Genomic DNA, 52,577 nt, shown 5'->3' with positions numbered 1-52,577 from the left:
GCTACCCTTCAAGGCAGGCTTGATGGGATATTCGCTTCTGGCTGACTAATCATTTTATTTGCTATCTATAGATTGAGATGGATTTTGCTATATATATATATATATATATATATTATATGCTTATGATTCATCTCAATGGACCACTAGCCACATATATCTTTGTTGCAGTGGTCATCGATATTCGACGAATAGTCCTAATTCTTAAACTTAATCAAGCGTGAGTAAAATATAATATCTGCTAAACATCTAAAGCCATCAGACTATTATTTGGTTGGTAAAGTAATAGAAAAATCAAATATGTACGAAGAACACCAGGTTTGACTCACCTGCCATGTGGCATACCAACGAGAAACACGTCTCCTTATTTCATTTGTTTATTCTTTTCCTCCTCTCTCAAGTCTCATCAACTCACGCTATTATATACATACACACACTCACGCAAGTGAAATATCACTTTTAGATCGATAAAAAGCCATAAGAAAAAAAAAAAAAAAAAAGATGGCTCAGAATGATACGGTGAAGCTCCTAGGTTCTTGGTCGAGCCCTTATGCCCTTAGGGCTCGAGTGGCTCTACACTTGAAATCAGTCAAGTACGAGTACTTGGACGAACCTGATGTTCTCAACGCAAAGAGCGAACTCCTCCTCAAGTCCAACCCCATCTTCAAGAAAGTCCCTGTTCTCATCCACGGCGATGTTTCCATCTGCGAGTCACTCAACATCGTTCAGTACGTCGATGAAGCTTGGTCCTCTGGTCCTTCCATCCTTCCTTCTCACCCTTACGAACGGGCCAACGCTCGCTTCTGGGCTCTCTTCGTTGACGACAAGGTACACACGACTTTAGATCGAACTCCATGGTCCTCTGTTTTTTTATTACACATGCTCTGTTTTTGCGTATCAAAGGTTGAGGCTTTATATGTTTGGAGTTGAATTAGAAGCTTAGATCTGTCTGGATTGAGATCCGATTTACTGGTTACGATGTGTTTTGGTATGTGTGTATTAAAAAGTTTGGAACTTTTTTTTCATCAGATCTTTGGATCGTTGGATGCGGTGGGAGGAGCAAAAGACGACGAAGGGAGGATGGCGGCGGCGGGGAAGCTGATGGAGTGTTTGGCGATGCTTGAAGAGGCGTTTCAGAAGGGCAGCAAAGGGTTAGGGTTCTTTGGAGGAGAGGACATTAACTTCCTCGACATAGCTTGTGGGACCATCTTGGGACCAGTCTCTGTGATCGAGGCGTTTTCCGGCGTCAAATTTCTCCGGGAAGAAACGACACCTGGGTTGATCCAGTGGGCCGAGAAGTTTAGGGCCCATGAAGCTGTCAAGCCTTACATGCCTACCGTGGAAGAGTTCATTGCATTTGCGAAGAAGAAGTTTGGTGTTGAGTGATATGGTTGTTTATGTTTATGCAAAATATTAAATGGGATGAAATAATGAATGAATGATGTTTTGTCGTCTTTGAGAACTTTTTTTCTTTTTATAAGTTTTCCGTATGTGCCGAAACTTTGTCTTTGTTCTTTCATCTAATGTGATAAAATTTTATTTGATATGATCATTTAACTTATCATAGCATTAGCAGTGTGAATCTGATACTGAAAACGGTAAATTCAACCGTTTTAATGTCTGGTTCGGTTTTAGAATCCCACCTAACCTGTTGAGTGAACGGATAAAGAGTTTATCCAAAAAAGTGGAGAGAAAAACCAAAAAATGCAACACGTCAACTGATCCGCAAGAGACGAACGAACTCGTGTTACTCGAAGGACTGATGACGACAAGTATAATGCAAATCTCGCTGTCTCCTTCATGTTTTGATTGTCTCTCTCTCTCTCAAAAAAAAAAAAAAACGAAACAGTTCGTGTAAGAAAGTCACAAGTTTTCAGCGACAAGAAGCTCTGTTTTCTTCAGTGAAATGGAGAAGCCACAGAGATGTGTCCGGTGGGGTTATGAGGTCAATGCTTCTTCCGATTATTGCATCAACGCAATTGACTCCTACTTTCTTCAGGTTTCCTCTTCTGATGTGGTTTCTCTGTTGGAACTCGTTTTTTGACGAGATGGTTTTAGACCATTTTCGGTAAGTTTCCGGATGAAGACGTTCATCAGGATAACTGAATGTTTGACAAACACTATGAAGTAGTGTATTCATATGTCAAAAATAGAGTTCATTTGAATGAGAAATGGAGTAATAAAATGTGTGACTTAAATGTACACATTGGATATTGGGTTTGAATTTGGATTTAAATATATTAGATAGACTTGTGTCTAATAACTTATGGTTTAAATCATATTCATGTTATCTTTTATATTTGTTTAAATATAAAAATGTAAACCCACAGCAAAACAAATTAGCTTTGATTGGTCAAAGATATTAATATATTTGCTAGTAAGTTACAGTCAAGAGGTCAATGAAAATATGTTTTTCATAATGATAATTGATGTGGCTTAATGCTCCATAACACCACTTACGTTTGACTTGGTAAAACCATAACGTAACGGTTTGTCATAATTGTGTGACTTATGACTCTCATTCTTTTGTTTCTATTTAAAGGTGCTTGTCATTATAGAAAAGGTATATATGATGTATAAGATCGAAAAATGCTCCCACTTGAATATTTATTTTATTTTATTTTGTGTCTGAGAGTACAATACAAAACTAGTTTCGCCAGGCTTCTGATAGAGTGACGCAAATTCAGAAGATTGTTTGCAGTTGTATCCTGGGACTCATTACGTTATCGAACCGTCGCACTACGGGACGTATTTTGAGTTAAGGAAAGAGATAATATCTCGCCTCTGCAGTTGTATCATATTTTTCTTACTCTTTGGTATAATTTTATCAATTTTATTATTTACAATATTCAGTAATCCGTAGTTTATAAAATACGGTTCTATCAGTCTTAACTCAAAATATCTGTTTATTGCTTTGCACTAACCGGACTGATTATTGTAAAAAGTATTTTTTTTGTAAGGACAGGTTAAAGATGCCGGAATGGAATCTGAATTGGAGAAATATATTGATGGAGATCAAATTTTTTTTTCCATCAGATTGTCATCGTCCATGTTTTAATATATTTTTCTGTGCTGCTTGAAGTATCTCTTATTCTCGCTTACATTATCTGTTTTGCAGGATTTGTGGAAATTTTCATTATAAATCATTTTCTGCATTTTTTATGCTTGCTTGTGAATTGCAGGATTCATTGTCTTTTAGCTTTCATAAAGCTAATATAGATTTTGTAACGTTTGGTAAACGTTTTTTTTACTTGGTTAATGGTTGCTTTGACTTGGTAAATGATAATTATTTTGCTTTAATTATCAAGAATGGTTTAACGTTTTTGATTTCTTTTTCAGATTTTGGGATAACTTAATTGAGTTATTAAGCATGGATGACCATGAGAAAAAAAAAACTGATTCAAGTTTCAAAAATATGGTGAAACCATAGTCGTAAATAACATTTTTTGATCTTTTGAGATCAAGTTGTATGGATGGAAATAGATTTCGTGAGTCGACGCCCCAAATAAAATTTGGGAGAGGTCTGCCACATATAAATCATTTGCCTTAAGAAATAAAATGTTTGTTGATATTGTTCAAAACATTTGTATTTCGTGAATGCTTTAATGCACCTTTTAAAAAGGTTGACCATGCAAAACCAATGAGAATGTTCAGATAAATATGACTGAAACTGACATGTGTATTGTAGTTTCTAAAGACAATATGCTTGAAAATAACCATAAAAAATGGTGGTTTTGATGGTACAAACAATATCATATAATGATATGTATAATTGCTGAAAGCAAAAATATGTTTTGGAAAATTAATTCAAAATATATACAAGTTAGATTTATAAATCAACTTGAGAGAACTATGAAAATAGTTGTATCTAAAAAGTGATTTTCTGAGAATGAAATACATTCTAAAGAAAATTGTAACAATTTTGAAATTGTTTTTTATTATTCATTTAAATCTAAAGGAGTTGTAGATTAACTTTCTAAACTCTTAAGAGATGTTAAATGTAAATATACATAGTTTTGAGCTATCTCAAGAAATGTGGGGGAAGCTTTGCTTACCAAATAAAGTCATTGGCAAGAGACCAAATAAACTTAGCGATAGTTATCAAACTATGAATTAAAAAAAAACTAGTGTTGTACACTGAGTTTTATGAATAATGGTTGATTGTATCTTGAAAGAAAAAAGATGACAAAAATCATTAAACAATTGATCTAGACTAATCTTAAGAGATTATGTTCATTGTGATGACAACCTAGGATCCTGTTATTAAAGGTGTGTCATGAGATCAAATTGTAATATCATCAAGAGGAATGGGTTTAGCCTATGAACTAAGATGAGGTTTGGCGGTAACTCTACTTATCAGATTGGAGATCCCAAGAAATAGGTTCAAGGAGACAACTAAGTCAAACTAAATCTGCCCAAAGCACTGTAAGACTTCGGTCTATACCCAGTTCCTAGGATGATTAAACAGTGCTACATGTAAGGAATAGAGGATAAGCATTTGCTTTTAATGATTTGTGCCAATTGTTTTGAGATATGAATGGAGTAGTACATGATACTCCTCTAAACAAAACTAATGGCAAATCACCTTGTGGGTGTGAAATGGGGCCGTTTCTAGGAGAATAAAATGGCTATATTCTCTAAAGTTCACTCATGATTACCAGGAATGTTCACGGCCAAAATGAACACAATAGAGAAATTGGTTTTGTGAGAGAATGAAACTGTGTTTTGGCTATTGTCTAGGTTTACACCAAAGCCCGGGAGGTTCAAGACATCATGGCCACCTCCTGGCCGAGTAAATCCGATAGCTATTAACAATGACTGGTTCAAGGCTGAAAAATTGCTACCACCTCATCATGCAGTGAATTTCTCGTTTGTACTCTCAAAAGTCCTTAGTTGAGTCTTGTCGAGTCTTGTCTAGAAAGTCAAGTCTGTCGAGTCGTCTAGTGTCTAGAGTCATTTCTATTCATGTGGGGGATTGTTGGAACTCGTTTTTTGACGAGATGGTTTTAGACCATTTTCGGTAAGTTTCCGGATGAAGACGTTCATCAGGATAACTGAATGTTTGACAAACACTATGAAGTAGTGTATTCATATGTCAAAAATAGAGTTCATTTGAATGAGAAATGGAGTAATAAAATGTGTGACTTAAATGTACACATTGGATATTGGGTTTGAATTTGGATTTAAATATATTAGATAGACTTGTGTCTAATAACTTATGGTTTAAATCATATTCATGTTATCTTTTATATTTGTTTAAATATAAAAATGTAAACCCACAGCAAAACAAATTAGCTTTGATTGGTCAAAGATATTAATATATTTGCTAGTAAGTTACAGTCAAGAGGTCAATGAAAATATGTTTTTCATAATGATAATTGATGTGGCTTAATGCTCCATAACACCACTTACGTTTGACTTGGTAAAACCATAACGTAACGGTTTGTCATAATTGTGTGACTTATGACTCTCATTCTTTTGTTTCTATTTAAAGGTGCTTGTCATTATAGAAAAGGTATATATGATGTATAAGATCGAAAAATGCTCCCACTTGAATATTTATTTTATTTTATTTTGTGTCTGAGAGTACAATACAAAACTAGTTTCGCCAGGCTTCTGATAGAGTGACGCAAATTCAGAAGATTGTTTGCAGTTGTATCCTGGGACTCATTACGTTATCGAACCGTCGCACTACGGGACGTATTTTGAGTTAAGGAAAGAGATAATATCTCGCCTCTGCAGTTGTATCATATTTTTCTTACTCTTTGGTATAATTTTATCAATTTTATTATTTACAATATTCAGTAATCCGTAGTTTATAAAATACGGTTCTATCATTCTCTGGCTTGTGGTGCTTAAAGTTTCGATCTTTGTAATTTGATCTCTTGTTTTGATCGTGTTTCTTTTTTTTTCAGGTTCTTAGTTACGGTAGGAACTGGAAAGTGATTCTAGAAGCACCACTCTACGATAAAGACTGTGTTTTGGGCAACGTTTTAGCTGCTCATTACCTTTCCTCATCGGATCATTCCAAAGCTAATACCTATGTTGAAGCTGCAAGATCCAATCTTGTGCGTCTTTATATATGTATATCCACTGCTTTCTAGTTCTGTTTCTTTTTTTTTTAAGTATAAATTCGTTTTTCTTCAGGAACAATCTACACCGTATGAGAAAGCTGTTTTTGAGGCTGTTTGTTACTTGATCTCCGAGGACAGGGATGATGACTTGGCTCTTGAAATGCACACTGAGGTTTGTTGGTTTCTCACTTACCTGAAACATTATGAGTCCTTTGTTTGAATCTAAATTGTGGTTTGTTTTTGTAGCTACTTAAAAGATTCCCCAAGGATCTGGCTTCTCTGAAGAGAGCTCAGGTTTTGTGCTTCTACATGGGACAGCCTGCTCCCTTTTTGAGTCTTGTTCAGCAAGTAAGTACTTAAGTTCACAGTGAATGAACATATTCACGGTCTAAGGTTGTTAAATTTGGTTGTATCTGCTCAATATTTGTAGGTTCTACCTGTGAATCAAGAAGAAAGTTACATACACGCTATGCTTGCGTTCCCATTGTTAGAACTTGGTCGAATGGAAGAAGCTGCAGCAGCTTCCAGAAAAGGCTATGAGATTAACAAAGAAGACGCATGGGCACATCACTGTGTGAGTTTCTCAAACAATTCAACATTTTTTGCATCTCTTTTCTTTCTCAGTTTCCATGTCAGACTTATTACTCTGTATTCTTTAACTATTTTACTTTTTTTTGTTTGTTTGTTTGTTGCAGAGTTGTCATGTTCTTCAACATGAATGTCACTTTAAGGAAGCAGTGGAGTTCATGGAAGAACTCGCAGAATCTTGGCGCTCTTGCTCTTCCTTTTTGTAAAGCATTTACTGATGGCTCTCACATATTATAAACACTACTTTTTCTCTCAAAACATGTATAAAATTGTCAGGTATACACATAACTGGTGGCATGTTGCTCTCTGTTATTTGGAAGGAGGGTCACCAATGAGTACAGTAGAGGAGATTTATGATAACCACATCTGGAAAGAGTTGGAGAAAGATGATGCTGTTCCTCCCGAAGTAATCTTCTCTTGGATTGGGAACTTTTATGATTTTACTTCCCTCTATCCAATACTCAAATGTCTGCATCTATACTAGGTTTATCTCAATGCTATCGGTTTGTTATTGCGTTTGGATGTAAGAGATGCTCTTAAAGGTTCGTTTGAAGACCGTCTCAAACTACTTGCAGCTCGATTGACTGATCAGGTTAACCATGCACTAGTGGGATGATATGTGTTCCTTTGTTCAATTGGTTTTATTGATATGTGGACTGATCAGTTGGTTTTTAACATATTAGGAGAACTGGTATATGTCATGGCACCTTGACATATTGATAGTTTGGGCATTAGCCAAGGCTGGGGAGACTTCAAGGGCTCATGAATTACTCGAGGGTCTGAAGCTCCGGTTAGGGTGAATTTATGTTAGTCTACAGTTTCTTACTGATACCAGATTGGTTGTGAACCTGGGTTGTTCTTGCAGACTATCAAAGATGAACAAGAAGAAACAACAAGTGATGCAGAAAGGGATTCAGGTTTGTTCCTCCCGTTTTTGATTCTTACAACTCCTTAATATGATTCTTGTTTTCTTTCTTATTAGCTCGGAGAAGCTGTATGTGAATACGGAAGGGGTAACTACAAACAGTCTCTAGAACTACTTGGTTCAGATTTTAACGCCTTTGGTTATAAGGTAAAAAAAAAAACTCAGTCTAGTAACTCAAATACTCTCTGGTTTAGACCCAATTGATTTTATGTTTTTTTTGTTTATAATTGTTTGATGGTTGAAAATAGATCATTGGGGCATCAGATGAACAGATTGATGTTTTCAACGAAATGTGGTGCCAGCTGCTGCTAAAGACAGGCCAATCCAAGACTGGTAAGGTTTGTTGTAGAGTCTTTAATCAGTTTCGTTAAATAATTATCCTTTTTAGTATTAACAATGAACGCTCTTGGCTCTGATCTATGCAGCCAAAAAAGTGATAAGAGAGAGGATCGAAGTCAGAGATGGTGTTCCTTTCATGTGGCGTTTGCTGGTAAAATATAATGATGCATTCTCAAGCAGGATCTCACATAGTCTTGTCATGTGTCAATGGATTTTGCTGATGAGAAAAAAACATGTCGTGTTTGTGGTTGCAGGAGAAGAGTTATGACATGGAAGGCAATGCAGAGGCTGAGAGTGCAAGAGATAGAGCTAAGAAGCTGGAATCTTCTTATTTTTAACTCTGCTGTTGCTTCTTGATAATAAATCAATAAGGTGTTTACAAGTGTCTAAGATAAAAGAGTAAAATCCTTTGGAATAAGTCTGGTGTACACTCTGTTTCAAAGTAAAGAAGAAGCACTTTTACTTGTGGCTATAAGTTTTGTGTAAATCCATATGTGATCTTAATATATATTATAGCTTAAAATATCTATCTCATGGTCACAATCTGCAATTCTATTACCATGCTTGGCTCCATTATAACGATAAACAGCCGTTTTTCCTATTGGTAGGTTTGCTATTACACAATCAAGTGTGACAGTATCATGAGTGCACGCATACATTTTACAAACTAACGGCCAAATTTAATCAAAAGGTTGAACTGATTACATAAACTAGCAACACAACTCTCGATCATAATGTAATAATATAAATAAATTGTTAGCTGGAAACGGATATTACCACGAAAAAATAATAGATCTGGCGGCGTTTTCTCTAGCGACAGTGCCTGCCAGCCATAAGCAGAGGCCAAAATATGGATCTTTTCAGATAGAATTTTCAACGTGTATATGGTCCACTCCTTTTTACACATACAGCCCGTCTATTCGAGAATTCGAGTCTTGGTCTTTTTGTCTCTCTTAAAATTATAGAAGTATCTTATCATTTTGAACGTGTATAGTTTTTTGCAATATTGTCTCTTAGTGACACTTGCTTTTTCTTTCGAATTTTATTTTTAGTTTAATCTAGTTTTAAAATGTAAAATTTTCTTTGTAAGGCTATGTAAAAGCGAATCATAAAAATTTCAATGATAAGAAAATAATATGTATTATAATAGAGAAAACATATAAATAATTAAACTAACAAACAAAATAGGAACTATATTACAAGATTTTATAATTAAAAAAATATTAATGAGATTTTTATAGCTAATTTTAAGATAAAGTAAATAAATTAAATATTTTATGCCATAATCGAACAAAGATAAAATTATTTTATCAACTTTACTTTTTCAATATTTCAAAAATGGATTCAGAACTAATATCTAATTATTTTAGTTCTTTTTTTCTTGAAACTAATTATTCTAGTTCTTTAACAGTTAGAAATTGTTTACATTGTTTGTTAGTTAGGAAACCAATGTATTCTTAATTACAAATGCTTGTTGTTCTATGATGGTAATAGATGATGCCTTTGATCTTTAACTTTTTTTTGTTGCCGTAGGCGAAACTTTCTTTATTTAACACTATCGCATGGCACTGACAGTATATAAATGAGTCGAGTGCTCAGGTACTCTTAATGAGGCAAAAAGTGATCTACTATACTCTCATGTAATCTGCCATACTCTTATTTGTTTTCATACTCTTCAACCCGATGGTTAAAGTCGAAAGTGCCCCTCTCTACTTGACCAATGAAAACCCTCTCTACTTGACCAATAAAAACGCTCATTTACTTGACCAATAAAAAAAAAGCGCGGTTTATCTCTCTCTCTCTCCTGTCCAGGTGGATTTTCTCATTTTCTTAATTAGTTTTAATTTTTCTCTCTCCTCCCTAATTCGAGTCTCTCTCTCGACGGACGATTGACGAAGAAAGCGAATGAAAGCTAGAGCGATCATTGAGTGAGTTTCAATTGTAAAGGAGATTGCGGCTCGCTTGGGTGCTGAAATTGACACCCAACCCAGGTCAGATAAAGTTCAGGTAAAGCATTGTCTTTCTCTGTATCGAATGAATGAAGTCAATGCGGGTCGTTAGGTTGGATTTTTAGACAGTAGATTTCGAATATATGGGTCTTTGTGTTGTCAATTGAGAGCTGTATGGTGTGTTTATTATGGAATTGGATGATGAACAAGAAATGTCGCGAATCAAAACTGAAATCCGGAATGAAAAGGGTGAAACTAGTAGACTATAAAAGTGTAAATAGGTGAAACTTTACTGTTGTGAAAAAGTGTAAACAAGTATAAATTAGTAGGACTATAATAGCAAAACTGTATAAGTAAGATAAACTTCAATTGTATATTTTTTATTTGTTACAACAGATAATGGGTTATTCTTCTACAAACATACACTTTGACTATGATGGACAATATGCGAAATCAGGAGATGATTATGAATGGATTCCAAGCGATGGTCGTTTGTATGGTATATCCTTTAAGACATCATCATTGGATGAGATCACTTATTCCTGTTTGAAGGAGAGGATATGCAAGAAGAAGAGGATAGATCCGTGTTTAAAGAGGATGAATCTGAGTTACATTCCACTGGTAGTAGAACCTAAGAGGCAATCATATATTTTGGATGATGAAGATGTGTATGTGTATCTGACATCAGTGGATAAAGAGGGAAGAAGAAGTATTTTGCATGTAGAAGTCATCGAAGAAATGGAGCAACAATCAGTAGTTGAGAAAGAAAGCTCATATGGTGGGAACTATAGTGAGCTTGCGAGTGGATTACCCGAAGTTGAAGGTAATCCGGGTGCACTCACTCTATTTCCTCGCATTGAAGAAGCAGAACTATATCTGCCGGGGGCTGAACGGGTGGAGAATGTTGTTATAAATGGAAAAGCCGAGGAAAGGGGCATTAATGTTGTTAATGGAGAAGCCGAGGAAAGGGGCATTAATGTTGTTAATGGAGAAGCCGAGGAAAGGGGCATTAATGTTGTTAATGGAGAAGCCGAGGAAAGGGGCATTAATGTTGTTAATGGAGAAGCCGGGGAAGGGGGCGTGGACAGTGAGGGCGACGTGGATAACTCTATGGGTGTTCGTCCTAGTTCGTACTATGTTGAGCTCCCACGTGTTGCAAAAGAAAAACCAGTGGTTAAAGAGTGGGAAGATGGTTTGGGTCTTCAGTTGTTTCAAGAATTTGAGAGTAAAGAAGCTGTGAAAGATATTATTGATAGAGCATCACAAGAGATCTGTTTCGGAATCAGTATTTGCAACTCGGACAGGGGTCGATATGTGGTAAAATGTCGGGGAGCAGATGAAGGTTGTAAATGGAGTGTGAGAGCAACAAAGATAGATAAATCTGAAGCGTTCTCGATTAGAACATACAGGAATATGCATTCATGCTCTCGCGTAACTTCAAGTACTGGAAAGAAAAGGAAAGTTACACCAAGATGTGTTGCAGCTATAGTGCACAAGGATTATCCGGGACTATATGAGACACCAACAGCGAAAATCCTGGTCGGTCTGGTGCAAAGGAAACTGGGTGTGGAAGTGTCGTATACGACATGTTTGAGAGGAAAAAAACAAGCTGTTGCGGATATTCGTGGTGATCCGGAGAAGGGATATATAATATTGCCTGCTTATTTGTATATGTTAGAGAAGGTGAACCCGGATACAAAAACAAGTTTGGTAGTGGATAAAAACAACCGGTTCAGATACCTATTTGTTGCGTTGGGAGCCTCCATTGAAGGGTTTGAATACATGAGGAAAGTCATCACTGTGGATGCAACTTTCCTGAAGACTGTTGAAGGTGGTTGTTTAATTATTGCCACGGCTCAGGATCCAAACCTTCACCATTATCCAATAGCTTTTGCTGTGGTTGATGGGGAGAAAAACGAAAGCTGGAAGTGGTTTTTCACGCTGCTGAAAACTGTTATACCGGATTCGACGGAATTGGTGTTTGTTTCAGACAGAAATCCAAGTCTGATAAAAGCTGTTGGTGAAGTGTATCCGATGTCTAAACATGGGTATTGTATCTGGCATCTATCGCACAATGTGAAAGCTCATGTCAATCAAGGCAGGGACGAGGTTGCACTACAATTCCGAAAAGTTGCATGTCTTTATTCAGAGCATGAGTTTAAAAAGCTGTATGACGATTTTAGGGAGAGGTATCCATCGTGTGCTAGGTATCTTGATAAAAGTGTCGAAGTCAAACGGTGGGCGAAGTGTCATTTCCCCGGTGCTAGGTACAACATAGACACCTCTAATTGTGCGGAGTCTTTGAATGCGCTATTTGAAAAGGCGCGAAGGATGTCTTTATTGCCTATGCTTGATACAGTTATTGATAAAATGTCTGAGTGGTTCAACAGACATAGGAAGGATGCAGCAGAAGGACCGTCATCTCGAAAATTGGTTCCTTTGGTGGAGAACAAATTGCATAAGAGAACACCGAAAGGTTCAAAACTTTCAGTGACTGTATTGAACAGTTTTCAGCTTGAATACAGTGTTATTGGAGAATACGGGAAGACTTATTCTGTGGATTTGCAACAGAAGACGTGCAGTTGCAGGAAGTTTGATATAGATAAATACCCATGTAGACATGCAATAAGAGCTATCATTAAGTGTTTGGAGCATGATAAACCATTACAGTTGAGTGACATGTACGATTTCATCTCGAATTATTACTTCATTACAACATGGGCGAAAGCGTATCGAAGGACTATATATCCAGTCCCTCATATAACTCATTGGCTGGTTCCAAAAGAAGTCGCGGCGGCGAAGTGTCCTCTACCTCCAGACTACAAGAAAAAAAAAGGAAGACATCAGGAAAAAAGGCATCCTTCGGCGGGAGAAAGTCGGCCCCGTCCCCGTCCCCGTCCTAATAAGTATATCCCGAATAGGGGTCTGGCTAGCTATTTCAACTGCTCGCAGGGTCCTGAAGGAACTGAAGGAGCTGAAGGAAATGAAGGAACTGAAGGAGCTGAAGGAGCTGAAGGAGCTGAAGGAGCTGAAGGAGCTGAAGGAGCTGAAGGAGCTGAAGGAACTGAGGGACCTGAGGGAACTGAAGGAACTGAGGGACCTGAGGGAACTGAAGGAACTGAAGTGTTATATGAATGTGAACCTTAGTGAAACCTGATTAAAGTGATTTCGTTTTATGATTGTAAAACTTGGTGAAACTTTCGTTATGTAACCTTTCGACTCTTCGTTAGTTGATGACTATGTTTTTAGCTATGTTTTTAGCTATGTTGAGAAATCCGAATACATCAATGTTAGCTATGTTTTTAGCTATGTTAGCTAACAATGTCACGATTTTGATACTTTACGAAATGTTAACAATGTTCTGTCGAATGGGAAGAGAATACATCATTGTTAGCTATGTTTTTTGTAAACACTACCTCGTGGGATTAGAAAAGATACATATGTCACAAAATCAAATTTTATCATGCATGAACACATCTAAAACGTTGATAGAAAATAGAATATATCAGGTGTAACCATAAAATCAATCATCTAAGTACAGTAAAACCAACAAAATCGGAAAAATCAGAAAAGTAAAACTTTAAAGGTTTTTGTATAACTACAAACTAAGTGAAACTATAAGCACGAAAATCCTACACGAAAAAATTCCCGCCCATTTTTTCGAATTTTGACTTTCCACAAAATCGATGCGGAGGCGACGTAGAGGTGTATTAAACCCATTATTTTTAATGTTTTCGCCATTTACCTCAGCCAATCTCTCTCTCTACTATTCAATCTCTCTCTAGATCTCTCTCTACAATCGGTCGCTCTTATTTCTAGATCTAGGTTACTCAAAATCATGACTCATCCAGACGAGGAGTATAGCCAGATGAAGGCTTTGAAGAGAGACATCAACATGCTTGGCTGCGTGGCGGATGCCGGGTGTGGGATTCCTACCAGATGCCCTTGTGGGGGGACAATCATCAACGAGGTGGCTCGGAACCTGAAGTATAAAACCGATTTTGATACTTTACCGGGGAGAAAATACTTCACTTGCAAAAATTATGAGGTAATTTATAGATAATGCCCAGATTTTTTATTGATACTTTCGGATTCTGATACATTCCCGTTTTACGTCTAGAATGATGGCTTCCATTTCCGTCAACCATGGGTCTTCGGAGTCCAGGAAGAGGTTGAAATGTTAAGGAAGCGCGTGGATGCGATGGCTGCAGAGATTGCTGAACTGAAGTATAATCTAACCCGTCAGAATCCCACCACTCCATGAGATGCGTCCGGTCCATGACATTAGTCTACTATCTGTTGTTGTTGTTTGCTTGAGATTATGTTCCCTTGTTGTTGTCTGATTTACCTAGACTCTTCGGATTTACTTAAGTTACACTAAGTTGCAAGTGAAACTTACTAAAGTTTCCCTATTCTCCCTCCTTCCTTCACGATCTACGAAATATCATAAATTCACGAAGTTACACTAAGTTGCAAGTGAAACTTACTAAAGTTTCCCTATTCTCCCTCCTTCACGATCTACGAAATATCATAAATTCACGAAGTTACACTAAGTTGCAAGTGAAACTTACTAAAGTTTCCCTATTCTCCCTCCTTCACGATCTACGAAATATCATAAATTCACGAAGTTACACTAAGTTGCAAGTGAAACTTACTAAAGTTTCCCTATTCTCCCAATATATAACATAAGTCTTAAATACCAGTCTTCAACATCAAACAAGAAAGTCACGGGAATTTAAAAGTCATACAGACCGAATAATTCGAGTTCATCCACATTAAAACAACCACATACTGGGAATTCACTCCGTCTTCTTACCTACTTTTTTTTTGTCTTCGGCTTCTTCTTAGCCGCCGCCTTCTTCTTACCTGCTGCCTTCTTCTTACCTTCTGCCTTAGCTGCTGCCTTCTTCTTAGCTGCTGCCTTCTTCTTACCTGCTGCCTTAGCTGCTGCCTCCTTCTCAGCTTCTGCCTCCTTCGCTGCTGCCTTGCTTCTTAGCTGAATGGAACTCCTCACAGTTTCACCAACCAACTTAACCTTTTTCACTGGAACTGTTTCTTTCCCATCATCTTTTCTCGACCTCTTTTTTTTCGTGTTTACAGACATTAATTTTTTTTCGACCTCCGCAGCATGTGCATACATCTCCGCATCATCATCATCCAAGTCAACATCACCATATTCCCTCTGTACATCCTTTGAAATTTCGAGAATGGCATCTTCAACATTATTGTCCTCTTCCTCCGGCTCGTTATTGTCACCACCATCCTCTTCCTCCGGCTCGTTATTGTCACCACCATCCTCTTCCTCCGGCTCGTTATTGTCACTACCATCCTCTTCTTCCGACTCACCATCACCATCATCTTGGACCGCCGGATTGTCACTTCCGGGAACACTCAACCTAAGACTTTTCACTTCCTCTTCTAGCAGACCTAGCTGCGTAGACAATAAAGTGACTTTTTCATTCACTCCCTTCATAGCATCTCGAACTGCATCTCTGACTGCATTCATAAGCCGACCTTCCATAGCTTTTAAAGCCTCAGCTCCAAGAGTAGTTCCACTAACCTCCACCGAATCAGCATTAGCCTGACCAGATTGTGCATTATTCGATGGTCCTCCGATAGGATTGGTGGGACCTTCAATCTGACCTGTGCGAGACTCTAAATCCATGCGGAACTGTTCTTCAAAGAAAACTTGTTTCTTCCCTTTCCGTATTATCTTCTTCCAACCATCAACTGCTGCATCATCGGCGTCATCGGCCCAACAACTCTCCTTGTCCATTCCTATGGTTTCCAGAAGTTCCTCCTCAGCTGCTGTTGCTACCAAGATACTCTCAATATCCTGTGGTAAAAACACAAAAATACTAATTACCTTAGTTTCACCAAGTTTTCATAAGTCTCATAAGTCTCTTCTCCTCAATTCGACTCCACATAAAACATCAATTACCTTTGTATTATTACCAATTTATCGTTCACAGCTTTCAGACTGAATTCCTTGGTTCCACTTTTCCGTTTGTACTGCATCTTGCACATCCGCGGGCAACTACTATTTGCACCATTCACATCTTCTCGGAAATGGTTCCTCAAGCTTGGAATTGCCTCAAAGGCCAACAACTACCAACACACAACAAAAAGACATTAACATCAATTAAACAACTATGTTGAAGAGAGCTTGAGAATACCTCCAGAGAGATAAGAAAGCTTGTAAAAACCCAACTCGTCGGCGCAAGCCCGTCGCATTTTTCCAAAAAGGTAGAGACATCCTTCAAGTTATGTTCGAATGCATACCGCCCCCAAGGGAACGTTACACACGCATCTAGGTCATCAACAACACTCAGGAAGAAACTGTCCACAGGTGATGCTCCCTCACCACTCTTTCGGCCTCCGACAAGGATGCTGGCTAAGAAGAACAGAACGGCCATCTTCTTACGATCCTCAGATGGCTTTGATTTCATCGCCAACATCTGCTTCTCCAGGTCAGCGTATGTTACCCTTTTTCCTCCAAAATACTTGTTCATGAATGTTGTACCACCCAACCTCTCATGGTTGGGGGGATACTCATGGCAGTATAGTCCAGAAATGAGTCCTAATTCTCTGAGAGAATATCGGATTGCGACGCCATTAACGACAAACCATAACTCATGCTTCTTCGCAACACAAGCTGATCGCAAAACGAGAACCCACATTCCCATCCACTTCTGCTTTCGGTTTTTAATATGGAAGAAATGCTGGAATTGTGGGTGCTCTATGAACCATTCCACCTCCTTCGCTTTCAGGATCGTTTGAATAGTTCTTATCGCCGAGTCAATGTAACATTTTCCTGAAAGCTTTAAAGACTTTTGATATTGGCTTGAAGGAAAGTGTAGTTTCGGTAGCATGCCCTTTTCTTCGTCATCTACAACCTGCACTCAAGTGAGAACCGGATCACGTACGACATCTTACAACCATCAACATATAGTTTCACAAACTTCGACTTAGTTCATCAATCACTAACTCTAAATTCCACTTAGTTTTCCACACTTATCTAATCTTTCAAATCATCTATGTAAAAGTTTTCAATTTCAATACTTACCGAATCATCTGCATGCGACTCAGTTTCATGATGTCGTCCAAATAGAATTATCTCCCTTTCATCAGCTTCTTCGTCGTTTCTTCGGGGCTCTATTTCGTCTCCGACTTCCTTCTCTTCATCTCCTTCGTCTCCGACTTCCTTCTCTTCATCTCCTTCTTTCCCCGGCTTCCTTCTCTTTTTCTCCTTCGTCTATGACTTCCTTCTCTTTTTCTCCTTCGTCTACTTCTCTTGATTCCTCCCCTTCATTTTTCTTACTTGATTCTTCCTCTTCCCCTTTTCCATTTCCACTGGCATTGTCTTCGCTTTCATTTGCATCTCTGGGACTTTGGTCGGTTCCTGGGAGGCCGACAGGTTTCTCGATAATCCTTGGGTTTGCTTCATCTCCTACTACACTACTCGAGCCGTCTTCTTTTGCCTTCGTAACGTCTGGATTCATCATGATTTGTGTTTTTGATTGTCGATTGAGGATTCGAATTGAGTAGGGTTTTCAGATAAGTCGAATTGAGTTACTTTTAGTGAGAGACGGTGTCTTTTCAATCAACCAATATGGGGAGAGAGGGGAAACGTATTAGGGAATTCAATTTCTGGAAGTGGATATCCTATTTGTTTGGGTCGGTTCTGGGCCCGGGTTTGGATAGTCCTAGGTAGAGTTGTAATTATTGAAGTTTCTCTTGGTTTCGTTGTCTTTTTATAAATTTTCGTGTAAAAATAAAGATAAATGATTTTCAAAATCCGGGCAGTTTCGGGCAGGAGTATCTCAGCTCTTTTTTTTCGGGCAGGAGTACCTGAGCGTTTGATTCTATATAAATACGTATTAGTATTTATTTTGGGGATTTGCCGGATATTTCTCAAAATTTGATTGCAAAACTATATTAAAACTTGAATCAAATATAAACTAACGTAAAAGCCTTGTGAAATTTCAGCAACAAGACCAAACAAAAAATGAGAAATCATTTTTACGATATAGTCCCAGAAAATCTTATGAGATATTGTAAGTCGTCTAGATGACGTACATGGAAATCGTCTGATATAGTTGATCTTAAAAATAATTTATAAATTTTGTAAAAAAATATTTTTATAAGTGAAAAATTAAAATTATGTAATTATAAACACTTTTAAGTGATATAAGTTAAAATATAATAAAACTGAATTGTTTTCGATATAGATGAGTGAAAGTAGTGAATCATGATATTCTTTGGTTTAGGGTTTGACCAACATATGTTGTAGTATTGTATGTTTTCTTAGAGTTAGATCTTGGAAAGCTTAAATATTTTTTTGAAAATAATTTTTTTTATCCATATGTATTTATTTCTGTGTATAGCAAATACTTTTCAAGTTTAATTTGATTTTATGTAGTGTTTAGTTAGTTAAATTATTTTAAGGGTTATGTTTAGGGTCTAGACGACTTATAGGAAAGTCATCTTGTGAATAATTTAAACTAGAAGACTTACATGGAAGTCGTCCATACAGAACCAAAACTTTAGTTTTACCAATGTACTTTTAAACCTAACCGGATCATTTACCGGACATATAAATACTTTTTTTACCTTTTCACGATTTCTCGAAATCCTAGGGTCGTTAAAGGCGATCTCGAAGACGAATCTCTGATTTCTTCCGTCGTTGTCGTATTCCATCATGAACTATCGTAAACGCTGCCGGTAATCTCTCCTCTTACGACGAATCTTGTTTCTTTCTCATGCCGTAGAGTGTTTTAGTAGTTTAAACTGACTATCCACTTTCTTTTTTTAGATCTGAAATCGCGTCTGGCTGAGCTTCGTCGCTGATAAATTATTTCTCTTGTCTTAAGGCGTTTAGCCGCCGTAAGCACTGGCTTCGCCCTCAATGTTTTACATACTCTTACTTAAAAACATTTTATTAATTATAATGAAATCTGTTGAAAGTTTTGTAGAAAATATTACCAAATTCAAATATTTTTTTAATTTATTAATGTAGTAACAAAAACAAATTCAAAATTCATGTAATCTTCCAAACTCAAAAGTAGTTGTATAATTTTTCAAATTTTCCTTGAAAAAATATAAAATTTGGAAAATAAATATTCAAACTCAAAATAATAATATTTCAAATTTTACAAAAGATAAAATCATAGATAATAAAGAATAACTTTTTGAAATGCACCACGGAAAAACAAACTATATATGTTGTAAAAATTAAAGCAATCTAATATTTTGAAATCTTAGCTAAAAATTAAAATTAAAATAAATATGATTAGAAATATCATATATCAGTAAATTTACTAAAAATAGTATCATAGATGCTAATATGTATAAAATTTACTAAAATAATAAGGCTATGTTATTTAAACAAAAAAATTTTTACTTATAAATCTCGTGAAATACTAAAACAATATATTGTTAATGTATACTTTTCAAACACAACATGTAAATTTAAATCATCTTAAACATATTTTTTCTATAATATAAATAAATAAATTTTAAAAGTGTACTATAGCAAATGTATAAATTAAAGAAAAAAACATATTTTGAAGAAGGTTAACTATTTGATTATTTCATATTGTTATTTTATTTATATCTAACTCGAAACTATATTAGTAAGTAAGAAATATTAATAACAAAGTAAAATGTATTAAACAAATTATTATATATTAATAACACCAAATAAGAAATATAAACAATAATATTATAGAGTTACACTTATATGATACTAAAATGAAAATTATATATTTAAAATATTTTTAATAAATATCAATTACAATTATAATATGGAAAAATATCCACACAAATGTGCGAATTAAAATCTAGTTATACCTTTAAGTATATCTATATTATTAAAGTTGAAGTACACAATTGAATTGTTTGAAAATAATGATAGTAGATAAATGAGATATGTTTGGAAACATGGATAGTAGAGATGTGTACTTTCTTTTATTTACACATTTAGCCATTATATTTTCAATAAATTAATAACAAATGAGAATTGTTCGGAAACATGAATAACATATTTAATACTTCTTTTCATTTAAACATTTAGCCCTTGTTTTTACAATAAATTAAACAACTTTCTTTCTATATTTCTTTTTATTTATAATTTTGTCACTATATTTACAATTCTTTATGGTGAAAATAAAAACACAAACTGAAACATAAATATTATATTATATAAAATAATTTTTAAAAACAGTATTATTACCTATTTAGTTTAGTCAAATATAAAATTTAAGAGTTCAATTTTCAAAAACAATATCATAAAATTAATAATAATTCATAGAAAACTAATGCAAAAAATTAATATTTTGAAACATGGATAAAAGTATGTCAAAAAGAAAAAAGTAATGGCTTATGTTATTAATAAAATTAGAAATTCATTATATCAGTTTTAAAATATACAAAATGGACTAATCTAATTACCTAAAATATTGTTTTGTTTAAAATAATCATAAAATAAAATTTAAATTTTATATACATATTTCAAATCAAAACAATAATTTAAAGTTGATTTATATCAAAATCTGATTTAAAATATGCGTATCTTCAAAAAATTATTTTTGACCTTCTTCTCTGTTCTTACAACTCCTCAATATCAGTCTTGTTTTCTTTCTTATTAGCTCGGAGAAGCTGTGTGTGAATACGGAAGGGGTAACTACAAACAGGCTCTAGAACTGCTTGGTTCAGATTTTAACGCCTTTGGTTATAAGGTAAAAACAAATCTCCATCTAGTAACTCAAAAACTCTCTGGATCAAACACAATTGATTCTGTTTGATGATTTTTATAATAGACCATTGGGGCATCACATGAACAGATTGATGTTTTCAACGGAATGTGGTGCCTGCTGCTGCTAAAGACAGGCTAATCCAAGACTGGTATGGCTTGTTTGTAGTCTTAAAATCATTTTCATTAAACAATTAGTATATAACAATGAACGCTTTTGGCTCTGATGTATGCAAGCCAAAGAAGTGATAAGAGAAAGGATCAATGTCAGAGATGGTGTTCCTTTCATGTGGCGTTTACTGGTAAAACATAATAATACATTCTCAAGCAGGATCGGATCTCACATAGTTATACCATGTGTCAATGGATTTGGGTGATGATAAAAAAAAAGCCGACGTCGTGTTTTTGGTTGCAGGAGAAGAGTTGTGCCATGGAAGGCAATGTAGAGGCTGAAAGTGCAGGAGACAGAGTTAAGAAGCTGGAATCTTCTTATTTCTAGATCTGTTTCTTCTTCTTCTTCTTGATAATGGCTTAATAAGGTGTTTACACGTCTCTAAGATAAAAGAGTAAAATCCTTTTGGAATAAGTGTGGTGTACACAGGGGCGAAGCCAGGCAGCCCACTATGGGGTCCTGTGCACCCATAATATTTATAAATAGTTTAGTTTCGTTACAAATAACAAAGAAAATCTGTTAGATCAGATGGAAAAGTGAAGTTGTGCACCCAGAGGAACCCAGGTTCGACTGCCTCCTTTCTACCTTTTCTCTTTTATTAAAGATAGTGCACCCACTAAACAAAATGTCTGGCTTCGCCCCTGGGTGTACATACTGTTTTTTAAAGTAAAGAAGAAACACTTTTACTTGTAGCCAGACAGTAAACACTTAGCTTTCAGGATAAAATTTTGACACTATTTCAACCATTTTCAGTTTTGAGGCTGGAACTAGTGGTAACTTGATTGGCTGAATTAAAAAAAAAAGAGTTTAGATCGCTGGTATGGAATATGTGCTTTTGGCTGAACTGAAATAATTCGCACAAAGCCTTGCATATTGTTATTAGTATTACACAATCCAGTGAGACAGTATCAGGAGTGCATACATTTTACAAACTTACAGCCAAGTAGCCAACTTTGCATACATTACATAACTTCCGTCGTAACTAAATGTATTAACGGAACAGAATTGTCCACTGGGAATGGATATTTTCACGAAAATAATACTTCTGGCGTCATTTTCTAGCGACAGTGCCAGCCAAAATATGGATACCTTTTTTTCCTGCGGAACATTCAAAGTGAATATGGTTCACTCCTTTTTTGCATATACGGCCGTGCGTTTGAGAATTCGAGACTTGGTCTTTGTCTCTCTTTTAAACGTATCTTATCCCATAATGTTTCCTAGTGACAACTTGACCGAGTTTACTATAGCATGGTGACCACTTAAACCCAAAACCAACTAGTGACAACTCAGTCGACTACAGCTTCAGCACTCTCTTTCTTATCTCGACCACCTTCTTCTTCTTCTTTTAGGTTTAATTAAGTCTCTACCGTATGTTTTAATTCTCTCTTATCTCTACCTCTCTATACTATAAATAAACGTATCATTGCGAGTCATATATAGTGATTATATCAGTACAAGAGAGACTTGTGAGTTATTAAAGATGTCGTCGTCTATAGTTTCTTTGATGCTATCTCTTCTTCTCCTGGTGGTGTTGCTTAATATGGATCACGCATTTGGTGCTCAGACTGAGATCCGTAAACTTAGTGAGCTTTTTCTTTTCTTTATCTATTTATGGTTTATTATTAGTAAAAGACGTATGTTGATAACATTAAAAGATCTGATCCAGGCACAAGTTGTCACATACATTTTTCGTTAGATTTATTATGTATTTTGAGAAAATCATATCTACCTGCATCTCTTTTTACCATATTCAGTTTCAGATATGAGGGCGTATATAATCATTTTCTGTTAAGATCAATAGAAAAATAAATTATTTTCTATTAAAGATTTTAAACATTTTGATCAATTCTTTTTTAACTTTTATAGAATCCATATCTTAAAGTATCTAAGTTATTTCTTTAAAATCCATATCTTAAAAGTATCTAAGTTATTTTTGTGAAGTGTAGCAAATATCTTTTATTTATTTTTTCTTTTATTTTTAATTATATGATTAGAACTGTTTTGTTTTGTATTCTAATTAATAAGTTAAGTTTTCAGCTTTTACTATCATCTTTCTCAATGTCGAATCTGTATCTCCTTTGTATTTTTTTTTTGTTATCGTGAATCTCAATTGCTTTTATTGTATACAAATATCAATTAAATTATTTTATTTGTAATTTTGGATTTTGATGAAGATTTTACTATGTCCTCTGAAAAAATGAAATGAACAATGATATAGGGCATATATTAAAAAGAAAAGGACTAGATAAAAAAATAAAAAATATTTTTTATAGTAATATTTTATATATTTTTATATACATAAATTACGGATACTACATATTTATAACTAAATAAGATATTAAATAATTGTTACAATTTATATATTTTGTAAATATATATGCATGATATTTCAAATATTATTTTTATATTCATGTAGTTTTGAATTGAACTCATTTTTAACTTATTTTCTATTTGATTTTCAAAACAATATATATAATGCTATACACATTATTATTAAAATATATTCACATATCTAGGAGAACAACCCATCTAAATGTAAAAATTTAGTCAAAAATTTAATTTATTTAGAACAAAAGTATAATATTTGAATTCAGAGAGATATACCAAGATGAAAAGCAAACTAACTAGATTATTTTCATACTAAAATAACATGTATATTAAAAAACAATATTATTAATAAGTTATACACATAAATTATAAAATAATTTAAAATTGAAATTAACCTATAATTGCTTATTTTAATATATATATATATATATATATATATTTAAAATATTTATATATGTGCATGAGTACGAAAGAAACCAACTAATAATATACAAAGTGATGTGGCAATTTTATACTTTTGAACTAAGTTTGGGTGTAAGTTGGACTCATATGTATGATTGATGCTATAACTGAAGTGTGATTTTTATGGGTGGTGCAGAAGATACAAGGATGAAATTGGAAGGAGATGACAACAGAAGCTCCAAAGTGGAGATGGAACCGAGCAGATCAATACGTTGCGGGGGCGGGAAAACTTTTTAAAAACATGGCGACCAGTTATCGTACTGATCATGGTCATCTTCCAGGAGGATACTTGTCTTCTCTCTGTCAGCCATGCAGCTCGGGAAAATGTATTGTTTATAGGTGTATTACCACCAAAGTCTGCCAATACATCAACGGCTCACCAACGACGTGCACAAGCTCCGAGGACTGTCAACCCGTATCTAGCAACTGATCGGATTATAAAACTTTGTTATACATATATCGTGTTTTTTTTTTTTGCTTTTTCTATGGTTATTCGTTTCACATGTATGTTTGTGTGTTGCCACATATATTCTCATATTTTTATCGGATGCAAAATCTTTACATTAGAAAATCGAGTAGCACACAACAAACTGAACATGACAAATCAGCCATCAGCTTCACCACTCTTTTTTTTGGGTAAAAATTGTTTTCATTTCTTTGCAGGAAATGCAGTTATCGTAAATAGACTTTCACAGCGTGAATAGAACACTGATAATAAAAATTACAATCCCAACCCTTTCATCAGCAGAGATGACCAGTTATGGTTTTTTATTTTATTTTATTTTATTATTTTTGTTATTTTCTCTCTTATATACTTTTAATTTTGTTTTAATATGTTTATGTATTTTTTGTGGTGGATCTATTTATAACCAAAAATATTAGCTATAGAAGGTAGTTTAAATAATGATGAATAAAAATCAAATAATATTTTTTTTTTAATTGAAAAAATCAAATAATATTTATTATATTCATATATATGTTTTCCTTCCAAATTAATTTATAAAAACTATGTCAATTATTTAATGAATTTAGGAAATGTTCAACATACATAATTTAAGTTTGAATTTGGTTGGTGATGTACAGATAACACTATCAGTCTATCACAAATGTCATGATGTGGGTTTTGGAACAAAATTCTAGTGCTCCGGTTAATAATGTATGCCGTTTAGATTTACATTAACGGCATACTTAATATGGCTGTTGTATCACAGACCGAAGATTAACAATGTATGCCGTTTAGATTTACATTACATACGTATCTGCGTTGCGTTTCCGGTTTGGAGAAGAGCCATGTCCGTTGTTTTTTACAACTTCCACCTTCTGAAAAGTAAATAAAAGCGGTTGCGTGTGCTGAAGCACAAAAACTATATCTCTTTCCTTGGAAGACCAGCGCTGTTTCTGATCCTTGTTGGAGGTTCGAGTGGGACATATTCCTCAGTTTCCAAAGAGACAGAAGCCACAGTTTCACGAATCGTCTCTATGTAGCGCTCATCAAGGCACAGGTCCAGGTATGGAAGGGTGACGTGGAACGCAAGAATCAGGAGCTCGGTCCCAGTCTCGTGGAGGCTATGGAGGATCAGTGTCTTTTTGTCGCTGTCTTATCCCCTGGCTATGACAAGTCTTACTGGTGCCTTGAAGAATTAGCCAAGCTCTGTGATCTGAGATCATCGCTAGCTCGTCCTTTATTACCAATCTTTTACGAGGTCGATCCATTTCGGAAACAGAGTCCTTTCGAAAAAGATTTTGAAACTTTATTAAGCTCTTCTCTTATCATCTAGAGTCGCTGTTTAAAACTTTCAGGTATACACACAATTGTTGGCATGTTGCTCTCTGTTACTTGGAACTTGGAAGGAGGGTCACCAATGAGTAAAGTAGAGGAGATCTATGATAATCACATCTGGAAAGAGTTGGAAAACGACACGCTGTTCCTCCCGAAGTAATGATTGGAACTTTTATGGTTTTTACTTACTATAATCCAAAACTCAAATGTCTCCAACTATATAGGTATATCTCAATGCTATCGGTTTGTTATTGCGTTTGGATGTAAGAGGTGCTCTCAAAGGTTTTGAGACCGCCTCAAACTCCTTACAGCTCGTTGACTGATCAGGTTAGCCATGCACTATTTATATACTGTATTGAATGATCAGTTGGTTTTTTTGACTTTTAACATGGGAAACTGGTATTTGTCGTGGCACCTTGACATATTGATAGTTTGATAGATCCCGAGAGTGTTTAACAATGAATGAGCAAACAAAAGCTGTCACCGAGGCATTTGTGAGGTTACACAAGGAAGGGCTTATATATGAAGAGATTGGTTTGTTCATTGTTGCTGTTAATTTCTCAGAAACAGCCTTGTCTGATCGTAAGGTTGATCACATTGACATTAAAAGAAGAACACCAACGAAAGTACCGGGTGTGATACGTAATATGTGATCTTTATGTTCTAGCTTAACAGATTGATATTCAATATTGCTATATGGACACAATCTGCAATTCTATTATCATGCATGGCTCCATTGTGACAGTAAACAGCCCTTTTTCTATTGGTAGGTTTGTTATTACACAATCATGAATGAGAATATCAGGAGTGCATACATCGTACAAACTAACAGCCAACTCAGAACGTGTAAGCTTGACATATAAACTTTGATCCAAAGGTTGAAACTGATTATATAATCTAACAATGGAAGGGTCGGGGCGTTACAACAACTTTCTATCATAATATAATGTAATAACAGAAAAGAATTATGAATGGATATTTTCACGAAAATAATACTTTTGGCGTCATTTTCTAGCGACAGTGCCACCCAAAAACAGCCTTGTTTGATGGTTGAAAATAGATCATTGGGGCATCAGATGAACAGATTGATGTTTTCAACGAAATGTGGTGCCTGCTGCTGCTAAAGACAGGCCAATCCTCCACTGGTACGGCTTTGTTTGTAGATTCTTAAAATCATTTTCATTAAACAATTATATTGTTTTTAGCATATATGAAAGAACGCTCTTGGCTCTGATCTATGCAGCCAAAGAAGTGGTAAGAGAGAGGATCAAGGTCAGAGATGGTGTTCCTTTCATGTGGCGTTTACTGGTAAAACATAATAATACATTCTCAAGCAGGATCGGATCTCACATAGTTTTATCATGTGTCAATGGATTTGGGGGATGATTAAAAAAAAACCGACGTCGTGTTTGTGGTTGCAGGAGAAGAGTTGTGCCATGGAAGGCAATGTAGAGGCTGAGAGTGCAGGAGACAGAGCTAAGAAGCTGGAATCTTCTTATTTCTAGATCTGTTTCTTCTTCTTCTTGATAATGGCTTAATAAGGTGTTTACACGTCTCTAAGATAAAAGAGTAAAATCCTTTTGCAATAAGTGTGGTGTACATACTGTTTTTAGAGTAAAGAAGAAACACATTTACTTGTAGCCAGACAGTAAACACTTAGCTTTCAGGATAAAATTTTGACACTATTTCAACCATTTTCAGTTTTGAGGCTGGAACTAGTGGTAACTTGATTGGCTGAATTAAAAACAAAAAAAAAAGTAAGAGTTTAGATCACTGGTATGGAATTTGTGCTTTTGGCTGAACTGAAATAATTCACACAAAGCCTTGCATTTTGTTATTACACAATCTAGTGTGACAGTATCAGGAGTACTGCATACATTTTAGAAACTTACAGCCAACTTTGTATACATTACACAACTTTCGATCCTAATCAGTACTATACTAAAAGTCCTTAATCCTCAAAGCGGAAGGTGTCCACGTCATTAAAATAATCTATTTATCACAGCCTTCTATTCTGCCATGTCACACTTTCTTATGTCGACTGAAAAAAAATATTGGGCCTTTTGTGTGGCCTGCTAATAATTCATCTTGGCTCAGTTCGAGCCCGTCTTCCCAAAACCTAATGATCCTCGGATGTGACTGACTGTTGATCGTATCTGACTGTTGAACTTCATCGTCATCGTTTCAGTTCTGCGCAATTTCACCTCCTCTGCTCATCATGTATAACGTCCGTCTCCCACTTTTAGTTTTCTTTAATCTCCAATATTACTGCCTCAATCCAAAGCTTTGAAACTGTTGCTTTTCCCTCATCACAGCACTCTATATATACCTTCTTCATGCTTATACGTTCCTTCAATCAACATTGTCTCTCCTTTACAAATTCGATTATATATGTTTTTTTTTCGTCAACATTCTGTGATATTTAAAGTTTTGATTTAGAGTTTTGGTAGTCCGTGTGAATGTATTTCATATATTTTTGTATGATTCGTTAGGCAAAACAAGGCTGCAAGTGCTGGGTGAAATTGTACCAGGAAGTGAAGGAGCTGAGGGAAATCACTGATGATGATCGGTAGCTATACTGGTTTAGGAAGAAGCTGTCAAAACAGAACAAGCACGCCAAGGAGCTTGAGGAATCTCTGGGACTTTTGAGCGAGAAGCTGTGTAAAACTGCACAAGGTTACCGTTGTTGTGTGACAGAGAGGGAAGATGCAGCATGCGCAGAACAAATAAGAGGTGCATTTTTTTGTCTCGAAAAATACACAATATGTATTAAACTGTCTACTGATAAACTTTCTTAATTTTGACAAAAACCGTTAGTGGTTTGATGATGGATCACATGACAGGTTTTACAAAGCCATACATGAGAAAAGAAACGCAAAGGAAGATAATTTCTAGATGTTAACTAAATTCTATCTGATTTAATTATTCTTCAGGGCTTAGGAGTTCTCTAGCTTCATAGAGTTTCAAGAGAAAGAGATGAAAACGTTTATGGAGAAGAGGGAGAGGGAGAGGTAGAAGAAGATATAATTCGAGGAGATGCTTGAGCTAGAGAGGGAATTTGATGTCATTGGAGTTGGAGCTGTTCATGAACAAGAACGACCTTCACGATGATGTCATTGGAGCTGTTCATGAACAAGAACGACCTTCACGATGCAGATGACGCACACTTGCTTTCATGTTGTGCTTTTGGTATCGAATCTAAGGAGATTTGAGGAAGACTATCATTCTCAATTTTAGTAGGTAATAATCTAAGAGACTTGAGTTGAGACTATTATTTTCCATTTCAGTAAGACATCTAAGGAAGTATTTTGTGGCTAACAGCAAGTTTGAATGTTTTGTCATATATCCAAAACAGCAAATTCGGTATAGAAAGCTGGTTAACCAAAGGAAGAAGATGACCCGCAACTGCCATTGCTGAAACCTCTGCTAAAAGAACAGTTATTTGTTCACTGCAAGTACGTCTCAGTAGATTGAAAGAAGTCTCAGAATTTTTCGTTACAATAAAGTTGGCTTGCGTCTTTACGGATTATGTTGTTGGGTCTGGATCAGGCTTTCAGCGTCACACTGACCCATCTTTGTTGAAAACGCTTACTGCATCAGGAGTATTAGCAACATCTAAACTCAGCAAAGATAAGAGACCACGTAAAAAAGCTACTCATGTAATACATTATTATTATTCTCAAATTTACTTTACCTCACATTGCCATTGTCTGTCCACAACAAGCATCTGAAATGCACATTTTAGGGATATTTTGTGTTACATATGACCAAGTATTTTATCAACAGAAGAAAGTATCACACGAGTAATGGAGAGGCTTGGGGATTCACAAACATCCCATGCTAAGTTAGCACTCATGATGTATATATAGTTAATTCTGTCTCAGACATAGTATTTCTGCAGTTCATATGATCAACATTTTGATTTGGTGATATAATTTAATTTTGGATGGTACAGGTTGCATCAGCCGATATAAAATTCTTGAGGGCAAGTTCTATGTAATGGATATTTGGAAAGAGACTAGAAAGTTTATTAAGGGACTCACAATTTTCAACGAAATTCACAAAATTGATGTAAAAAAGAACTAATATCAAATGAAAATATATTATTTATAGGCTATACCTAATGGAAACGCACAAAAAAACAAAAAAAAAACAATTATCAATCTTTACGAATTCTTTTCCCCAATGTGTATGATATTTTTATGTTTTTAATTTAGAATAATATTTTTAAATAAGTATAACATATTCCTAAAATTTATGAAGATATTGATATATATGTGTATAAAATTTAAGAAAACATCATAAATATATATTTAAAAATACATTCTTTATTGTGTATTAAAAGAGATATTCATGAAAAAATATTTATGAATACCTTAATGAATTCGAAATATACGTATATTAAGTAAGATGCTCTTGAATATGTATAACATATTCCTAAAGTTTTCAAAAGACTATCCTGAATTTGATATGTAAACTTAAAATCATCTTCGCAAGTTTTCAAATAATATACACATTTAAGAAAAAATAAATATACATATAAATACATTCAAGAAGTGTATTTACACATTTGTGAAGACATTTATGAATCCACAATTTTTTTTTACAAATTCATGTTGAGGAAGGTATTCCAGAAATGTTTCCTAATTATTTTTTTTTTGAATTTTTGGCTTTCAAAATTTTGAAAAATAAATAAAAATTTGACAATTCTTTTGTGATTTCTTTTGCTTTTATTATTTTCCATTTTTAATATTATCGTTTTATATATTTTAAATAATTAATTTAAATTATACTTGACGTTATAGTTGTCATATTATCTTTTATTGAAACTTATTTTGGTCAATTTAAAATTTTGAGACTACTTAAAGAAAACCTAAAAAAAGAACATTTAAGAGATTTTCTTACAATTAAATAAAAAGAAGAAACAGATTATATCTTAAAAGTGGTTAAACTCTGATAAATCATATCAATATCATAAATATTTTTTATTTATTATAAAATTATAATATGAAAATTTATGATTTAAACATGGTTAAAATATACTGTCCGCGCGTATCGCGGACAAAGAATCTGGTTAAATGTAATAACGGAAAATAATTGTCCGCTAGAAACGGATATTTTCACGAATATAATCTTTCTGGTGTCGTTTTCTAGCGACAGTGCCAGGCAAAATATGGATACTTTTTTTTTTCCTGCGGAGTATTCAAAGGGAATAACGGCCGTGTTTTCCGAGAATTCGAGACTTGGTCTTTGTCTCTCTTTTAAACGTATCTTATCATTTCGAACGTGTGTATTACTTTCGAGACCACTGAAACCCAAAACCAACTAGTGACAACTCAGTCTACCACAGCTTCAGCACCCTCTTTCTTATCTCGAGCACTTTCTTCTTCTTCTTTTAGGTTTAATTAAGTCTCTACCGTATGTTTTAATTCTCTTATCTCTACCTCTCCATACTATAAATACACGTATCATTATGAGTCATATAGTGATTATTAAAGATGTTGTCTTCTATAGTTTCTTCAATGCTATTTCTTCTTCTCCTGGTGTTGTTGCTTCATATGGATCACACATTTGGTGCTCAGACTGAGATCCGTAAACTTAGTGAGCTTTTTCTTTCCTTATCTATTTATGGTTTATTATTAGTAAAAGACATATGTTGATAACTTTAAAATATTTGATCCAGGCACAAGTGTTCACGTACTTTTTGTTCGTTAGATTTATTATATATTTGAGAAAATCATATCGTTCCTACATCTCTCTTTTAACCATATTCATATATGAGGGCGTATATTTCCCAAATTAATAGAAAAAATCATATATTCTGTTAAAAATTTAAATCAATTTTGATCCTTTTCAAAACTTTTGTCGAATCCAACTTTGTAAGTATCTATGTAAATTCTTTAAAATCCCTTTTTGTTAAGTGTGCTATTTATAGCAACGTACTTGCTATTTCACTTTGTTACTAATTAGTTCAATATATAGATAAATAATTAAATATGATTAATATTTATATTACCAAAGGCTTGATGATGCTTGACGCTATAAAACAAATTGTATTGGTGATGCAGAAGAGACGATCAATGCGAGGAGGAATTTGAAAGTCGATGACCAAAGAAGCTCCAAGGTGGGGGTGCCACCAAGCATATCAATGCATTGCGGGGGCGAGAAAGCTTTTAAAAATATGGCTACCACTTATCGTACTAATCATGGTCATCTTCCACGAGAATACCTATCTTCTGTCTGTCCGCCATGCAGCTCGTACTTCTCCAACTGTTATCATTATACGTGCACTACTACCGAATCCTGTCAATACTTCAACGGCTCACCACCAACGTGCACACACTCGGAGAACTGTCAACGGTGCCATACCTAACCATCTAGTTGCCTAAAGCAATTTTAAAATAGTGTCCTTTCTCATTTTATGAAATATTTGGTCATTTTTTTAAAAAACTCTAATACTTTGTTTTATATTTACTATTATTCTAATGAAAATTATATACTGTTGTTTTTTCTGTAGAGTTTTCAGGTACATGATAATGATAGAAAAAAAACCATACACCCATATATATATGTAACTATAATAATATGTTTAACAGATAAAAAAAGTATGGTGTCAAATAAAAACAGATAAATTTAAGTATATCTAACCAATTAAGTTAGATGAAAATGCTTCATCGAAAACAAAAATTTTAAATATAGTATAGCATCAAAATATGAAAAGATAGATTTAAATAAAAATAAACTTCCACAAAAACAATACCAAAACTTAAAAAAAAAAACAGATTTGCTCAGCACCAAAAGGGAAAAAAAAAAGAAATCCCAGATATGTAATTATTTAAGTCTCTTAGACATTGATCTATCAATCACGTTGAATTATTTTGATCACTACGTCAACCCGGATCTGGCAATTAATCAGACTATAAAACTTTGTTATATGTGTGTGTGTGTTTTTTTTTCCACTCCATGGTTCTTCGTGTCATATATATGCATGTGTCATACCAAAAAAAAAAAACATATATATATATATATATATCGGATGCAAAATGTAATACATGAAAAAAAAATATAATACATGATGTACATGGCCAATCTCGATTAATAAAAACGTTGTATATTTTCAAGTACTAGTGTTTGCTTCTCGTTAATATATATAGGTTAGTTCTTCAGATCTTGGAAAACCGAATCCAAGCACATATATACTAGTCCAAAGAGCACAAGTCATGTTCCTCTAAAGAACATATAACTGATGACTTACCAAAACGAAATCCGTCGCAAAAGAAGCAAAGGCTATTTTTGCATTTATGGGATTATTGAGAACCCGTTTTTATGTCTTCATAACTTGAGTGCAACAGAATGCGATTTCATATTTTATTTATATATTAAGAATAATCATGATCAATAGATATATTTTATTAAAAAAAAATATAATATGTTATCTTTTGAACTTATATTAGGAGAAACCCATAGCATATATTTTTTGATACCGGTTGATCCCAAGAAAAACGCAATTAGTGGTAGATAGTGAAATAGTTCAAAAATGTATTATATTGTTTAATTCGAATTTAGAATATATTCCGACTAATGTTAAAGGATAAATTGATATCTGTTACAGTCTACCAATGTAAATTTCTTGGATCGAATCTCAAATATAAGTCAAACAGTGATAATTTAGTTACCAGACAGAATCCAGAACGCATCTTTCTTGTTTTTTTCTTTCTTATATATAATTATTGACACTTTGGTCCCTTTTTGTTTAGGTTTGTCCGGCCAATCAGTCTTACTGAGAAGCTCCATGTATTTTTATCATTTATAAAAGATATACCGTATGTGCGGTAGGTGTTTCAGATGGACTTTCGAGTTCCTCCGCATGTTTAAAAAAACTACATATATGAAATGAATATAAAGACTGATCTTTTTATGAAATCATAAACCAAAAGAAGAAGAAAATATTTACATTAGAAATTGAGTAGAAAACAACAACTGAATATGATAAAAACAGTGATCAGCTTCACCATTCTTCTTTTATTTTTTTTCTCTCTTATACTTTTAATTTTGTTTTAATATGTTTATGTATTTTTTAGTGATGAATCTATTTATAACCAAAAAATATTAGCATCCTATAGAAGGTAATTTAAATAATGATCAAATTGCTAAATTCATAAAAGTAAAAGAAAACACTAAACTTGAAGTTTCCGGTTAGGATAAGAGCTGTGTTCGCTATTTTATAGATATGACAGCTTCCACTTTTTGAATAGTAAATAAAAGCGGTTGCGTGTGGTGCAGCACTAAACTTGATTTCAAAGAGGAAAAGATCGGAGATGAATCAGATGTGAGATGATGAAGACCAGCGCTGTTTATGATCCTCGTTTGAGGCTCAAGTGGAACATATTCCTCAGTTTTAAGAGAGACAGAAGCCACAGTTTCACGATTCGTCTCTATGAAGCGCTCATCAAGGCACACGTCCGGGTATGGATGGGTGACGTGGAACGCAAGAATCAGGATCTCTGTCCAAGTCTAGAGTCGCTGATAAACATTAAAACTTTCAGGTATACACACAATTGTTGGCATGTTGCTCTCTGTTACTTGGAACTTGGAAGGAGGGTCACCAATGAGTAAAGTAGAGGAGATCTATGATAATCACATCTGGAAAGAGTTGGAAAACGACACGCTGTTCCTCCTGAAGTAATGATTGGAACTTTTATGGTTTTTACTTACTCTAATCCAAAACTCAAATGTCTCCAACTATATAGGTATATCTCAATGCTATCGGTTTGTTATTGCGTTTGGATGTAAGAGATGCTCTCAAAGGTTTTGAGACCGTCTCAAACTCCTTACAGCTCGTTGACTGATCAGGTTAGCCATGCACTATTTACATACTGTATTGAATGATCAGTTGGTTTTTTTGACTTTTAACATCTTAGGGAAACTGGTATTTGTCGTGGCACCTTGACATATAATATACAAAGTGATGTGGCAATTTTATACTTTTGAACTAAGTTTTGGGTGTAAGTTGGACTCATATGTATGATTGATGCTATAAACTGAAGTGTGATTTTTATGGGTGGTGCAGAAGATACAAGGATGAAATTGGAAGGAGATGACAACAGAAGCTCCAAAGTGGAGATGGAACCGAGCAGATCAATACGTTGCGGGGGCGGGAAAACTTTTAAAAACATGGCGACCAGTTATCGTACTGATCATGGTCATCTTCCAGGAGGATACTTGTCTTCTCTCTGTCAGCCATGCAGCTCGGGAAAATGTATTGTTTATAGGTGTATTACCACCAAAGTCTGCCAATACATCAACGGCTCACCAACGACGTGCACAAGCTCCGAGGACTGTCAACCCGTATCTAGCAACTGATCGGATTATAAAACTTTGTTATACATATATCGTGTTTTTTTTTTTGCTTTTTCTATGGTTATTCGTTTCACATGTATGTTTGTGTGTTGCCACATATATTCTCATATTTTTATCGGATGCAAAATCTTTACATTAGAAAATCGAGTAGCACACAACAAACTGAACATGACAAATCAGCCATCAGCTTCACCACTCTTTTTTTTGGGTAAAAATTGTTTTCATTTCTTTGCAGGAAATGCAGTTATCGTAAATAGACTTTCACAGCGTGAATAGAACACTGATAATAAAAATTACAATCCCAACCCTTTCATCAGCAGAGATGACCAGTTATGGTTTTTTATTTTATTTTATTTTATTATTTTTGTTATTTTCTCTCTTATATACTTTTAATTTTGTTTTAATATGTTTATGTATTTTTTGTGGTGGATCTATTTATAACCAAAAATATTAGCTATAGAAGGTAGTTTAAATAATGATGAATAAAAATCAAATAATATTTTTTTTTTAATTGAAAAAATCAAATAATATTTATTATATTCATATATATGTTTTCCTTCCAAATTAATTTATAAAAACTATGTCAATTATTTAATGAATTTAGGAAATGTTCAACATACATAATTTAAGTTTGAATTTGGTTGGTGATGTACAGATAACACTATCAGTCTATCACAAATGTCATGATGTGGGTTTTGGAACAAAATTCTAGTGCTCCGGTTAATAATGTATGCCGTTTAGATTTACATTAACGGCATACTTAATATGGCTGTTGTATCACAGACCGAAGATTAACAATGTATGCCGTTTAGATTTACATTACATACGTATCTGCGTTGCGTTTCCGGTTTGGAGAAGAGCCATGTCCGTTGTTTTTTACAACTTCCACCTTCTGAAAAGTAAATAAAAGCGGTTGCGTGTGCTGAAGCACAAAAACTATATCTCTTTCCTTGGAAGACCAGCGCTGTTTCTGATCCTTGTTGGAGGTTCGAGTGGGACATATTCCTCAGTTTCCAAAGAGACAGAAGCCACAGTTTCACGAATCGTCTCTATGTAGCGCTCATCAAGGCACAGGTCCAGGTATGGAAGGGTGACGTGGAACGCAAGAATCAGGAGCTCGGTCCCAGTCTCGTGGAGGCTATGGAGGATTCAGTGTCTTTTGTCGCTGTCTTATCCCCTGGCTATGACAAGTCTTACTGGTGCCTTGAAGAATTAGCCAAGCTCTGTGATCTGAGATCATCGCTAGCTCGTCCTTTATTACCAATCTTTTACGAGGTCGATCCATTTCGGAAACAGAGTCCTTTCGAAAAAGATTTTGAAACTTTATTAAGCTCTTCTCTTATCATCTAGAGTCGCTGTTTAAAACTTTCAGGTATACACACAATTGTTGGCATGTTGCTCTCTGTTACTTGGAACTTGGAAGGAGGGTCACCAATGAGTAAAGTAGAGGAGATCTATGATAATCACATCTGGAAAGAGTTGGAAAACGACACGCTGTTCCTCCCGAAGTAATGATTGGAACTTTTATGGTTTTTACTTACTATAATCCAAAACTCAAATGTCTCCAACTATATAGGTATATCTCAATGCTATCGGTTTGTTATTGCGTTTGGATGTAAGAGGTGCTCTCAAAGGTTTTGAGACCGCCTCAAACTCCTTACAGCTCGTTGACTGATCAGGTTAGCCATGCACTATTTATATACTGTATTGAATGATCAGTTGGTTTTTTTGACTTTTAACATCTTAGGGAAACTGGTATTTGTCGTGGCACCTTGACATATTGATAGTTTGATAGATCCCGAGAGTGTTTAACAATGAATGAGCAAACAAAAGCTGTCACCGAGGCATTTGTGAGGTTACACAAGGAAGGGCTTATATATGAAGAGATTGGTTTGTTCATTGTTGCTGTTAATTTCTCAGAAACAGCCTTGTCTGATCGTAAGGTTGATCACATTGACATTAAAAGAAGAACACCAACGAAAGTACCGGGTGTGATACGTAATATGTGATCTTTATGTTCTAGCTTAACAGATTGATATTCAATATTGCTATATGGACACAATCTGCAATTCTATTATCATGCATGGCTCCATTGTGACAGTAAACAGCCCTTTTTCTATTGGTAGGTTTGTTATTACACAATCATGAATGAGAATATCAGGAGTGCATACATCGTACAAACTAACAGCCAACTCAGAACGTGTAAGCTTGACATATAAACTTTGATCAAAAGGTTGAAACTGATTATATAATCTAACAACACAACTTTCTATCATAATATAATATAATAACAGAAAAGAATTATCTACTGGGAATGGATATTTTTCACGAAAATAATACTTCTGGCGTCATTTTCTAGCGACAGTGCCAGCCAAAATATGGATACTTTTTTTTCCTGCGGAACATTCAAAGTGAATATGGTTCACTCCTTTTTTGCATATACGGCCGTGTGTTCGAGAATTCGAGACTTGGTCTTTGTCTCTCTTTTAAACGTATCTTATCCCATATTGTTTCCTAGTGAGAGCTTGACCGAGTTTACTATAGTATGGTCTAGGGAGACCACTGAAACCCAAATTAAACCAACTACTGACAACTCAGTCGACTACAGCTTCAGCACTCTCTTTCTTATCTCGACCACCTTCTTCTTCTTCTTTTAGGCTTAATTAAGTCTCTACCGTATGTTTTAATTCTCTCTTATCTCTACCTCTCTATACTATAAATAAACGTATCATTGTGAGTCATATATAGTGATTATATCAGTACAAGAGAGACTTGTGAGTTATTTAAAGATGCTGTCCTCTATAGTTTCTTCAGTGCTATTTCTTCTTCTCCTGGTGTTGTTGCTTCATATGGATCACGCATTTGGTGCTCAGACTGAGATCCGTAAACTTAGTGAGCTTTTTCTTTCCTAAACTATTTATGGTTTACAATTAGTAAAAGACATGTTGATAACTTTAAAATATTTGATCCAGGCACAAGTGTTTCAAGTACTTTTGTTCGTTAGATTTATTATAGATTTGAGAAAATCATATCTTCCTACATGTCTCTGTTAACCATATTCATATATGAGGGCGTAAATTTTCCAAATTAATAGAAAAATCATATCTTCTGTTACAAATTTAAATCAATTTTGATCCTTTTTAAACTTTTGTAGAATCCATCTTTGTAAGTATGTAAATTCGTTAAAATCCCTTTTTGTGAAGTGTGCTATTTATAGTAACGTACTTGCTATTTCACTTTGTTACTAATTAGTTCAATATAGATAAATATGATTAATATTTATAGTACCAAAGGCGGGGCTTGATGATGCTTGACGCTATAAAACAAATTCTATGGGTGATGCAGAAGAGACGATCAATGCGAGGAGGAATTTGGAAGGCGATAACGAAAGAAGCTCCAAGATGTGGTTTCCACCAAGCAGATCAATGCATTGCGGGGGCGGGAAAGCTTTTCAAAACATGGCAACCACTTATCGTACTAATCATGGTCATCTTCCAGGAGGATACCTGTCTTCTCTCTGTAAGCCATGCTTCTCGTACTTCTCCAACTGTTATCATTTTACGTGCACTACTACCGTATACTGCCAATCCATCTACGGCTCACCACCCAGGTGCACACGCTCGGAGAACTGTCAACCCGGATCTGGCAACTGATCAGACTATAAAACTTTGTTATACTATACATATCGTGTGTGTGTGTGTTTTTTTTTCATCCAAGGTTCTTCGTTTCATATATATGCATGTGTTAAAAAAGAAACGGATGCAAAATATCTAATACATGATGTGTATCCTAGTATCTGTTGAACTTTTGTTCATGGACCATACATGGCCAATCTCGCTTAATAAAAACGTTGTATATTTTCTCTCGTTAATATATATAGGTTAGTTCTTCAGATCTTGGAAAACCGAATCCAAGCACATATATACTAGTCCAAAGAGCACAAGTCATGTTCCTCTAAAGAACATATAACTGATGACTTACCAAAACGAAATCCGTAGTAAAAGAAGCAAAGGCTATTTTTGCATTTATGGGATTATTGAGAACCCGTTTTTATGTCTTCATAACTTGAGTGCAACATAATGCGATTTCATATTTTATTTATATATTAAGAATAATCATGATCAAATAGATAGACTTTATTAAAAAAAATGTAATATGTTATCTTTTGAACTTATATTAAGGGGGGTGTATTCAACCGAGAGTTTCAGGTGATTTGTATTAAAATGACAAATCCACTGTTATTCAAACATGCATTTTGAAAACTCATTTAAAATCCACTGTTATTGAACTTGACATTTCGTAAAGTACTCTGAAATCCACTGTTATTGAAAATATTTTAAGTTGTGGGATTTTAAAGTTTTGAGGTGATTTTAGAGTGTTTGGGTGAAGTTTCTTAGTTAAAAAAAAATAAAACTCAAATCCCATTGTTTTAGGTGATATTCTAGAGTAGTTTAACAAAATTCACCTAGGGGGGTGTATTCAACCGGGAGTTTCAGGTGATTTGTATTAAAATGACAAATCCACTGTTATTCAAATATGAATTTTAAAAACTCATTTAAAATCCACTGTTATTAAACTTGACATTTCGTAAAGTACTCTGAAATCCACTGTTATTGAAAATATTTTAAGTTGTGGGATTTTAAAGTTTTGAGGTGATTTTAGGGTGTTTGGGTGGAGTTTCTTAGTTAAAAAAAATAAAACTCAAATCCCATTGTTTTAGATGATATTCTAGAGTAGTTTAACTAAAATGACCTAAATCTCTGCAACTTATTAAAATCATCTGAAACTCCATTAAAAAACAAATCACATCAAATGCTAAATTGAATACATCCCCCCTAAATCTCTGCAACTTATTAAAATCATCTAAAACTTCATTAAAAATCAAATCACATCAAATGTTAAATTGAATACATCCCCCTAAGAAAAACCTATAGCATAATTTTTTGATACCGGTCCTAAGAAAAATGCAATTAGTGCTAGATAGTGAAATAACCCGAAAATGTACTATAGGATTAACCCGAATTTAAAATACTTTCCAACTAATGTTAGGGGGTGGACCAATCATCTATTACAATCCACCATGTAAATTTTCGGGACCGAACTCCAAACACCGACTGACCAAATAATGATAGTTTAGTTCCTGAGAAAATCCAGAACATATTTTTCCTGTTTTTTTCTTTCTTATCTATAATTATTGACACTTTGGTCCACTTTTGTTTAGGTTTGTCTGGCCTATTAGTCTTACTGAGACGCTCCATGTATTTTTATCATTTATAACTACCGTATGTGCGGTAAGTGTTTCAGATGGACTTTCGGGTTCCTCTCCTCGGCATGTTTAAAAAAACTACATATATGAATTATTTAAAGACTGATTTTTAATGAAATCATAAACCAAAAGAAGAAGAATTTTTTTACATTAGAAATTGACTAGCAAACAACAAACTGAATATGATAAAAACAGCGATCAGCTTCACCATTATTCTTTTATTTTTCTCTCTTATACTTTTAATTTTGTTTTAATATGTTTATGTAGTGTGAATCTATTTATAACCAAAAATATTAGCATACTATAGAAGGTAATTAAAATAATGATGAAATTGCTAAATTCATAAAAGTAAAAAAAAAAACTAAACTTGACGATTCCGGTTAGGAGAAGAGCTGTGTTCGTTATTTTATAGAAATGACAGCTTCCACTTTTTGAATAGTAAATAAAAGCGGTTGCGTGTGCTGCAGCACTAAACTTGATTTCAAAGAGGAAACACGTTAAAGGATCTCTGCACACTTTACATCTTACAAAAATTGATTTCAAAGAGGAAAAGATCGGAGATGAAGACCAGCGCTGTTTCTGATCCTCGTTTGAGGCTCAAGTGGGACATATTCCTCAGTTTTAAGAGAGACAGAAGCCACGGTTTCACGAATCGTCTCTATGAAGCGCTCATCAAGGCACAGGTCCGGGTATGGAAGGGTGACGTGGAACGCAAGAATCAGGAGCTCGGTCCAAGTCTTGAGGAGGCTATGGAGGATTCTGTGGCGTTTGTGGTAGTCTTATCCCCTGACTATGCCAAGTCTCACTGGTGCCTTGAAGAATTAGCCAAGCTCTGCGATCTGAGATCATCCCTAGGTCGTCCGATGTTACCGATCTTTTACGAGGTTGATCCATGGCACTTTCGGAAACAGAGTCCTTTCGAAGAAGATATTGAAGAGCACGCGAAAAGATTTGGCGAGGAGGAGATACAAAGATGGAGGGGAGCTATGAATGTAATCGGACATATCTCCGGATTTGTTTACAGGTACATGAGCACTCCAATATCTTCATCTCTAGTCTTATTGGACTTTATTCTACATTGCCACACTCACTCTCATCTTCATTCTAATTTAACCCACCAATTAAAAATATTATAACTTTTATTATATTTTAATGAAAAACGTGGTGAAAATCGTTATTGTCCTTAATGAAACCAAGTATTTACAAGATCTAACCTAACTATTTGACCCGACCCACTATAACCCATACCCAATACGGATCCCATCAATTAAATAATAAATAAATGAAAAAAAAAAAACAAAATCCCTAATCTTTCCATCTCCTTCTTCACGAGTCTTCTTCTGGACATCCTCTTCTTCTTCGTTCTTTTTCTCTAATTTTTTTTAAAAATTTCTCAGACAACATGTTTTTTATATCTAAACTCTTTTCTTTCTAAAAACAGGATCATACACCAAAAAGCTAAATCATATCATCTTCGTCGACTCTCCCATGGCGGTTGTGGTCACAAATCAGTTCTTTTCTTTGGACAACAGTCACAGATCACAGTTCACATTATAGAATCAAAGATTTGATGTATAAACACCAATTAAAACCCATAAAAACAGAAGAATCTTTGAAGAAAATCTATGGCGGCCGCATAAAATTGCAGGCAGAACCAAAAAAATATAAAGAGATAATTACGAAATTGCCACTTATTAAAAAAACAAAATAAAAGAAATTGACCATCGAACCCAAGGCTGGTTTGCTAAGAAACAGGAACTATACCACTAGACCACATGTTACTTTTGTTAATAGCTACATAAACTAAGTTTTGTATATTTTTATTTTAATATAAAATACACACAACCAAATATCGAACCAGTAACTCTCTTGATAACAAACAAAGAATATACCACCAAACCAAGTGCAATGTACGTTTAAATTTTCATAACTATATTAAATAACGTTTATTTTATAAATAACATAAAGCCAAATCCGAACATACGTGGAGCCCCTAAAAATTTCCAAAAAAACAAAAAAAACTAATTTACTTTTGTTGAAATTAGATATTAGTAACACTGGTCATGTAGGCCGGGAATTTTTGTTTCAAGAATTTGCATTTAACATCTGTTCTTATTTTTAATTATTAAATTATACATATAAACATATATACCATTTAAGGAAATAATTTCTATAAATATTTTATTAAATTTATTTTAAAAATTAACTATTGATCAAACTATTATTGAAATGCATGTTTTACTACATTTTTATTTTAAAAATATTTTTATATAACCAAAATTATATAAATATTTTATTAAATTTATTTTGAAAATTATTGTTGATTGAAATAATATTGAAATACATATTTTGTTAACTTTTATTTTTAAAATATTATTGAAATATTTTTTTTATAAATATTTTTGAAATTAATTGTTATTTTAAAAATTGGTAGTTCCTGAGGAACCAGTAACAAAAATTGGTTTTTGTATGTTTAAAATATGAAAGTTTGTTATTTTTAACTTGTATAGCACGGTCTTTGAAACTGGAAGTTTGTTCATTTGATTTTTTATGTGTTGTATGTTTGTGTTGAGGAAAAATAATTTATATAAATAATTTATTTTAAAATTAATTGATAATTAAATATTATTAAAATAATTTGTTTAATTTATTTTGTTATTTTAATTGGCTTTTGTATGTTTTCTAAGTTTTCTGTTATGCTATTGTTGTTTGTTAGTAACTCGCTAACATAAGAGTTTGTATAGCGAATATATAAGTGTGTTCTTTGACTTTGTTGAGTGATTATTTTGTTGCTGCAGACTTTGGAGTTCGTGAGAACAGATGTTGAAGCCTTGGAAGAGAGCTAACATGTTGGAGATTTGGAATCTTGGAAGAGTACAACTTTGGGTTTTTAGTTTTATGATAAACATTATAAAATTATGAATAAAAATATGTAAACTTTGAATTTTTAATTTCATGATGAACATTTACAAGTATAAATAAAAAATATATAAGCATTGGGTTTTTAATTTCATGCTTAATTAAAGACAAGGCAACCCATATCCTAAGAAAAAAATTTGTACTACTAGGTTTATTAGGTATTACTATGACAAAAACATTGTCAACACTTCATGAAAATAAAAAAAAATAAACTTAAGACACATGTCAAAAACGTGTAACACATTGTAAAAAAAAATACATGTCTAAAACGTGTAAAAGATAATATTAAACAAACATGTTTGAATATTAAAGTGATATTTATCTTACTCTTAGTAGTACTCAAGGTAGTAGTAATATTTCATTCTTCATAGTAATATTTTTGCAAATTATAACATTTTTTAGTAATACAACGTCATTAAACTAAATTAATTAGTAATACCAATATATTTAGACAGTTTTAGATTGTATATAACATATTGGTAGAAAAAAATTTCAGAAAATATGTGTTTTCTGAAATTCATCTCATGATGACCTTCCCATCAAGACATTAACTAGGAAGTATAAGGGTGTTTTCTATTGAAATGAGAAAATTTCTAACAACTTGAGATTTTAAGAGTATTTTATGTTTATTTGACAAATAAACACATGCATGGACATATAATCACGTAATTTACGAGATACATCTTTTAAAAATAAATAATAAGAAGAAAATTAAGGTTCTTAGAAACATGCATAACAAATAGTAATACGGAGTAGTTTTCTGGTAGTTCAGGGTAGTACATAGTAGTTCCTAGTAGTCCATATTACATATAGTAGTTCTAGCAGTACTAGTAGTTCACGCTTGTTTGAATACAATACCAATTGTAAGTAACTAATCTTCACCATTCCATCTCCATTTGCCTTAATCTTTCTGTATATACACTCGACCAATTCAGAATATGTAACATCTTCCACAGATGTTTTCATCACTAGAGTGTGGATTTGATCTTCTCCCAAGATCCACTTAATCTCAGCCCCATCCTTGATGTAACTTTCTCCATTGTCAAAACATATGATTGTAATAGGAGAAGCCATAGAATTCCCTGAAAAAAATAAAATTATGATTAGTTAACCATTTAAAGAATCTAAGTTGTCCAAGATCTTTGATACATAGTCGATACAGTAATACAAGTAATACAAGTAATACAAGTAATACACTTTCACTTTAGTAATACCAGTCGTTCTAGTAGTTCTTATAAATTTTTGCTTTTCTCGATTTAACACTTATAATTGATCAAGAGGGTGTTATACAACCCACAATATCGTCTACCACTATTGTAATGCATTATTATGCTTTAAAACAGTGCAAAATAAGAAGAAATATACAAAATTGCCCTTAAACATCCCTTTTCATAACGATATACCTAAAACTTTCATTTTTACCTAAAACTTTAGTTTTTCATCAGTTTAAGTCTTTTAATCAACTAATAATGTGTTACACAACCCAGATTATCGTCTAACACAATTTTCATATTTTTTCTTTCAAAACTGTGTTAAAAATAGAGAACAATACAAAATCTTCTTCAAACATTATTTTAATTTTTCTTTCAAAACTCTCACGATTTTTACAGCAAAATGTTGATATTTTCGTTTCACATAATACATAAAACATAAGTAGTATATTATTATGAGAATTTCGTGAAAAAAACGTACCAATTTACTTCAAAAAACCTTCAAAATCGTCAATGGAGCTAAGAATATAAGAAAAAAATCGTTTCTGGTTGGGGAAGAGGAAACAAGATGGGAGAAAAGAGACAGGAGGCGACAGCTGTCAGAAGGAGAGAGGTGGATTGGTGTGGAGACCGCCTGTTAGGTTTGGGATTTATGGGAGAATTTATGGGGGAAATTGGAGAGATGGTCGACATAATGGGAGGGGGAAGAGAGAGAAGAGAGAGAAAAGTGGGGTCTGATTTTGATTTTAATTTTAAAAAATATAGTTGGTATAAAATATTAATATAATATTAAGGGTAAGAAGGAGAAAAAAAATATGAGAAAAAAAAGTGGAGCAAGTAGAATTTTGGTGTGGCAAATAGAATATTTTTTTTTCATGTGTGGCTATGGAGAATACTTCCCAGTCTTATTCCTATGCATTTATATAAATACTAGACACCATGTTTCATCTAAGACATGTCACAAAAGTCACAACATGTTGATCTAGCTGTTCCTTTTTTTTTTCTTCTTCGAAGCTTGGATCATTCTGTTTTTTTTAGTAAGGTTTTTTGATAATCTTATCCTCATTTTCATATTCTATGAATCATCATCCTTCATTGCTTCTAAGAAATAGCGTATGTGTGTAGTCGCTATCTGCTCTCGAATCTCTTTTCACCTACTAGTGTAGAACAGTAGAGAAGAAGAAGAGCTTAGTATTCAGGCTTCGTTGAGAATCTAAATTCTAATGCTAGTTTGTGAGAATTTAACCAAGAGTGCTCACATCTCCTCCACAAACGAACACACACATTTGATAAGGAGATTAAAAAAATGTAAAATATGAACTCAGAACAACAACCTCTGTACTGAAGAAAATAGTAGATAATTTGTGTCCCAAACCCTCTGACTGATCTAGCCTCTTTGAAAGACGATTTGTTATACTATTGAACGGGACCATGAGACTATTAATTAATCAATTTTCACCTGACTTTGGTCCCCCGCTACCGACAAAGACTCAACACCCAACGCCAACCTTTTGGTCTTCACTGTAAGAATAAAATGGCATCACAACTTGCAAAAAAAGTATCTCAAAAGTTTTCTCTCTGACTTTCGCGAGAGTTTGATCGGAGATGATGGAGACCGAAGTGATCACCAAACCGCACAGACTCAAGTTCGACGTCTTCCTCAGCTTCCGAGGCGAAGACACGCGCCGCACCATCACCGAGCGCGTCTACGACGCTCTCCACAGGAAAGAGAAACTCCGCGTCTTTCGCGACGACGAAGGTATGCAGCGAGGCGACGAGATCAACCCGAGCCTCGTCGCGGCCATGGAGGACTCCGCCGCCTCCGTCGTCGTCTTATCCCCTCGCTACGCCGACTCTCACTGGTGCCTCGACGAGCTGGCCACCCTCTGCGATCTGAGAGCGTCTCTGAAACGCCCCATGATACCGATCTTCTACGAGGTCGATCCTTCGCACGTCCGTAAACAGAACGATCACTTCGCTAAGGATTTTGAAGAGCATGCGAGAAGGTTTAAAGAGGAGAAGATAAAGCGGTGGAGGAGAGCTATGACTTTGGTCGGAAACCTCTCTGGGTTTGTTTGCAAGTAGGATTCTCATTACTAGTTGAGTTATGTTTTTTTTGCAATGATTGCTAGACCGTAATTAGGTGGATTAGAAGAGATTAGACTAGTTATTCAGGGGATTAGGCCTTAACCATTAACGAATTATTCGAGTATTATATTTATATAAACTGTTTTAGTTTTGTATTAAACTATAAAATTATTTTTATATGAATTATAAAAGTTAGATTTACAAAACAAAAGAAATTAGATAAATTTTGTGGATTTATACCATTGATATAAATCGGATTTTAGGAAAATATATTTTGTTAGGACCGACTTGCCATGTAGATAGATTGTTAGAACATTTTTGTTTTTGGATGTGAATGCTCTGTCTGAAATTTTGTTTTTTTTGTTTTTGTTGATTTTGGCAGAGAAGAGACTGTTGATGATGAAATGATAGGGCTTTTGGTAAAGAGAGTTTTATCCGAAGTGAGCAACACGCCAGAGAACGTTGGAGAATACACCGTTGGCCTGGAGCCACGTGTCCATGACTTGATGGATCTTGTCGACGTTAAATCCAGCTCCCACGTTCAAATCCTGGGACTTCACGGTATGGGTGGTATTGGGAAGACGACCCTCGCGAAAGCCTTTTACAACAAGATCGTCGCAGACTTCGAGCAACGAGTTTTCATCTCAAACGTTAGAGAAAGATCATCGGACGGTGACGGCTTACTCAATCTACAGAAGACTCTGATCAAGGGGCTTCTCCGTTTTGTACCTGAAGTAGAAGATGTTACCAAAGGGAGAGACAAGATAAGAGAGAGTGTTTATGAGAAGAAGATTCTTGTGGTTTTAGATGATGTTGATAACTTAGACCAAATTGATGCCTTAATTGGTGAAAGGAGTTGGTATGGTGAAGGAACTCTTATAGTCATCACTACTAGAGACGAAGAGATTCTGAGTAAGCTCTTAGTGAACCAAAGGTATGAAGTCAGGTGCTTGACTGAAGAGCAGGCACTGAAGCTGTTTAGTTACCATTCACTAAGGAAAGAAAAGCCAACAGAGAGTTTACTAGAGCTGTCCAAGAAGATTGTCAAGATATCAGGTCTACTACCACTGGCACTCGAAGTGTTTGGTTCTCTTTTGTATGACAAGAAGGAGGAAAAAGAATGGCAGACTCAAATAGAGAAGCTCAAGAACACTCAACCAGGCAATCTCCAGGACGTTCTGAAGCTGAGTTTTGATTCTCTAGACGACGAAGAGAAGAAAGTGTTCCTCGACGTTGCGTGTCTCTTTCTCAAAATGCAGATGACGAAAGAGGAAATCGTGGATGTGCTTAATGGTTGTGGGTTCAACGCTGAGGCTGCTCTCGGTGTTCTCAGACAGAAGTCTCTTGTTAAGTTCTTGTCGGACGAGAATCTTTGGATGCATGACCAGATTCGAGACATGGGATGGCAGTTAGACCTTAAAGAAACACCTGGGGATACTAGAATGCGGAGTAGACTCTGGGACCGTGCTGAGATCATGAATGTATTGAACAATACGAAGGTAATTTTATTTAAATCTACACTTATAAATTTGAGTTGCATTCTTTCATGTTTGTTGTGTAATGGGATAATAGGAAACATCATCCATCCAAGGAATTGTACTTGACTTTAGGAAGTTACCAACGCATCCAAGGGCAGAGAACATTGTGTTGACGAATCTACATGAGAAGCCAGGCGTAAGATCTGTGTTTAGTTACCTGAAGAATAAATTTATTGGATTCTCATCAGAGGAAAAGCCAAAAAGCTCTGAGATCACCATTCCTGTAGAGCCTTTTGCCCCAATGACAAAGCTAAGACTTCTTCAGATTAATCATGTGGAGCTGGCAGGGAATCTTGAGCTTCTTCCTTCTGAACTCAAGTGGATACAGTGGAGAGGTTGTCCGTTAAAAGATGTTCCACTGAATCTTCTTGCTGGGCAACTTGCTGTTCTTGATCTTGCAGAGAGTGGTATAAGACGCATCCAGAGTTTGCGCAGCAAAGGGGTAATGTTTTCTTGCTTCCTTTAACATTGGCAAGATTATGTCGTTTGAGTCAAAGTCTCACTGCCTTTCAGGTGGATGGGAGCTTGAAGGTTGTAAATTTGCGTGGTTGTCATAGCTTGGAAGTTGTTCCTGATTTATCAAACCATAAGTACCTAGAGAAGCTTGTCTTTGAACGATGCATGCGTCTGGTGGAAGTTCCTAGATCAGTTGGCACTTTGAGAAAATTACTTCACCTGGATTTCAGAAACTGTCCAAACCTCACTGAGTTTCTTGTGGATGTTTCTGGACTGAAGAGTCTTGAAAAGCTTTACCTCTCCGGATGTTCAAACCTGAGTGTGTTACCAAAAGACATTGGTGCTATGACATGCTTGAAAGAGCTTCTTCTTGATGGAACAGCGATAAAGGAGTTACCAGAATCGATTTTTCACCTCGAAAATCTTCAGAAGCTGAGTCTAAAGAGTTGCAGATCTATTCAAGAGCTACCTATGTGCATAGGAACATTGACATCACTTGAGGAGCTAGATCTTAGTAGCACTTCACTGCAAAGTCTTCCGAGCTCTATTGGAAATCTAAAAAATCTCCAGAAGCTGAGTTTGATGCATTGTGCTTCTCTTTCTAAGATACCTGAGACTATCAGTAAGCTCAGATCACTGAAGAAACTATTCATCTACGGAAGTGCAGTGGAGGAGCTACCTCTAAGCCTAGGCTCACTGCCATGTTTGACTGACTTTTCAGCAGGAGAATGCAAACTTCTGAAGCATTTTCCAAGTTCCATTGGTGGTTTAAACTCTCTTCTCGAACTTGAGTTGGATGGGACACCAATTGAAACTCTACCAGAAGAGATTGGCGACTTGCACTTTATCCAAAAGCTTGTGTTGAGAAACTGCAAGTCTCTCAAGGTTCTGCCTGAATCAATAGGAAACATGGACACACTCCATAGCTTAAACCTTACAGGCTCTAGCATTGAGAAACTGCCTGAAACTTTTGGCAAGCTTGAAAACCTAGTCTCACTCCGAATGGACAACTGTAAAAGGCTCAAGAGGCTTCCTGAGTCATTCGGAGACTTGAAATCGCTTCACCGTCTGTTCATGAAGGAAACTCCAGTGAGAGAGCTGCCAGAGAGTTTTGGAAACCTCTCAAATCTAAGAGTATTGAAGATACTGAAGAGGCCTCTGTTTAGAAGTTTTCCAGGTACAAGTGAAGAACCTAGTTTTGTTGAAGTACCAAACTCTTACTCAAACCTCTTGTTGCTTGAGGAGCTAGATGCTAGAGGTTGGGGGATATGGGGTAAAGTTCCAGATGATCTTGGAAAGCTTTCATCTCTCAAGACACTAGAACTAGGGAATAACTATTTTCACAGTCTTCCATCTAGTCTTGAGGGGTTGTCAAACCTTAAAATGTTTACATTGTATGACTGCCAAGAGCTGAAGTGTGTCCCTCCTCTTCCGTGGAAACTGGAGAGGCTAATACTGGCAAACTGCTTCTCATTGGAGAGTATATCCGACCTCTCAAAGCTGCAGAGCTTGGATGAGCTCAATCTCACAAACTGTGGGAAAGTGGATGATGTTCCAGGCCTAGAACACTTGAAGGCTCTGAAAAGACTATACATGAGCGGCTGTAACTCTAAGTTCTCTGTTGCAGTCAAGAAAAGACTTTCCAAGGTGATTGTTCAAACTCTACATCATCTCAGTTAGTTGTGTTTTTCAGGTTTTTTTAACAATCTTTTGAACTCTCACTGCAGGCTTCTTTGAAAATGATGGTGAATCTGAGCTTACCTGGAAACAGAATCCCTGGCTGGTTCTCACAAGGCCCTCTCACATTCTCACCTCAACCAAACAGAGAGCTCAGAGGCGTAATCCTAGCTGTTGTTGTGGCTCTTAAGCAAGACTGCGTAGCTGACTACCAGCTGCCTGATGTGATGGAGGTTCAAGCCCAAATTCTCAAACTTGATCAACCCTTGTACACCCATACATTGCACCTCTCTGGAGTGCCAAGAACAAGTGATGATCAGCTCCACATCTGCCGGTACCCAGCTTTGCATTCGATGATTTGGACGTTTAAAGATGGGTACACCATACAAGTCGTTAAACGGGAACCACCAATCAAAGAAGGAGTTGAGTTAAAGATGCATGGGATTCATCTGGTTTACGAAGGGGATGATGATTTTAAAGGTGAGGAACATGTGTTGAACGAGACACAGCTCACTGTCTCTCAGAAGCTTGCCAATTTTTTCAGATCTTTTGAAGAAGGTGAAGCCAGCTCAATAAGTGAATCTACTTGATACTCACAACGGATGGTTCAGTCTCTCTTACTGTTATGGATGGTGTTGATAAGTTAAGTTGGATGGTGTTTTTTAGTTTTTTTTTGTCGAAGTGTGAATAATACTCTTTCATATTTGTCTGATAATTAAAGCATACAACATTATTATGTTGATGTTATGTTGTCAAGTGGTTGACATCATTGTATCTTTATCATTACAAAGATGCATGACATCATACATGTCAGTGACATTATATTTACATGACATCAAAAGATTTCCATCAGACTAAAAGCAATGTACAACATCCATTTCATATCCATCTCAAGTCAATCCACAATCAAACAATTTATGACTTCTTCAAACCATATGCTTCTTCATGTCAAATGTTGTCAATAATCCAACTTGGTCATTTGTTTAAATAGTCTAGTAAGTTATATATTTCATTCAATGGAACTGTCACGGTTCAGAAAATTAAAAGTTGTCTTTACAATATTTTTTTTTGTCAACTTGTCTTTACAATATAAATAGTCAACGTAAATTAACAGTGGAATATAGTTTAAAATTATCAAATATATACATAACTATAGGTTGTTCTGTTGGCACATGCTGGCATTATCTTCTTACTAATATTTTTTTATTAATTCAAAAACAATCGCGACAAATTGTTATTTATGTTTTCAAAAAGTTTAAATCAAACATCAAATTAATTATATATGATAAAAAATTTCCTTTATGTATATATATATATATATATTACTGTGTTCAAAAATATCAATATAAGAATTATCTTATTTAAAAAAATCTGATATTATTAATATACATTTTGTTTCTAACTATATAATAAATTAAATACAAAATTTATTAAGGGTATCTAATAAAATTTTAGTTATTTTACCTTTTTAAATGTATAAATGATATTAACTACTTTAAATTTTAACGTAAAAGTTCGAATGCGAAAAATCAAACAAAATATATAATATTAATGGTATGGTAGGGCAGAGCACTTCTCTTTCATTCTAGCAGTTGAATGATTTGAAAGAAAAAAAGATACATACATTATGAATCTTATATATAGTAGGTTAGGACTAGTTATACTGCTTCAAAACGACTCTTTTCAATTATGCACTTAGTTAAAGTATGAAAAAATCTGCTCAATTTTTGCAAATTTTATTGAGAGAATGACTAATTGATATTTGAATCTTATACAACCCTATTAGTGTCAGCTAGAAAGAGAGAACATGAGATGTGACTATTCCTTATATCTTAATAACTAAATATCAAAAATAGACTTGAGAGGTTCTAGAATATATTTTATATGTATATACTCTGTTTTAGCAAGAAATCATCTCTTGGATCAACAAGAATCTGCAGGGTAAGGAGAAGAAGAAGCAAGAAACAATTGATTTTGGTGGCATATTAGGAAGCTCAAACTTTGATCTCATGCTATTCATGCTAACTGCGATTGGAGTCAAACTGCCTGAAGAAATGGAGTTAACGAAGGAAGTTGAGGATCCGGAAAAGACACCACCGGCTAGGAAAGACCCGATGGAAGAGCAGAAAGAGAAAGAAAAAGAGAGTTATAAAGAGTACTATGAGAATTTTGCAAATGGCACGAGATCAAAGTTGTATCTAACATACAATAGATTTTATTTTGTATGCTATTATTTCATATGCTTATATATTACGTATATTTATCTCTAATTTGTACCGTAAATTTTAAATACAACCAAAATAGTTTTTTTTTATAATCAAACTAAATAGTATAACATCCAATTAAGGTTAGGACTTCTCTTTCATTCTAGCAGTTGAATGATTTGAAAAAAAAGATGTATACATTATGAATCTTATATATAGTAGGTTAGGACTTAGTTATACTGCTTCAAAACGACTCTTTTCAATTATGCACTTAGTCAAAGTATGAAAAAATCTGCTCAATTTTTGCAAATTTTATTGAGAAAATGACTAATTGATATTTGAATCTTATCCAACCCTATTAGTGTCAGCTAGAAAGGGAGAACATGAGATGTGACTATTCCTTATATCTTAATAGCTAAATATCAAAAATAGACTTGAGAGGTTCTAGAATATATTTTATATGTATATACTCTGTTTTAGCAAGAAATCAT

General features: G+C 34.6%; 4 protein-coding genes and 4 long non-coding RNA genes across 16 annotated transcripts; all 8 read left to right on the top strand.

Moving 5' to 3' along the window:
- The first annotated feature begins 437 nt into the window (after positions 1-437).
- Positions 438-1,541, top strand: LOC108831956 (glutathione S-transferase U13). The gene is made up of 2 exons (XM_018605477.2): positions 438-825; positions 1,027-1,541. Exons 1-2 carry the CDS (start codon positions 499-501, stop codon positions 1,381-1,383), a joined length of 684 nt encoding a protein of 227 aa, XP_018460979.2. The 5' UTR covers positions 438-498; the 3' UTR covers positions 1,384-1,541.
- Positions 1,542-5,842: 4,301 nt separating this feature from the next.
- LOC108836407 (uncharacterized) lies at positions 5,843-21,383 on the top strand. Of its 4 annotated transcripts, none has more exons than XR_008946038.1 (13): positions 5,843-6,065; positions 6,145-6,243; positions 6,318-6,419; positions 6,502-6,645; positions 6,767-6,861; positions 6,936-7,065; positions 7,144-7,251; positions 7,343-7,449; positions 7,525-7,576; positions 20,522-20,611; positions 20,693-20,777; positions 20,863-20,927; positions 21,041-21,381. XR_008946038.1 is itself a non-coding variant. In XM_018609568.2 (13 exons), exons 2-13 carry the CDS (start codon positions 6,232-6,234, stop codon positions 8,259-8,261), a joined length of 1,074 nt encoding a protein of 357 aa, XP_018465070.2. In that variant the 5' UTR covers positions 5,843-6,065; positions 6,145-6,231; the 3' UTR covers positions 8,262-8,423. The 4 variants fall into 4 exon arrangements, 1 of the variants encoding a protein (XP_018465070.2); XR_008946037.1 differs by lacking the exons at positions 20,522-20,611; positions 20,693-20,777; positions 20,863-20,927; positions 21,041-21,381 and adding exons at positions 7,642-7,731; positions 7,833-7,922; positions 8,010-8,074; positions 8,178-8,234; XM_018609568.2 differs by lacking the exons at positions 20,522-20,611; positions 20,693-20,777; positions 20,863-20,927; positions 21,041-21,381 and adding exons at positions 7,642-7,731; positions 7,833-7,917; positions 8,010-8,074; positions 8,178-8,423.
- A 590-nt stretch (positions 21,384-21,973) lies between these two features.
- On the top strand, positions 21,974-24,158 carry LOC130512502 (uncharacterized). The gene is made up of 2 exons (XR_008946041.1): positions 21,974-22,380; positions 23,724-24,158. It is a non-coding gene; the product is annotated as an uncharacterized LOC130512502 (long non-coding RNA).
- A 1,014-nt stretch (positions 24,159-25,172) lies between these two features.
- On the top strand, positions 25,173-26,256 carry LOC130512506 (uncharacterized). The gene is made up of 4 exons (XR_008946047.1): positions 25,173-25,290; positions 25,388-25,523; positions 25,592-25,694; positions 25,799-26,256. It is a non-coding gene; the product is annotated as an uncharacterized LOC130512506 (long non-coding RNA).
- Positions 26,257-27,448: 1,192 nt separating this feature from the next.
- Positions 27,449-29,486, top strand: LOC108835946 (uncharacterized). Of its 5 annotated transcripts, none has more exons than XR_008944879.1 (5): positions 27,449-27,587; positions 27,860-28,100; positions 28,301-28,607; positions 28,723-28,822; positions 28,917-29,486. It is a non-coding gene; the product is annotated as an uncharacterized LOC108835946 (long non-coding RNA). The 5 variants fall into 5 exon arrangements; XR_008944881.1 differs by having other exon boundaries at positions 28,723-29,026; positions 29,154-29,486; XR_001947039.2 differs by having other exon boundaries at positions 28,723-29,486.
- Positions 29,487-35,687: 6,201 nt separating this feature from the next.
- LOC108835945 (uncharacterized) lies at positions 35,688-36,882 on the top strand. Of its 2 annotated transcripts, XR_008939059.1 has the most exons (4): positions 35,688-36,002; positions 36,100-36,235; positions 36,304-36,406; positions 36,515-36,882. It is a non-coding gene; the product is annotated as an uncharacterized LOC108835945 (long non-coding RNA). The 2 variants fall into 2 exon arrangements; XR_008939055.1 differs by having other exon boundaries at positions 36,304-36,882.
- Positions 36,883-40,526: 3,644 nt separating this feature from the next.
- On the top strand, positions 40,527-43,001 carry LOC108845296 (toll/interleukin-1 receptor-like protein). Its single transcript, XM_057010555.1, has 2 exons — positions 40,527-41,017; positions 42,792-43,001. Exons 1-2 carry the CDS (start codon positions 40,554-40,556, stop codon positions 42,805-42,807), a joined length of 480 nt encoding a protein of 159 aa, XP_056866535.1. The 5' UTR covers positions 40,527-40,553; the 3' UTR covers positions 42,808-43,001.
- A 2,675-nt stretch (positions 43,002-45,676) lies between these two features.
- LOC108807974 (disease resistance protein RPV1) lies at positions 45,677-50,701 on the top strand. The gene is made up of 5 exons (XM_018580190.2): positions 45,677-46,204; positions 46,594-47,710; positions 47,784-48,191; positions 48,263-49,852; positions 49,933-50,701. The coding sequence occupies exons 1-5, from the start codon at positions 45,729-45,731 to the stop codon at positions 50,470-50,472; spliced, it is 4,131 nt and encodes a 1,376-aa protein (XP_018435692.2). The 5' UTR covers positions 45,677-45,728; the 3' UTR covers positions 50,473-50,701.
- The last annotated feature ends 1,876 nt before the right edge of the window (positions 50,702-52,577 follow it).

Source organism: Raphanus sativus, chromosome 1, assembly GCF_000801105.2.
Source record: "Raphanus sativus cultivar WK10039 chromosome 1, ASM80110v3, whole genome shotgun sequence".
In the NCBI taxonomy this organism is placed as follows: Eukaryota; Viridiplantae; Streptophyta; class Magnoliopsida; order Brassicales; family Brassicaceae; genus Raphanus; species Raphanus sativus.
The sequence above is the reverse complement of the archived record's forward strand: the minus strand, read 5'-3'. Positions and strand labels throughout refer to the sequence as shown.

Bases quoted from the DNA above. Each gene is read 5' to 3' on its own strand.
- LOC108831956 (XM_018605477.2), top strand. From the start codon at position 499: ATGGCTCAGAATGATACGGTGAAGCTCCTAGGTTCTTGGTCGAGCCCT. The intron at 826-1,026 runs GTACACACGACT...TTTTTTCATCAG, and splicing joins CTCTCTTCGTTGACGACAAG to ATCTTTGGATCGTTGGATGC.
- LOC108836407 (XM_018609568.2), top strand. The intron at 6,420-6,501 runs GTAAGTACTTAA...CAATATTTGTAG, and splicing joins TTTTGAGTCTTGTTCAGCAA to GTTCTACCTGTGAATCAAGA. The intron at 7,450-7,524 runs GTTAGGGTGAAT...TTGTTCTTGCAG, and splicing joins CTCGAGGGTCTGAAGCTCCG to ACTATCAAAGATGAACAAGA.
- LOC108845296 (XM_057010555.1), top strand. From the start codon at position 40,554: ATGAAGACCAGCGCTGTTTCTGATCCTCGTTTGAGGCTCAAGTGGGAC.
- LOC108807974 (XM_018580190.2), top strand. From the start codon at position 45,729: ATGATGGAGACCGAAGTGATCACCAAACCGCACAGACTCAAGTTCGAC. The intron at 46,205-46,593 runs GTAGGATTCTCA...TGATTTTGGCAG, and splicing joins CTCTCTGGGTTTGTTTGCAA to AGAAGAGACTGTTGATGATG. The intron at 47,711-47,783 runs GTAATTTTATTT...ATGGGATAATAG, and splicing joins ATGTATTGAACAATACGAAG to GAAACATCATCCATCCAAGG.